Genomic DNA, 72,089 nt, shown 5'->3' with positions numbered 1-72,089 from the left:
CACAATACCCCCTGCCCACTCACCTATTTTACATTGTATCTCCCACCACCTTTTCTCCTCATTCACAAATTCAAGTTGTATGTGAGACCTTGTCATATTTATTTTTATCCCATCAAGCATATCTACCCTTGGGGAGTATGCACCATATACATTTGCAAAATAAATAGGTATGAGGTGTGGTTATCGTTTTATGGAAAGCAGCGCATAGCAGCGTGATGGATGAAGTGTGAGAGATAGGCACAAAAGTTTTGGTTTTCAGGAATATGGCTGCTTCAAACAACTCTGGTATTTCTTACGCTCATAATCCACCGAGCTGGTTACCGCACTGGGTTATCCTTTCTGAGATTTATAGTTTATGGGCCTAAATAGGCATATACTGTGGGATAGATGGCGGGAGATATGCTAGGATTAACTTTCTTAATATCATCCCAAATATGATTGTCATTGTGAGATGTCAACAAGTGGTCAGAGTATACAGCTAGTAGTGAACTAAATTAGAATCCTTGCTTGGCTAGAGGTATGTTGCAGATTTCTTCAGTTACTGAATCCCTGTTCAGTTGGTGTTGGGTGGTTTATTGCTGTGGACTGATATGGTGGTGGGTGATGGACATGAGTTATAGGGGTCCCATCCTAGTGCATTTAAGAGGGTCAAGTTCGAGGGAGATTTTATGCAGTCTGTTTCAACTACAGTTGGCTGCTCTGTCACTTCAATGAATTGAATAGTGTTAGTGAGAACCAGAATGTTTATATATGAATTGACATAACTATAGAATACCCAGACTAGACAGGTCAGTTCATCATAATTTACCTGGACATATAAAATTGTGTGGTGTTTGAGTAGTCATGTATCTTTGAACTGTGGATTGCATTAGTCTAGGGCATAATTAGATACTCTCTTTTGAAAGAGCACCCAGCTTGTCTTTTTTAACCTCAGGGGACGCAGATGGTAAAGTTACCCCCATTTTTTATAATCTCTCTCCATTTTTTTAGGTCTCGGTTTTTACAGCACAGCTGTCAAACAGGCCTATTGCTTGCAATATAGCGAGAATGGACTTTAGGTCCGCTCCTTCATAACCATAGCTCATTCTTTCCACTCTTACTTACTCCCTTGTGTGTCTTGCTCTGTGATGCTAATGTTCAATGCATTCGCACCTTAAATCTAGATCCATTGGTTTTGCCAATGTTTGTTTTTTTAGGTCTCTGATGGACAGCTCAAAAGAGCAACAGAGCGCTTTACAGACTATTTTCTCTTAATTGTAGCGGGAGAATCATGTCTGTGATATGGGATCCAGCTGAAGGAAGATTACAGAAACAATAATGTTATGGGATGTCAGAGATGGGAGCAAGTAATCAGGGCAGTATATTATGCACTCGATTTGTTCATAGATGCTGTTTGAGGCAGCGTGAACTAAACTGATGCACACGCATATTTTTTTTTTTTAATCAAGCACCGAATACTTGATTAAAGCTCAGATTCCATGGCCAGAAAATTAGCTACTAGATCATATCTCAAAGAGAACAGTGAAACATGTACATCGGCACAAGCCTAAATAGTATTTTTCTATAAGTGGCATAACATGCCAGTGCATCTGTTTTTCACTCTCAATACTTTGATTTCTGATGGAGGACGCTCGCACCTGTTTCTCAAGTTTAGAAGACAGGGGGCACTAAAATCCCACGTTAAAACGGGTAATTCCTTCAAAGTGACTTATGTTTTTTGACCTCAGCAGCAACAATTCCTTTAAACTTTGTTTCTCCGAAAAGGACAAGATGATAAAGGTGATAGTGGGGAAGGTAGATGCCATCCTGGAGACCCTGGAAGATGATATGGGAAAGACCTGACATATATAACCTAAGGCCCTCAGTTTTCTAGCACAGAAAAGTGAGGCGTCCACTTTGAATTAGCCATAGGAAAAGATCCCATCTAGAGACAGAATGGCTCCTATTCCAGAAGCCTCGCCCCTCTCTGACCTCAATACTAGATAATAACAGCTCTGGTGATGTAATTCGGTCCACTTGAAGGAAATTCTGTGCTGTTATCAACTGCATCATAACTATTTGACATTTCTTTCTGTGTTTATATTTATTTTTTGCTCATTTTATCTGTTTATGCATGTTTACTTGGGGTTTTGTGAGAAAAATGAAGTTGCAACTAATGTATTTCTGTACTAATAAATGTAGACACATATCTGAATGGCTGATGGATATTAACAATATATGTACCACATACAATACATTAACACGCTCATGAAAAAATAAGCTTTGTAGTACAAATAGGTTTGCACCTCCAGATGATAAACCTTCATGTGTTATCGTTAGTAAACTCTGACACTTCACTGCAGGTAAGCAATCAAACGTTCTGAAATATTTCAGGACTTTCGAGCCCTAGTAATATACAAAGTATAAGGCTTATAAACAAGTGCAGACTCACTCTGCGGCATCCAGCACAGGTCTGTCTTCCATGACTCCAGACTTCTGCGTATCATAAAATACGTGCATCAGAAACGACAATGCTACATTTCCCCCAAATCAAATGTCTTAGTCCATGAATTTGATGAGTCAATTAGTGGGTTTTGGTTGACCATCAGGTCCAAGACACGTGGTTCAACCTTCACAAAAGGAACCGGGTACAAAGGGGACCCCTTTCTCTTTTCGAATCAAATATTACCCGCTTGAGGTTTCGCTATCTGATCAAAGGTGTGTGACTAATACATTTCTCTATGGCTCCTAACTAGGATGGAGACGCCCTTTTGGGACAGAAATGTCCCCTGCATTGTAAGAGATGTGCATTCCTGCCCTGAGTGCCCAGCTGCAATGATATCTGGATTCCCCGGTACTGATTTTTGCTCTGATCATGAGTGAACATGGATCATGCTTGTGCGCAGTGACCTAGGCCTGACTCACAGTTATGCACTCTGTTTATATTGAGAGAAATGTGCCAAGTGCTACCCGTTGAAGATAAGAGGCAGTTAACTGACAAAAGGAGGGTGGTGGCAACATACCAGTTTTCGTGTTTAGTAGAATCAGTAATGTTAATGGGCATTTTTACCTGTGTCACAGAAGTGAGCCTTAATGTCCCGTTCATGTAAGGTGCAATGGCTCTGTTCTTAACTCACCCTTGGCCTGCATGGATTGTTTGCAATGCTAGATACCATGTAATACTTTGTGCATGTGCGTACTAGGACAGCACTTGATACTTGTGTGTGCATGCTGGGTTGGATGTGTGCCTGTGGATGGTACATTACCTGGAGGCCTGGTGGATCCATTATGGAAGCCCTTGGCTTACAAACGCTGGAGTGGTGGGGACTGAAACCCCCAAACAGGAGATGTGCATTGCTGACATTCCTGAGAGTTGGGATGTGTCATACACACTGAAGGGAGAAGAGCAGAGCATCCTCTGTGCACATCAAAGGTCTCTGATTCCAGGAAGTTACTAGTCAGTGGGGCCTTGGCTCATTGCCAGGAAGATATTAGGACTGATAAGGTTGGCACTACCAGGAAATCTGATAGAGAGGAAGGCTTAGTCCTTTGAACCCCTGTGAGGCATATGAGCCAGGTGTGAGCCTTGTTTACTCCCTTAGCCTGTGTTATGGGTCACTCAGAATAGGAGACACTCCCGCTGTGTCAGACTGTCCCTTTGTCATAGGGCTTCAAAGGAGCTGACACCCCCAACATGAATTTGAAAGGCTGGACACTAAATCACTGATGTGTCTGGATTTGGACTATTTGCCCCATATTTTGTGGACAGCACATTATCATCAGGATAGAGAAGATCGCCAATACGTCTTTGCTGCTGGAATCAGGACTGGGGCCAGGGTCTGCCTGTCTCCCTGCTTGGTGAAGGGACATCACCCAGGGAGTCAAAAACATTTACCCTGAGCCTGCAGCACCCGCCCTCTACCTGCCTGCCAAGACCAGAGCACCCTGTGAGCCGGAGGAAAGCACCTAGGCTGCCTGACAAGACCAGCACATGCCGTGATGAGGAAATCATCTGACGTCTGTCTGCCTGTCAAGAACAGGGAAGTCCTGTGAGGAGAAGAAGAGAGCTTGGAGAGAGCAAGGCTCAGCGGGGATTCTATTGGAGCGTGAGAATTGTTGGTCTGGTCAGGAGTGCAGGCCATCCGCCCTGATCTTGCAAAGTTGGTGGAACCCATGTTGCCAGGAAGGGGATCACCATGAAATCCAGGTTATTGCCTATGTGTGCACCAGAGTCAGAGACCCTTGTGTGAGCAGGAAGGGGGCTGCCATGAAGTGTGGGCTTTGTCTGTGCGGGCGCCAAAGTTCAAGACCCATGTTTGACCAGGTAAGGGGCCATCATGCAGTGTGGGCAGTTGCCCCAGTTCATCATGCGAAGGAAGCAGTACAGAACACTTATCGATTACTGCTCGAGCCGGGCATGGACGTCCGGCATCAATATGAGCCATCTAAGGACCTAGAAGGCCTGTGTGTCAGTGAGAAAAGACTCCAAGAGATCACTGGTCTGCAGTAGTGAGACACTGCAACACAGAGAGAAGCGTTGTGAGTCTCCCAAGATTACCGTCTGCCATTAGGTCAGGTGAGACTGTTCCAGGCTACCAGGCTTGCTGAGGACTTCCACAAACTTAGCATTCTTAAGAGGGCTGTGCGGATTATTTAGTGCATCATAAATGCTTTGTGTCTTTATATTAAATACTCTGTGTTACATAAACTCTTGCATTTGACGGGACAATCCACTTATTGCTACTACTTTGTATTTTGAGTTATGAGCCTGTGTTGCATAGAACCTACCTTCCGCTGAGAAGCCTTTGACTATTCGACCTGTGCTACCACTGAGAGTCAAGTGCTGGACGTGGTAGTACTTGGCTCATGTTTTCAGGACCCATAATAGGTCGGGCCCTGTCTATTAGGGGTTGACCTAATAGCCACTGCTTGCTCCAGGGCTCTCTGACAGGCCCATTTCACCCCCCTCATATTTGTGATTTAGGCAGGGTCTCAAAAGCCCTTTCATGAATTCGAAATAATTTTCCAACTCCTTTAAGTGCCTTTGTATATGAAGGAAAACCCTTTTGTGGGTTGCAAACCCTGTGCTTTTGTGAATCTCCGAGCTTGACATGAAGTCCAAAGTCCTTTATACATCAACACATTTCCCTATAGACACAGAATGGCTAACAGCATTTGATGTATCAGGCATAAAATTATCAACCACATCATTGTTCTTAGGATACTCTTCAGTGTCTGCTCAGGAACTTTTAGAAAAGATCTTGGGCTGCACTCCATTCATTATCCTTAAGAATGAGGAGTTTGGGCTGGTGATGTTCTTTCTTTCCATATGGTGCTCTTGTATCCTCAGCAGTCAGTCACTATGGAAGGCTGAGGGTATAGTGGAAAGTCAGCTTTATAAGAGCTCTGGTTAGAACACAATCTGCCTGGCCCAGAGGGGAGGACGTGGCTCTCTTTTTCCTGTCTGCATAAGGCTGCTCTTCCAACAATGATTATGCTGCTCTGTCTCCCAGTGTATCACTGATATAGACTGTTTCCTCTATTTGAGACAGGGTTGTATCTTTGTCCTGAAGAGCAGCTTCTCTGTGGATTTGCCAGTAGTACTGTAATAGCAGATCTCTGTAGTCTGTCAGGGTTTGTAGAGTGCCTGTGATAAGGGTTTAAAAGTGATCTGGGCTATTTGAATAGGCTTTCAGAGTGTCCAAGAAGCATTTCACAGTACCATTCACCAAGAGCAGTGATCTTCAAGTGATGAAAACCTATGTAATTAGCAAAGACATTGACTTCCTTTCCATCAGAGGGCCAGTATCCAACTTGACTATCTTAAGTATGCCAAAACATGAGAAGATTTTGTTCACAGCATGGTTAAGAGCATGGTCAACAACATTTGCCAAGGTGCTGGGTACAGTCATGACATCTAGGAATCGGGACTATGACAAGAAGATGCTTTCCCCTGGAGAGTGACACAAAGAAAAATCAGTATCAAATTCATCCCAGATGATTGTGGTAATGGGGACAATTATGGGTGCTCAGACGTGCTGTCTTCCCTTAAACTCTGGCAGACATGACAGGCACCGTTGTGCCAGGAAAAGGGATCCAGACCTTTTACATCAATAAGTGTTCAATGGCTACAATTCATTGATGTCCTTCATGAGTTCGCACATAATTCTTAGAGGTAAGCCTAGGTTTTCTCTTAGGATGTGCTTTTCCCATTTTAGGCACCAGTTTAGTAAGGGTAAGAGTTCTTAACTTGCTCTCTCCCCAATTAATCCAGGATCTCGCACAAGTGAAGCTTAGAAGAATATGTGATCTGGGAAAGGACTTTGCTGTTGGCTATCCCACTAGAATAGGCATAATTCTTGGCCTAAAGAGCCTGCTGCTGCAATTGACCTGCCTGAGGAAGAACCTTGACTGCAACTTTCAGGAAAAATTACTGACTGCTTGCAAAGAACAGAGACCAGCTGACATAAATGACTTGTGATAGACATCCATCAGGCTAAGTCTAGTCCAGACACACAAGGTATCCCCCTACCAGCCAGCTGCTCACAGTCATCAGGAGCTGCACAGTGACATCAGAGAGCAGTGGAAGAGCCATTGCTTTCCAGAGGACTGAGGAATTACCTCAACCTGAACCTCTGATCTGGTTGGGGTGGTACCTAGAGAAGGTAATCCTGATTGCAGATCTGATGGAATTTTGTTTCTTGCCCAAACCTTTCCAGAGTTGTTTGAATCATCAATCACTACCCCAGAACATGCATAGTCTACCACTTTGTCCTTGCACATCCTGTTCCCAGTGGTAGTTGCCACAATCCCCATGGATGCCAGGCCATCAGAATTGTTTTGACCATGACTAGTGGTGTTTAAGATACAAGCCCTTATCTGTTTAGGTACCTAGGTGCTATGGCACCTAGGCCAGCCACTTCAATTTATAAATAGTTCAGTGGCGACTAGACTAGTAGTACTCCAGTGGACTGATTCCTCACAACAGGCACTATCTAGGCCGTTGTTTTGGCAATTGCATCAAAAGCCAATTAACATTCTTTCTCCAGTAACTAAAATAAAGGTACTGCAAACCAAACACAGTGTTTCCCTTTGAAGAGCATCAACACAAATTATCCTCCTATGAAGAACATTTAATTGGTGCCCCTGTGTTAAATATTTTACAGTGCATAGCACTTGAACAACATAATAGTGTTTGAGTTCCTATCTATGGCGAGTAGGGTACTAGAAATCTCTAGTTTTCTTTGCCTGTAAGCATATTATGTGTACTTTATTATTTTCATGTATATTAAAGTACTTTAGTTTTCTCAAAAAGGGGCGCACACAATTCACCCAGATGCACTGTAGTAAATGCAGTGCATGATGACACTCACTTTAGTTGAAAGTCTTTGTATTCACCATTGTTGGTGCAGCCTGTGCTATGCATCTCTAGACATGTCAGGATATTGTCCCTTCTTCAGTAGCAATGCTGCTCACAGTCTTCTCAGGTTTCTGTACCAATTCCAGATTGCAGGTGTATCCAAGAACTTGCCAACTTAACAAGGAGTCTTCATGGAAGACTAGATCTTGGATACCCTAAAACCAAAGAGGCTCTCCAAGTACTTTACCACCAAGAGGGCGCATCAGACCCTGCGGGGCCACGACCAGGGGTGCTGCTGTGGGCCATAATAGCTCACCTCTTCAATTATCAGGCCCAAGACACAATTCTTAAACATGTCAGGGCTCACAGAACACTGCAATATGAGAGCCAGAATATTATGGTATTTCTAAAACACACACATAAAGTGCAAGACCTCTGAAAATACTATGGACTGATCAAAAAGATATTGCTGGACCTGACCATTCGTTATATCCTGATATTCCCAGTGAAGTTGCAAGCTCAACCCAATGGCAACGTCTTCTTCTTTACCACCCCCAGGGAAGCTGGGGACTGGGTGGACACTATGGGAGGAGCAGTGCCCAAACAAACAACTGAAAACCCCAGTCAAAAATCTGAATGCTTGAGGACAGACTATTTGGGCTCTGCTCAAGCGAGTGGAACCCAGAGAGGTGGCAGGATTGTGGTGTGTCCAGATGGCATGTGGCTGACTCCACCTGTGTCCCTCACACCAGGGAATCCTTCATGTGTCAAAGGGGAGACTCAGACTCTGAGTGATAGTACAGACTTGGGGAAGTCCCAGAAAGGTTGAGAGGATCAGGCAGACCATCAATAAACATTAAGGTGGTCATTATGACATTGGCGGTGAGTGATAAAGTGGCAGAAATACCGCTAACAGGCCATGGCGGTGAGAACTCCCATAGACAGCCAATGTACCACACCATCCGCCAGGGCGTTCACACAACTCACTACGGCGGTATTCAACAACAGACAGGCAGAAGAAAAGCTAACCATATCATGACACTCAAATCCACCACAATTTCCGGGACGAAACCAACGCCATCAAAAGCCTGTCGGAAACACTGCACAGAAGACCAAAGACTCACCATCAGAGACACAGAGAAGAACAACGCCACCATGGAACCGGAACTGCAAGTCCTCCCGCTGCTTTTCTACGCCATGCTTCACCTGGAACACTAACTCCGACGAAGATGATGACGGTGAGTACAGCCGCCTAGCACACAAGGGAGGGAGGGAGGAAAGGGAGAGTGACACACACATGCACAACACACACCATACACACAACCAGCTGCAGACGTAAAGCAATGGCACACAACACACAGCATAATAAAACAAGGACTAGATTTTAGAAGTACTGAAAATGTATTATCAAGGGAAAAGCCACCACATGAACTGGATATGTACAATTGTCCACAAAGGGCCAATGCCCAGTCCAAAGTACTAAGGGCTCACATGGCCACAAGGCACAGTCCAAGGCCCAACTCATTTCCTGACGACATCCTCACAGAACTGTGCAGGGGCATCATGATTGAAGTGGGCACACACCTCAGGGGGAGTGGGTGAGGGGCACCTCAGCTGAAGTCATGAACTTGCCCACTGCTTCTGGGGGGGGGGGGCTCCTTGTCCATTTTCCTTTGCTGGGGAGTGCAAGGTCACAGTCTCTCAGGTGGGGAACTCGCCCACTGCTTCTGGAGGGTGCTCCATGCCCATATTCCTTTGCTGTGGAGTGCAAGGTCACAGTCTCTCAGGTGGGGAACTAGCCCACTGCTTCTGGAGGGGGCTCTTTGCCACTGGTGGTGGTGGTGGTGGTGATACCCTGCCAGCCTCTGCTGGAGATGAGCGCTGCTGTGTCTCAGCTTGGGAAGGTGCCTCCTGGGCAGCCTCTACAGGAGGTGAGGGCTGCTGTGTCTCAGCTGTGGAAGCTGCCTCCTGGGCAGCCTCTGCTGGAGGTGATGGCTGCTGTATCTCAGCTGTGGAAGGTGCCTCCTGGGCAGCCTCTGCTGGAGGTGAGGGCTGCTGTGTCTCAGCTGTGGAAGGTGCCTCCTGGGCAGCCTCCGTTGGAGGCGAGGGCTACTGTGTGGCAGCTGGAGGTGAAGGGCTTCTTCCCTGTCCTGGCTGTTGGAGTGGGATCCTTCCTCTTCCTGGCTGTTGGTGTGGGATCCTTCCCCTTCCTGGCTGTTGGAGTGGGATCCTTTCCCTTCCTGACTGTTGGAGTGGGATCCTTCCCCTTCCTGGCTGTTGGTGTGGTATCCTTATCCTTCCTGGCTGTGGAAGTGGGATCCTTACCCTTCATGGCTGGTGGAGTGGGATCCTTCACTGTCTTGCTTCCATAACTAGGAGGTGCCTCCACTGTCCCCGTGGACTGTTTGGCTGAAGTGCTGGGCTGGGTCGTTGAGACCCTGCTCTTACGGGCAGGATGGGGGGAGGGAAGAGGTCAAGTTGGGCAAGAAAAAGCTTCCTAGGGACGGTGGGGCGGAATGAGGATGGAGGGATGGTAGTGGAGGTTGAGCGAGTGGTTGTTGGAGGAGTATGTCTGCTGGACTTAGGTGCAAGTAAATGGGCAGTGTGCTGATGTGAGGTGGATGGCTGTTGGGTGTCTGAGTGCCTGTGTTTGTGTCCTTTGGGGGGGGACAGACAGGGTGTGAGAGGACACAGGGGACGCGTGCATGGATGTTGTGGAGGTGACTGCAAGTGAGGTGTGTGTGTGCTGCTTGGTGTGGTGATGGTGGTGGATGTTGAAGCAGTGCATGCAGGTGTGAGTGTGGGTGTGACTGTGAGGGAGGTGGAGGAGACAGTGGAGGCAGTGGATGTGGTTGTGTGTGCAACTGTCTGGTGTTTGCATGAGTACTTGTGGGCTGAAGTGTGGTGCTTGTGTTTGACTATGCCACTCTTGTGTGATGGCTTGTGTGCATACTCGTCTGTATGTGTGCTGGGGTGGGCTGGGGTTGATGAGACTGGGACTGGGAAGTGGTAGTTGGAGGGGGGACAGTAGGAACAGGGACAATGGCTGACATCAGAGAGGAGGCCACAGCCTGAATCATTCTCTGTTGGGCCGCCAATCCACAGTGGATGCCCTCCAGGAATGCATTGCTGCACCAGGGATGCCAGCCCCTGGATGGCATTCATAATGGTTGACTGACCTACAGAGATGGATCTCAGGTGGTCAATGGCCTCCTCACTGAAGGTAGCAGGGCTCACTGGGGCATGGCCTGAGGTGCCTGGGGCGAAGGAGATGCCCACCCTCCTGGGTGAGCGGGCACGGGCAACTCGCTGAGGGGCTACTGGGAGGGCAGTGCTGGTACGGGGGTGGAGGCTGTACCTGCAGCTGGGGTGGTCACAGAGGTGTCTGCCACCACCAGGGAGCTTCCATCGGGGGAGGTATCTGAGTCTGTGTTGTCACCTCCTGTCTCTGCTGTGGTGCTCCCCTCACCCTCCGTCCCACTGGTTCCCTCGACATAAGTGGACTCTGCCTCCTGGGTCCTGTGGGATGCAGCTCCCTCTGTCGCCTGTGCCCCTGCTCCTCCACCAGATGATGCTAATGCACACATGGACAGGATGACAGAAGAAAAAAGGGGAGGGGGGAGAGAGAGAAAGGGAACACTGGGTCAGTTACAGCACCAACACCACAGTTGGCATACACAGCACCGTCACACACAGCGATCAGGATTGAGCACTATGCTTTGCACTGCCATTGATTTGGCTAGATGCTGCAGCAAGATGAGGGTCAAACACCGCCAACTGCACCCCTCCTGGGACCCACTAAGGCCTGACTGACATGGAATGCAAACAACGTAGGTTACCTGCATTTACCATACACCCATTACCCTTGAGTTGGATCACGCTGCAATGTCTGGCCTGGCATTAAGGGGCACCCACTAACTCACAACCACCACCCGAATCCCATGCCACCTACCAATTATTGTAGTAATGCCCACTGTACTCACCCACTTGTGGATGCTGTGATGCCCTCAAGCACCCATCCAGCTCTGGGTAGGCCACCGCCAGCATGCGGGCCATCAGGGGGGGGTCAGGTTGCCTGTCCTCACACAAAGCAGTCTCCAACACCCTCAAGTGTGTCTGAGGCCAGGTGCAGGGAAAGGCAGGGTCTTGTGCACTATAAAAACTTCTTTTTGAAATTTGCCTATTTCAAAGGCCGAAATGGGTAGAAGTATTGGACCTCTCACACCACATAGTTAGAATTCTTCTGGACTGAGGAAATTTTGCCAGGAAGAAGAGCTGGATGCTGTGGGAGGAACTGCCACTCTGCCGGTTGCTTTGTTGTGCTGGCCTGCTGCCTCACCGTGGTCCCATCAACACAGCGGGCCTGGATTTTCCAATCATCCTCCCTGGGTGCCAATTTTTCATCTACCCACAACTCATCAAGGAACCGAGGCTACATGTCTGGAAATCAATGCATCGTCTTTCCTCCAAGGAAAGAATCAATGCATCACCTCCCCTGACAGGAAGCAACGCATCATCTCACCTGCGAGGAAAGAATCGAGGCATCCCAGTAAGGAACCGGGGCATTGCTTTGCTTTTCCGGTGCCTCATCTCTCCTGTGGCCCCATCATCTTTGTTTTTGACACATCCCAGGTACCTTGTGCTAAAGAGATACATCCATTGATTCCTATGGATTAGGACTTGCTTAAACTTTTAAAAAGAGATATTTTGACTTGTGTATGTTGGTCTTTTGTCATTTTGATCTTGCTTTACTCAGATACATATTGCCTATTTTTCTAAACTGGTGTGGGGTCCTTTTGTAGTGTTTGTGTGTGTGTGTGTGTGTGTGTGTGTGTATATATATATATGTATATATACATATATATATATATACATACATATATACATATACAAATACATTAGATAATGCCTCTGAGATAAGCCAGACTGCTTGTGCCAAGCTACCAAGGGGGTGAGCAGGGGTACTCTTAGCTGTGTGACTTCCGTACCCTGACTAGAGTAAGGGTCCCTACATGGACAGGGTGCAAACCACTGCCACCTAGAGACCTCATTTCTAATAGGGGTGCTCAGTGATTCAAGACTACTGATGGGCAGTGGTGTCCGCACTTGAGAGAGCTTTGGGCTGGTTGCATGCTTCGAGTATTAAATTATGTCTCCTGGGAGTGATCCACTTCACAAGAAAAAGTGACTTAGCATGCAATTTATACTGTTGGGATTAGTGCTGCCTAAACGCAGGATTGTCATTAAGTGGGTATCCTCACAATCACCATCATTGACATCCTGGATTTGAGACATGGCAGAATGGGCACGAGCTGAAGAAAGGAACATATGTAAGACCAGGAAGGACAACAAACTGGCTGATGATATACAGACTTGGACAGCCATGCTGGCAAAACTGCTTGAGCCGCACAATGCAAGGCCTCCCTGAAGAAAGGGAGGTCGAGTATGGGTGCTGGTGAATTTGTAAGGACTAGATACAGCTTGTGGGGGAGGTGGTTTGGTAACTTAGAGGTCCTAAATGGCTTAGAGGCATTAACAGCTCCGTATGTATATGCCTCCTGTGTAAGACTGAAGAACATTTGAGAAATCTGTGCAGCACTTCTAACCTTCTCACAGTAGAGCTGGTGAAGGGAGGGAGTGGAGTTGCATTGGGGTTGTTTACTTTGTATTAATATATGGTGAGACGACGTCAGCCACTTGTGTTATTGCCTATACCAAATGCCCATAAAAATGTATACAAAAAAATAAACTCAACAAGGAGTCAATCACAAAAGGGGAGAAGGGAGCACACTGCCTGGTATACCAGCACACAATTCACAGAGATGCACTGTGGTAAATGGGGAGCATAATGACACTCACTTGAATTGAAAGTCTTCAGTATTCACCAAGTACTTTCGTTTTCTAAAGTAAAACACATACAGATGTGATAATCTTATTGATCGGCATTGTTGAGTTAAATGGAAACCTACATCATTTACTGGAGAAAGTCATGGTCTGCTCGCCCCAGCTATCTTGAAATATTCAAGTGCTAAAAGGGAGTACTAGGTCAGTCATTTTGGGATCAGTAGTAAAGTATTCCAGAACACCTGTGGTGCATAACATCGTTGTTACAACTGAGACACACTTACTCCTAACTGCCCTGGGACCGCGGGAAGAGGTTCCTCGACAGGGCAAGAGAAGGCCTACTCTTAAGTCAAGAAGGAGAGTTTGGCAGCAGCCTGGACATGTGAACAGTTACATTTATTTCTTTGTGGTAAAGATTCCACTGATACTGATCACTATTTGTTACTATGCATTTTTAGTAACACAAAGTAAAATATGCCCCTCCTCATTGAAAGATGTCGTCTAAGACTGCAGCACCATGGATGCCACATTGTGCACGGTCTTGGAAAATGGTTATGATCCTCCAGATTTCTTCTCATGAGTTCAACTGTTACCCACTACATCTCGGGCATCAATTGCTGAAGTATATGCTCTGTTACACAGCAGGCCCATCCCATGACTGTAGACAATAGCTACAGCACTAAAGGTACTTAAGATGACCCCACAATAGACCCTTTGATAGTACTCATTCACACTCAGCACTGGAGGATCTGAAACAAATTCTCGAAAACTCACAGGCACATTACAGAGCTAGACCCAAGAGCGTTCTAGCACACCCATGGTAAGTGGGTACAATAAAGAAAAGGATTGTAAACTGAGAAGTCAAACTAGCTATACCAGACGTTTTTTGCTTTCCTCACTACAAGTTGATAACTTTTGTTTTCATTTGCCAATTCTGGCCTCGCTGCACGACATCTCAGTCTTCATTGTGAGGGTTTCCTCCACCCTGCAAAGGGCATGTACTTATCACAGAACATCTAGGAGCATCTGTGCTAAATGATTCCACTACACGTGATGCTGCCAGAGGGTCTTTCTGTTGCTAGCACCTGCCCAGTGCTGGTTAAGCTTTTTCAGCTTGATTGATTGCCCACTTTTATTAACTGGACCCTCCTATTTCTCCTTCAGTTGAGGTGGGTTCCTCCTCCTGTCCTAAGACCTACCCTTGTCCTTAGCCGTCAGCTGCTACATTGGAATAACGGTTTGTTACATCATTAAATATCAACACACACTCAAACCAATAAATAATACATTCATAGTTGTCTCGTTCATAGTGTTAATGCTACTGTGATATGTAATCACATCTCTAATATTATTTATGACATTGGTATTTACATCGATCAGTACATAGGTACAATTGCTACTTTTGGTGCTATGGTTTGCACGGCTGATTTCCTAGTTATGAAATGCAAAGCTAACCAATACTGGTGAATTACACTGGTTGTTAGCTTTTATTTTGTAACCGTTATTTCACTTTTTTCCTTCAGGGCTTTAGGTAAAAAGATGTTGGGTACAGCTGAGTGGTTCTAGGTCGTATAGGCCTTAAGTGACAGCTATTCACAGTGACGAGGACCAACACTTCACACAGTGCTGTAGACATTATGAAGGCACTTGTGGCCTACTTCAGCAGCAAGCATTGCTCAGGCCAAAATGATACATCTGTGGCCAAACTAAAGTTTTATATAATGTTTCATTGGCTCGTGTGGCGCCTAATGCTCATGAATCTTGAAAGGCATTATGTCCAAGGACGGAATAGCAAAAGTGAAATATGGACTTTGGAAAGGTGCCGTAATTAAATGGTTTCCCAAGATACTTCTATTAAACTGACAGGCCAAGGTTACAGTCAATACTTTGGGACAAAACAAAAGAGTGTTTTTTGGACTTTAAGGACATCTGCCGGAGGAACTGTACTCCCAAATTGTTTCTGCTTACCATCTGGCAGCAGCGTCTGTTTGTGACTGTGCAGTGTTCCACTCTGATATCTTCTGCATGATAAAAGCCCGAGGAAGGATGCTCTGAAGTTTAGCAATATCAAAAACGTCGATGATTGGCACTGGCCATGTGCGCACCATGGACTCCCTCTGTTGCAGATGTGAATGACAACCCAATATTGATAGTTTGCACATACTGTGGTACTGATCTAATTTAACCCTAGCTACAGGAATAGTTTACAAAGAAAGTGCTCCATTGCTTCAAACTATGTACCCTCAACAGAAATGGTTATCCTCCTTAATATTTCTGATGTTTTGGGCATGACACCTCACTAGTGGAGCAGGTCTGCTACTGCCTGGAGGTGGCTCATACTTTCATACTTAGGAAATGGAGGACAGACTGCCCCTCATGGAGAATTGTGTAGTGAACTGACGGTAACAGCCTCTCATTAGACACTGATTCACAGAATAATCAACTCCCAGTCTTCCATTACATCAGGGGACCTCTTTCTGCGAGGTAGAACAGTGCCTCAATATCTTCAACAATATCCTAATCACACAATATTTATAATTCTCTACACAAAGTTTCTCTCATAACCAATGGAACACCTCAGACCTTGTTTGCTTTGGGAATCATACCCTTTTGGATGTTGATTTATTTTGTAAATAAACTACTTAAACAATCCCAAACCATCTCTCAATACCGTTGGAAATTTCTCCTCCCAGCCATCACTCCATTTTCAGTCAATACACATGAACCATCCTTGGCAATACACACCTTTGAGAGAATTGTGACTCCTTGGAAGTCTATGGACTTGTTCCAATATGCCACTAACTTTACATCAGGAGGATTTAACACATGCTCTGGGAAGATTGTAAGTTGTTCCTTACCAATCAATGTATAATGAGCACCGGAATCCTCCATTACACGCACCTCTTTAACGGTACAAAATGGATTGTCTGAATACATTTTGTACCATTAGATTGACGGTAAAGACATCCCCAAACTGGCTTACTTGCAAAATAAATTCTACTACTTTATCCCTTTTTTTTGCTCTTCTACATTATTTACTGAGCTTCTAGATCTCCTGTGAAAATTATGTGATCTGCCAAAATCCTGGTAAAATGTCCTTTTGGTTTACATCTCATGCATTATCTGTCCAACCAAAAGACAGTTTTTGTTGCTAGCAAGATGGCTCTTCCGACCACAAATGGAGCAGTTTGAACCTCCTTTATCATTGTGAGCAGTATTGTTCAAACATAATGGTGCCTTTTCCATCTCATTGCTGCCTTTGAACTAAGGTCCATATGTACGAACACTTTTTCCCATAGACACAGAATGGGTAAAAACCTTTGCTACATCTGGCCCTTAGTTCTTTGCACTGCTGCTACTTTTTCCAGCTGCATGTCCTCTTGCATGCCAGAGTTATTGTATACAAGAAGGTGCTTGTAGCCCGCCCATTGCTCAGCATTCTTTGGCTTCATTTTCACTCTTAGTTGCTGCCTTCTAATTGGCCAGTGTGTGCTGGCTTCACTTCCTCTTCTTGTGGCTGGAGCATGGACCAAGTAACTATTGCTTCAGCCTGATTGCTCTCCTTCCACTGATCTTGCTGTGATTGGGGTACTACTTTTTTTTTCTTTTTACCGTCACCCTTGTTGAACCGCCTTGCATGTGTAGCTATGTTTTACTATGCCACACACACACAAGAAGCCCTTTATACTTTTGAAATGGATGTATATTGTTACAACAGATGCTATCTGCTTTTATTGTGACAACAGATGTCATCTGCTTCCAAATGTATTTTCATTAAGACATGGACATTGGCACAATTGCCTTTTTTGTATCAGATTTTTTTTGGCAAAATGTCATATTTTTTTTTCTTTTTCATGCATGGTGAGATTAACTGATTTGCTCAGAATCACATGGGTGTTGTGCTGCATCCTAACAAGCATTGACAAAGCCAACATGTCTAACCTTTGAGAGTATTGGCTGTGCCATTGCTTTGTTCATGCTGTACAGCATGGGCAATGTTGACTTTGGCAATGATTTGTAGCCATGCTGTATAGCAGCGTAGCTGCTATGCAGCATAGCTAAAAATAATAATAAACAAGGGACAGTGATGCATGCAGCACTAATGCACTTAAAAAGCCCATTGGCCCTGGCTGCATTGTAGCACTTTAAAAAAATTAGTTTTAGCCTCACTGCAGGGCATCTGTGCTGCTGTACAGCATGGCTAAAAAATATTGCCAAAGCCAATAGCTCTCACAAGCGAGACTTATTGACTTTGCAGGTGATTGTTCTTGCGCCTTCTTATTACTACCTTCTGCACCAATTGGTCCTGCAACATTTCATCCAATAAACCTTTAATTGCATGAAGTTACCAATACCCACAAAGCAGCTACATAATTTTCTACAGATTCATCTGGAAGTTGTCCTCACTTTAAAACTGCAGTCTCTCCATCACTTCTTTCTTACCTTTTCCAAAGTTCACATCAAACATCCTTATTGCAGTATCATATTGGTCTAGATCTGTTTCTTCCTCTTCAAGAAGTGGCAGAACATTTTTTAATATGCATTGCCCCTCAGCACCCAAACAATTATTGACATATTGTTGGCTTCCTAGAGGCATTAAATATGTCCCCTCCTACTGCCTCCACAAGCTTCGAAACCCTCTTACTATTTTTCCCAAAGGGGTATAGATTCCCCAGGAGAACTCAGAATTGAGATGGTGCTATTATTCCTTCCATTCTAGGTGAATACTTACAGTTTGTAATAAGAATAACCAGAGTTTGTTGTTTATACTGTGAATGCAGAGGTTTTATTCATTTTTTTGTTGTTGTAAGTATAAAGCGTTTTACTTGCTTGGTCTGTATATAAGCGATTGTCACTGGGCTGAGTTGTTCTGTTGTGTGCACGTTGCTTCCATAGGGCACACTAAAATCCTTCATTTATTCTTAGAATTTTGCACGGCAAAAGGCACTTGTAGTTGGTGTTACACATAGGTGCAGAGACCCTTTGTTTACCTTCAATTTTGCTAGACTGAAGACGTTTGTGAGTGTACTTTGCTGTCACACACAGCATAGAGGTTCTTTGTTTCCTGGATGCTGTTAGGCAGAAGACACTTGTATGTTGATAAGGAGGAGGTCACAAGATGATCCACACTACCGTCAGCAACAGAGAGTCATTTAGTTGGAATGTGCATGGCCGACAACTGAGGAGACTAATAATGTAAATGAACTGGGCACTTCAACATTGATATTTACAGAGCAGATTCACAATTTTGGCCATGGTCTGTCAGCATTTAGGGCCTGATTTAGATCCTGGCGGAGGGGTTTAATCCTTCACAAACGTGATAGATCTCAGGATCACCATATTATGATTCCATTATAGCCTATGAGGATCGTAATACGGCGGATGGGATATCCGTCACATTTTGCCAGAGTATTCCCTCCGCTAGCATCTAAATCAAGTCTTTTTGATCCTGGTTACTGGCCACAGTGGTGTAGCCTGGTGGGGGAGGGGAGGGGTGGGTCATGGACCCTTGTGCAAGCAGTGAACCTAGATCACCCCCAGTCGGTATTAAAATACTGTTATAAATGAGATACAGCATGCCTATCACCCTCCTGGGCCCCAGAATCAATGCAGATCAAACTTCCTCATTCTTATCGTCTTGTCTACTTTCTCCATCCTGCTCTCCTTGCATCTCCTTCATCCATTTAATGCTTGTCTCTCTATCCCCTTCCTCAGTCTCTCTATTCTACCTATTCTGTCTGCCTCTTTCTCATCTCCATCCTCCATTCTCCATTCTCTCCTTATTTCTGGTTCCTTTTCCTTCATTTCCCCCTACCACTTTGCTCATCTTTATCTCCATTCTCTTTCTTGTGCAATCTGATTTTCTTCTCCCGTTCGGTCACCAGGATCCAGGGTGGGGCTATTAGACAAAAAAAAAAAAAAAAATAACAATTGCGAGTGGTGATCACTTTCCAAGTCTCTATAATTCCATTAAGAATGTTGTAACCCTTATATGTTTATCCATTCAAATATAGGATCATGCTCATCCTATGTATTGATAGAGATGTAAGATTATGGCATAACATGCATTGCTTTCTGCTAAACTGCTTGAATCCATTCAGATAGTTTCCAGTGAGAATAACTAAAGCAGATGAGAGTTTCTCCCGAATTGATTCCAATACATTTCAGACTTTCTCCAGATTATCTGTAATACGGATTATTAATGAGGATAAATAAATGTATTTTTAAATATGGCTCAAAAAGAAGGTCTGCAATTAACAGCAATTCTGAGAGTGGTCTCAAAATTATGACCTAGATGGTCTAATTTATTAGCTATAAAAACTGATAATCTACTGCTTTATTGGCCCTTGAAGGTTTGATTCTTTGGTTTTTCCTAGATTACAAAGTGATTAATACGTAATGAACCAGCTACACAAGACTTCTGCATTCAGCGAACATAATGTACATTTGCTGGGAACACATATTACTCAGGATCTCCAAGCTTTAGGTGAAGCTTTCACCCAGCCACTAAGCAAAGTTTCAGACAAATGCAAGTTAAAGTCTGCAGGCAAGAAGTTCTGGGATTACTACATATTATATTCAAAATATCATTAGGAGTGAGGATTTAAACCAGGTATCAATACGTTTATGAAATAGCCTCCTTTCAAAACTGAGATGGGGGAATTTGGGGTTGATTCGTTGGATTGCTACTTGCCTAAACATTTTTCTTTATTTTAATTGCTAATTTGCCAACTTCTTTTAAATGCAGTTCTTGAAGACTGAATGAATTAAACCGGCCTACATAAAGAACTCTGCAGTACGCTTTGAGGATTTGCTTGTTTGGCTAATTACATTTGGTGTAAGAACAAATGGGTATTTCGGTTTTAGAACCTCATTTACAATAACTTCCTGCATGTCCAGTGTGGCAATATCCATATTTTGCATAACCTGACTGTATCCAAGTATGTGAGGTGAGTAATCTCTTCTCTCCTTTTAGCTCTTGGGAGATTGGTAATGGATGTTTCTGGAGGTAATACACTTTTTCATTAAAATTATTTTTTAAATATAAACTATTTCTCTCTTTAGAATGTCATAATTCACCTCAGTATGACTTTGTATCGACTTTAGTAAAAGACGATACACTGAAAACAGAAATAGAATTATCTATTTTTTAGTTCATCAACAACAACACAGTTATCTGATCAAGCTATTGCCTTCCATCATTCGTTATGGTTATGTTGCAACAGCATTGCGAATCTCCACTCCACCTATAATCACCGATAAGCTTACCACCAATTACGTTATTAGTACCTGAATAGTATTAAATCTTACTTACAATTGATCTACTGGTGTGGACGATCTGGAAACAATTACAAATGATGGAACTTTTTCTTTAGTAGCCTACTAGTTAATAAATTTGTCTGAAGTATCTACAGTAACTCTACCAGACAAATTAATTTAATGATTTTAGAATTAATCTTATCATTACTTACGAACATAGGCTAGGTTATTGGCTTTATATAAGCAACCTTTTTTTCAATGTCTGTAGCTTTTTCAGCTTGATTTACTAAAATATACTATGAGGTTATTTTCTGAGATCCGTTTTCTGTGACTGCCTTTTCTACATTAGGTGAAAAGGGTTCTGGAGCATCTTCCTCCCCTGAACAATCAATAGGGTCATTAAGTATATCGGACATATTTTATTATTTTCAGGAGTAATTCCATCAGAGAATCAAAAGTTTTGCTTTAGAGAGCTTAGTGATTTCTAGCTTAGTTTGACACAAACATTTAACTAGTGCATTTACAATTGTCTGTGGTAACAGAGTAGTTAAATCTATTATATCTTCAAGCCTAGTACGTGTTGTTTGTTGCTTAATTACACCTCAAAGCAATATCCATTTTGAATTGCTGTTCTGCATGTGGCAAGAGGAGGCTTATGGTTGAGATGTTCTTTAACTCCTGTAGATGAGTAGCTATTCTAGCCGCATAAACAAAAACAGATGTCCACCCACCAGCCTTTCAAAGTCTTTCTGAGTTCACACCAACGACACCCTGAAGTCAGGAAAATCTTGACACCCTTCAAGTTAACTCCACGACCTTGGATACATGTGATGCCAAAGTTGTTGATTTAGTCTTCCCAGCACTGCTGCCACTCATCACTCCTATCTTATGAAAACATGAAACCCTTGTACCTCTAACAACCTTCCCAACTAAAAACAATATCTCTAGTCTATGTTGTGTTGCCAAACGTCTTGAGACATTAGCTGCTCACAAAATATTATCACATCTGAAAGTAAATGTCCTCCTCAGTGACTTTAATCTGGCTCCATATCTCAGTGGTATACAGAATCATTGCTACTAAATATCAGAAAAAAACATACTCAACTATCTGCATAACCTGTGCCCTGCTTCATCTTAATCTCTTGATGCTTTTGGCACCATCGATTACCCAATAATCATCACTAACTAAAATGTACCAACTTGTTGAAAATTGGCCCAATCTTTTCCAAATCTACACACATCGCCTGTTCAGTTCCACAAGGTTAAGTGTTAACGCTGCTGAGCTACATGACCATAACCAGGATCCTAGGCTACTAACAGATAAGACATCACATGTACACTATATAAATGCAAATAAAATATTCAGTGCCATCTTAAGGTGGAAGACACCTCAATGAAAGTATTGCACTATCTATTCCAAGCTCTCAATTAAAGTATTGTACTGTCTATTCCAAATTCATCACAAAATGCCTAATTATTTTTATGCCTGACAATACTAAAGGAGAAACAGTTGGGCTCCAAGTTCCAGAATCGGGACGCAGGCTTTGAGTATTATCATAGGAGATATACTAATTTAAATTTGCACACGTTGACAGCGTGGAGGAAGTCCCGAAATCTTATTAGGTGCTGTCCATGTCAAGTGGTGGAAACTGAATGACCGCATGGCCAATCTGTAGTATGATCCACCCCCCCTTGTGTTGGCTCCTCTTCACACATCCCACCCACTAGATCAGGGCCGTAATAAAATATGAGCATGGTGAGTAGACCACAAACAACTTTGGTGGGTGGAGAACAATCCCAAGTTTAAAGAATAGCTTTCTCTAGCAACAAGACATGCCCAGTCATAATTCTTCCCTGACAAGAGTTACACTTGCTCATCATCATGTACACACTCCCAGAAATGTTGCACCCACTAGAAGTGTTTCACCAGCTTAAGAGGCCAGTCCTGCATCAGTTATGATATGCATCAACCCAAGAGATTATCACTTTCCAATCTGCATTTATGCCATCACAGGAAAAGACTACACTCATTTTTGAATGGCAAAGCAGCCCAGAGCCACTCTCCATGACTAACAGGTGTAGCATTGTAAAGACCATTATCATACCAATTCCAAACTAAATATTTGTTTGTACCAAATGAAACACCGGAAAACGGGAGTGATGAACTGAAACTTTGTCACATGTAATTGAAAGGCTGTATTTTCCGTGCTGCCAATATCCTGATTTGGTTGATAATGGAATAGCTTCCATTTGGTTCAACAAGGAGTATTTTTTCAAATTTACTTTGACCATCCCATAAATATTTTGCTATATTTTGGTGTGTTGCTGGGGCGGCATGGGCGTTAATGTATGCTGGGAAACCTCACTGTCAGACCTCTTGTACCTATGGAAAGTTATTTACCTAAGCCTATACCACACGGTTTGCAAAGCACAGCCATGATGAATTCTGTGTTATGGAAAGAGCATAGAACATCTACTAAGCATCGGGTAAAGGTTCCACGCAACTGGCCTGCAGGGCGATTCTTTGTTACTGCGGCACCTCATGAGGAAACCCTCTTGAAAACATTTCTTCCCCTTCACCTATTCATGACCACACAGGATCGAAGATCTCACATATACAAGATGCACAAAACCAAAATGTGAACACTGATCAGTATCATCCACAGGTGACTACAGTGGTGACATAGGCCACCACTGACAACAAAGTTTGGCTTGAATTCAGTAGGTTGTACGCTCCAGTGAATGGGGAGTAGGACTGTAAACATACAAGGCACTTTCACAGAGCAAATTTGGATTTTCACTGATGCTTACAACGTCTCCACCTCTGTGAAAGTACTACAACTAAATACATTTTGATGTGTTGTAGTTTCTGCCTTTGGGTCGCAAGATAGGTGTTCTATTTTCTTTAATTTCAGTTATGAAAAGAAAGTTTGGGTCAATATATTAAATCAGTGGTTCTTAACCTTTTGCCTTCTGTGTACCCCCTTATTCGTTACTGGAAGCCAAGAACCCTGATTGAATTGTTATTGGAATCCATGGACCTCCACTGAGCCATTATTGGAAAGTGAGGCCCCGGCTAAGCTTTTTCGATGATCTGAACTGAAAACAGTACACAGAATATACAGAAACAAGTATTAATCAAATATACAAATAATGAAATATTTTATTTCATTAACAAATATATATTTTTAAAAAAATCAAAATTGTAATGGAAAGGTTGGCCCTTTTCTACATTCAACTTAGCCCATTCATCGTCCATACTATATTCTGTTTGATGCATTTACACTGCCCCACAAATCAACCTGCAGACATTAACTTAATTTTTAGCCTCCAATCTGAAATTCCTTCACATTTACAGAACGTTTACAATGTTTAATTTTACATTTTGCTTTCTTAGTATATACTCTTTATTAATCTGTTAATATTATTTTGTTTTCCAAGCAGTCATGGACACCCTGAGAAAGGTTTGCGGACCCCCTGTGGGTCACCGGACCTCAAGTTAAGAATCACTGGAATAAGTAATGCTGTTGATGAAGAGGAATATTACACTATGGGTACTCACTATCTGCTTGATTTCTTGGTTTCTTCCCGAGTCGTAGTGACTATTCCTCCCCTACAGCTTCCTGGCTTGCAGTGTCCCCTTCACCCCAGTATCTTTAGGATGCTTCCCAATTCCTTTTTTATTGTTAATCTGCAGATGTACTTTTCACCTTACTTCCTTCTCTTTAAAACCTATTTACTGTAGGATCATAGATCTACTGGTATTCCAATATCTATGTCGGAGAGCAAAAAAAGGCATTTACATATTTTACGTATTATCCCATCCATTTTCCAATGACAACTGAACTCTAAAACTTACATTCTCTACACATTCTTTAGAAATTAGGTTTTCAATAATTCCCAAAAACTTTCTATTACATGGCAAAAAGAGGGTTTTGATGAATGTCAATATCTTGTTTAGTGTGCAGCAGAAGCAATATGAACCCAATCATTCATCAGTGAATTATGTTTAGGAGAAAATACCACTGTTTTAATGTATTTAATTTAAAATTAGCTAATATTTCAGTGCGGGGACAGGTAGTATACCTAATATATCAGCACAAAAAGTGCACTTACAACGATACAATACTACAAAATATAGCACAATGATATCAAAAAATTATACTGACAGAATAAAAAAACTGGCATAAGGAACGGACATAGCTTTTTAACATAGTTTTTTTTCCAATAAGACACCAAATGTGGAACTGGCTCCACTCTACATTTTAAAATTAATATTAGGAAAAAATAAGCTGCAAGTTTTAATACATGTATCACACTTCTTTGCAGACACTTCTAAAGGTTTTCTCTCACTAAAAGATAACAAGATGTACATTTCGTAGTTATGGAGGCACACAATGCCTATTTCTCAAATGCAAACATTTGAAAATTCATTAAAAAAATATGGACACTTTGAGCTTCATTAAGAGGGTGGTGGACCAAGGATGTGGCGGTCTGACTGCCACATTACAACCCTGGTGGACGGACCCGCCAGGAGATCGCCTTTCCCGCCAGGAACATTGTTCTCGACAGGGTGACAACGGTCTGAGTTGTACTCAGCCAGGGCGGTGCTGAACTAAGCGCCACCTGGCTGATTACATGTCACCTTACCACCAGCTTTTTCGTGTTGTTCACCATGCCATGGAAAGGCTGGCGGTACTTCCCCGCCCAGCACCCTTGGAATGCGCACTATTTGCTTTGCATACAAAGCGCGTTCCAAGGGTGCTGTTTGCTATGATATTGGCCTTGGCTCCCTTAAAGGAGCTGAGGCCAATAGCGTAGCACTGTTCCCGCCGGTCAGTCCCGCAGGACGCGTATTACAATGTCAGCCCGGCAGGAACATTGTAATACGCTTGGGGAGGCGGGGTGTGGCACGGCCATGGCTGTGGCATCGTCCCCGCGAGTTTGGCGGTCCAGTGGTGGGCTAAACTCATAATTAGGCCTTTAAACTGATTCATAATGTATTTCAACACTAAAACAGTTGTTGTACTGCCTACTAGAATCAGTTATTATGCATCTACTGCCGAAATCTCTTTCACAAACTATTTTGAGTGTTTTTTCCCCATAATTAAGACGAATTTCTCCTACTCACAAGAAAAGCATTCTTTCTCTACTAATATTTGGACACACTGGCATTACGTTTTTCGATACTCCATAATTTTACAAATGCAACTGTGATAAACAATCAATGGGAACAGGGCAAGTGTGTTGTCAGGCAAAAGTGTATTTGCCTACTGCAGCACACTATGGCATGTTACACTCTAGACGGCGGGTATAGCTTGCTGCTGAGACAGTACATAAAACACAGACTTTGTTGGTGTCGCTAAAGAGTCCAAGCCATGGACCAATTGCCCTTCTGACTCTCCCACACATTGAAACTGAAACTTATGGGAGACTTAAGTGCTTTCTTTATAGGGCGAGCCACACAGAGATTTTAGGAGAACCAGGATAGCTTTAAGTGTATGTTTGGTGATGCATAAGAAAGACTGTAACGCTGCTATCGAACATGTCAAGCACAAAAATCTCATTTATGTTCTAGGGGGTCTTGAGAAGCTTGAAATAGTTTACATTCACATTACTTCTGCTTTTTATAAGGAATCACAATTGTCATAAAATCTTCAGCTAATGTCACTTCTTGAAGATTTACAACCAATTCGGCTTGTCTTTTCAGTTCAGTAATATCATCGTCTCCTTCTCCAATCAGGTCAGGAGGCTTATACCTCTGGCTAAAATGTGTCAGAACCAAATGTTTAACTCCACAAAGCTTTGCAAACTCTGCTGCGACCCGTGGTGTGCTGTGGCCATGCTCTCTTGCTTTCTCCATCTGACTATCGTCCAATGTTGCTTCATGTACTAGCAGATCCGCTCCACTGCACAGTTTCACTCCACCAGCTCCAACAACGCCTGAACAGTCACCTAAAATACAAACCTTTCTTCCAGGAATGGGGACGTCTAAAACATCCAATGGTGTGATAGTTACTCCATTTTCTAAAACCACAGAGGATCCGTTTTTAAGTTTTCCGTATATGGGTCCTGGTTGGATACCTAGACACAAAAGATTGATAAGCATCTGATTATTACCTCAATACATATTTCACAAAGGCTGCATGGTAGAAACATCTTGCTTTTTAGAAATATATTGCACTGTAACTTAGTGAGTTGATGCTGCAAACGCAATCATTCCGAGATACTGAATGGGAAGCTGTTGTGGAGCAGAAGTGTAGAAAAGGTGAAATGGAATGAGAGGAATTGGATCTACTCAATTATGATTTTTAGTTTGTTTCTAAAAAAAACAACCCAGGATTGGTTGTTAATGAATAGTTTGAGGGGGGAAAAAGCTATGAACCCTCTACTACAGTGGTTCCCAACCTGTGGTCCGGGGACACCTGGTGGTCCGCGAAGCCTCCTCAGGGGGTCCGCAACTGCTTAGAAAATTAAATAATATTAACAGATTAGGTCTCCGGCTTCCAATAATTCTCAGTGGGGGGTCCACAGGTTCAAATAATGATTCAGTGGGGGTCCCCGGTTTCCACTAACGATAAAGTGGGGGTCCCCAGAAGTCAAAAGCTTGGGAACCACTGCTCTACTATAAACTAGATATAAGCTTCCTAATCACGCATACGTTGTTTTTATCTTAAGCATCAATAGTTCGAGACAAAGAAGCAGCTAGTGATCTGCAATATTTACTCAGGAGCACCTGCTTTATGTTCAGAAAAGTGACTTTTAGGAAAGTGAAATTTATAACGAGAACACAAGCAAAAAAGTAACATGGTTAGAGGTATTATGTTATAGTATGCAGATTTGTAAAGCAAATAATCACACGTAAAGGAATCAAGGCACTGATAATCAAATCTACTTACCAACATAATAAAAAAATATATATATTGTAAATTTTAAATTAATTTATTGTCTCGAAAAATAAATGAAACCATTTTTCCTAGATAACTCAGTTAAAAGGAATACTATTTTCTTATTAATAATATGCCCAAAGTGCATGGAAAAACAATTTTAGTTTAATAGCACTTAGGAGTCCATATACGGATTTGCTTCCATGTGTACATATTATACTTGCACAAATAAATTGCCACGTTTTTTGAGACAAAAACTTACAGCCTCATCATGACACTGGCCGTCCTAAGACCGCCAATACTGCAGTAGAGGTCCGACTTGCGCACTCGAAGCGGTCCGACCGCCACATTATGACCCTGCCGGTCAGACCGCCAGGGGACTGCTGTGCACGCCAGGAACATGGTTCCCGTCGGCCTCACGGCAGTCGGAGTCATGGTCAGCCATGGTAGTGCTGAGTTCAGCGCCACCACACTGATCGCAAGTCCAGTTTCCGCCAGCCTTTTCATGTCAGGCACCCCACCGTGAAAACGTTGGTGGAAACAGTGCAGGGGGCCATTTTGTAGCAGTATTATTTCACTATTTTGTCATGTTCACATTATTAATATTGAGTGGGCAAAAGTATCACCTTATTAGTACCAGTTTAACGCCTAAATACAGCTTTCACTAGGTGGCCACTTAACATTTACAGAGAGCGTGCAAAGGTATGGCACTATTTGAGGCACTTTTAATCTTAATAACTTTTGATCTGTCTGACCTAGAAATACGCTTTTTTTAAATTAAAAATATGCATTTGATAGTGGATTATGTGACCACTGTGGTAAAAACCTAAATATGAGAGGAAATGTTACAGAACTGTTTAGTTCATGTAGTCCTGATCTTTGGCTATGGCTGTATTTAAGCTGGTGTTGCATCTTTAAGAAAGTCTAAGTGCATGCCTTAAGTCTGTGAACAAAAGAATGTATAAATATGTTACCATCATGGCAAAATGAACATACATGACTATTCAGTGCACAGCACTGTGTTTTGATGGAAAGCTGCGGAATCCTAGGAGCAAGCACATTATAAAGAAAAAGCTGTGAACAGCTATTAAAATGGTGTGTCAGCAAAGTAAATACATCAAAGAACACACACTGGTACTGGTTCTCAAACTGCATGTTGCATCTACAGTCGGACAACAGGATTATTTGATAGTCCCATCACTAAAACCTAAGGGGAACACAAACGGGACAATGTAACCATTCTCAAAATAACATTGGCTTGATGAACCGCCATCCAACCAAAGGCAAATCACATGAAACCAATGACTGAAAGAGGCTGACAAAACCCACACTCACTCTGTACTTCATATTGTTGTTTTCCAAAGAACTGGTAACACAAGGTCTTAGAGATATCAAAAGGTGTGCATACCCAGACCAACAAAAACTGAACAAGTGAATGTGGAGCATGACTAACAGAAGCGCAAAGTGTTGTGACGTTTTCTAATCGGACGCTGGTTTCTCTTCGACTGAGACACCCAACATCCCAAAGCCTTGCTTCTTCATAGAGAGGGGATAGTTCTCTGTTCTTGAGTAGATAAAAATGGTACTTTTTCAGAATACAAGGTTGGCTGACTATGTGATATGTTGTAAGTTGCCCATTGTGTATTTTTTTTATTTTTTTTTAATACTAGATTTTTCTGCTCCTATCATTACCAAGAGACAAAAGATATTGCAAGTGAAGTCATTATTAGTTTGTTATTGCTAGTGTTATTTTCACTTGGAAGTTTAGGATGTATATCGGTTTTTATTTTTGAAAGAACTATTATAGCTGTGATAAATCTGAAATTGTCTCTTGTTTTCATAGGGTTTAAGATAAGGTTTCAGCAGCTAGAATGAAATGCTTTGGAAATAATGCATTTCAGGCAGACCATATCTAAAATGAATAAACATTGGGCAATACTAGAAATTCATATAGCAACTGTTTGTTACAAAAAAGGGCAATTTAAATGAGGTATTTGACAAGCAAAAGCAAGAAAGACTATTCCCCCAGGAACAACACATTTACAGCCTAATTCTTTAAAAAAACATTTTTGCCACCAAATAGTGTTTAGGTGTGAAACAAATAAATGATCTGCAGTCCTACATTCCACATCCTGGATCATAAACAGTATTTGATTAATTCTGCAATCACAAATTGCAGCTGTTATGGTAGAAAACATGCCGTTATGGCAGATTTCCCACTCTTGTGTAAGGGAGAGACACTGAGCTCCAGGGGTAATGGCTCTGAAAATGCAGTGACCACACACAAACATGTTCACTTTTAGATACTCACAAATGATTTGCTGACAGTAGTTATTAAAAGTTTATATAGTGCTCCTGCACCAGAGAATAACAACACGCGAGAGAGAGAGAGAACTTGGAACACATCATAAATGATATAACTTAATAAGGATAAACTTCAGGAGTCATCCATCTGAGAAAGTGAGAGTACCATGGAGTCCGTCAAGCATATACTGCAGCAGCACACATTAAGAGCTACATTTCAGTTAATTCTGTTGAGTGATAACACAGCACAAGGTTATACTTCACAAGAAGTAAAGAATGTGGAATTGCTTGAGAAAAAGACAGTCATTAATTCAAGATAACATAGAAGAGGGAGTTTGTAGATGTTTAATAAGAGCAAGGTGTGTAGTGGATGCAAGTGATTCTGTTGTGAAGCAGAACCAAATTGTCTTTGGTTCCCAAGTGAATGAAGAGATACGTCTATGAACGACTGTGACAAGAACGTGTAGAGAACTAAGTAGTGGAAATGCCAAAGGAAACAAGTTAGTATAAGAAAAAAAATTGCCTCCTTAACAATGAGTCTCAAACATTATTTATTGATATATATATATATATATATATATATATATATATGCTTCCTCCTCGGCAACGCTTTCAGGGCATTGTTCTTAGGACCATCCATTGTAGACTGGATGGTGGGTGATGTGTTGTGTCATCGAATGTCTATGGTATTGACTTTCTAGGGTTTTGGAATGGGCCAGGGAAAGTACTAACAACATCAAATACAGAATTTGCTGCCTGGCATGTTACAAGTATTCAGTAAAGAGTTTGAAGATTCACTTTGAATGAGCCTTCTTTTCAATTTTGCTCTAGGATCATGGGCTGACAGTTCCAACAAGACATTGCATCATTATAAGACAAGTTTTTTCTGGACAAGAGAATTTTAAATCAATGTAGTTTACTTAGGATTTATGTACATGTATTCCACTAGAAAAAAAAGACAAATGTAAGTTTCAGGATCGGGAATTGAGTAAAACATCACTCTAGACCTAAAGTGTTGTAGAAGAAGGAATTTCACACAATATGGAGAAAAAAATTAAATATACAAATGCACCTTTCTGCATAATTTAGGCTCAAGCAGATTTTTCATCTGGGACAAACTCAACCAGCGTACATTTTGTGATGTTAGGACTACTCCTGTCATCCACATCTCTCATAGATTTTCTGGATACCCCTGAGCTTCTTTGTAATATCATAAAAGTTGGAAATCAACTGGAAATTTAAGAGTTAATAATGGAAGTGGAACTGTGACTTTATGAATCCTCCTTTTGTGAATTTGGTATTAAGTACATGTTATTTTGTGCCTACATAATATGCTGTACCAGAACCAGGGCTACTGGAATTATGTGGCAAGGAAGGGCCAAATTATGCAGCAGGGTTAAGTACATTACACTGCAAGAAAATGCAAATTATACAGCGTAATTTTGCACATTTTAAGAAGTAATACTTCATTATATTTTCATTTTTAACACCTGTTAACTCTGCCTGGGCATTGGTTGAATCTCATAAGTGCCAGTGTAACACCCGTATATAGTAATAAGAACCGAAAGGTGACCAGTCAATCTTTGCAAAGGGTGTTCTCTACTGCTCAACAACATGTGTAGCTGCGCCTTGAGTAACTTTCGAACACTGTTTTTTGTTACAATCTGCAGATTATGCAGGAGATGATAGATTATGTGGTAAATGGGACAAATCTATAATTGTGCGGGAAAAAAAAAAACACAGCCGCACAAACGCATAACTCCAGTGGCTCTGACCAGAACTTGTGGTAAGCAGTACGTCAGTCTTCTACATTCAATTAACATGGGCTAATAGAAACAGTTATAACAATACAAAGCAAACTCAGTATAAAAAGCAACTGTCTTTGTCATTAGACAATCAGGTCTTGCCTATGGCAGTGACTGTTTTGTTGTGTGTGTGTGTGCGGTGGACACGGACCTATTTGGAACCGTGGACAAGCATACTTCAACTGCTGAGTTTGTGTATGACCTTTGACAGGTTGGTGAAGCCAGAGTTGGATGACTGACATGACTTTAACATAAGATTATTTCTGGAAATAAACAAATTGGTTTTCAAAGAATAATCCTCTCGACAGAGACTAGTAACACCAGGGAGTAACACAGATTGAAAAATACATGTACCTACCAAACTCCTTAAGTTTCTGTACATTCAGTTTTCCAGAACGTGCTCTTTCTTCAACTACAAATCCAAAGGAAGGTATGCGGTGAAACAGTCTGAAAGCTCGCACGATGAACTGCTCATCATCAATCAACATGTAACAGTCTTCTGTGGGATCCATGTGAATGGTCCTTCCCTGTACTTCTTTGGAGGAATCTTCCTGTCCATTTTGCAGTGACAAGTCCTTAAATTCCTCTGCAGGACACTGATCTGCCGAAGGAACTAGTTCATGGACTTTATAAGAGAAGACCAGTTGAGAGTGGGAGATCTGCAGACTGCTCCAGATGAAATTGCGTAGTCCTACTGGTCCATAGATATCTACTGGCTGTTTGTCAGTTGTTGTACTGCTCTGTAGACTAACTGTGCAAAGAAGGCCAGGAAGCCCAAACAAGTGGTCCCCATGCAGATGTGTTATGAAGATTTTAGTTATTCTTCCTAAAAGTAAATTTAGAAATACCAGTCAATTACATATTGCATATGTATAAAAGAAAATTTAGAACAGCATGATAAGCGAGCCCAGTTAAAGAAAACATTATCATGCCATATGTGTGATAGATGACATTATGCAAATGCTGATAGCATTGAAATACAGGTGTAATAATAATAGTATGATTGTAATCCCTGTATAGAAGAACAGTGAAAAAACAACAGCCATCCAATTTTTTTCTGTTTTCAAATTTATATGTAGCAAATACAGTCACTAGACAACCATTTACTGAACATTTCTATGCTGGTTATTTCAATATCTATAGGAGGCTTAACATTATCAAGGAATAGACCTAAACACCATTATGGCAGAAAATAAATATTATTCCAAGGAGACAGCAAATGAAGACTTCACTGACCTGCTTTAAGGTTGCTTCTCATGAACTGTGTCTGAGTCCCCTCTCCACAATCGAACAGCCAACATTCCCCCTCGTTCCTAAGAACTAAAGCAGATGCTCCTCTAGATGGCCCTGGATAGGCTGATCCTGTACCCAAGAAGGTCACATCCATTGTCATCTTTACCTTGTGAATAAATTATCTAAAAAGATAAAAATGTACATAGTGAGATATAAACTATAAAAATGATGAGCACAAACGTTCACTGATTTCGAGGGGGAAATGCTTTTTATAGGCCTTTAAGGCAAATGAAAGGGGTTTTTACTTGTCAAAAACACACCTTTGTGGCATTGCATCACTCAAATCTCATAGGAACTCATCCCATTGTTATTCACTGTGATAATGTAATAACTTGAGTCCGCATAGATTGTTATTGGTGTTTCATTAATCAGGGACAACGGTGGTCATTACCACCTTCTACCTCCATTTAGCCATGCAATTATGAGAGAATGATAATCATCTCTGAATTAAAATGATGCTGCCAACCCCTCCTGGGAACGTGTCCTTAATGCTCATTTCCGATATCGAGATTCCTTCTAAGTTAACAGATTATGGCTTATAAAGGGACAAAGGCATACAGAGAAAAAGTTGCTAAAGATCAATTTGGTCAAATAGAAGAACCAAGACTGCAATGCAGGTCTGTTTGATTCGAGGCCCATAACTATCCCACCGTTCCACATTTTACTGAGTGGACCATGACAGAGAGTGCTGTCCTCCTGAGTAACATCCAATATATGTTGGGATCTATTTCAGTTTTGATATATCGCCCTCACGTCCAGGACTGAGCCTCATTCGAAGCCAGGGGTGTGGAATTTATTAAAATATCTACTTGTCCAGGGGACAGGTTGCTTCTCAAATCTACTTGTCCTGTTAAAAGATCTACTTGTCCCTTTGGTGCCATGTAGTGTGGCGACAAATTATGGCAGCAATTAATAGCCTCTCTGATTATGCCAGGGCTACTACCATAGTAGGGCTTGAATACTTGGAGTTTCAATCCCTACTGTAGCAATTTCCTTATTTTGCCACCTTTCTGCAGATCTGCATACTGGGGCTGGAGGAAGCAGTAAGCAATAGTTCCAGGGCTGGAATGCCTTTGAGTCTGCAAACCTACTAACCTGCATATTTTAAAGATTTTTACCAGCTTCTCTCTAATATTTTCCCATAATAAGAAAGGTTGGACATTTACTCCTGACAATGGCAGAATTAGAACTTCTTCCAGGGTTGGGAAGAAAGTGGCTGGAGGGAAAATGAACTTGCAAATGCTCAATAGATTTTCACATGAGCAAATCTACACATCGTATTTACCCACGCTAAAATACAGTTCACAAATATTTTATAGGGGTACGACATATACCATGGGTGCACTTTTGTGACTTTCTTTAAGAATTTGGGGCCACAAGTAGGTAGGTTCAGATTTGTGACCTGCAAATTGCGAGTTGCAAATCCGAATGTAGGATGGTGTCCTTGACACCATCTGTGATTCGCAAGGGCTTCGCAAATGCCCACATCATGAATAATCATGAGGTGGGTCGCAATTTGCGACCCCCTCACGAATGGTGGCCTGCTGGAGACAGCAGACCACCATGTCTGTGACTGCTTTTCAATAAAGCAGTTTTTTTTTGTTTTTTTTTTTGTAATGCAGCCCATTTTCCTTAAAGGAAAACGAGATGCATAACAAAAACGAAAAATGAAACGTTTTCGTTTCATTTTTTCAGAGCAGGCAGTGGTCCACAGGACCACTGCTTGCTCTGAAAAAATGTTTACAGTGACATTCACAATGGGAAAGGGGTTCCATGGGGATCCCTTCCCTTTTGCGAAAGTTTTAGCACCCATTTGAAATGGGTGCAAACTGCGATTGGTTTGCGCCCGCGTTCGCGGTCACAAAACAATCCTACATTGCACTGCGAGTTGCAATTAGGAAGGGAACACCCCTTACTAATTGCGAGTCGCAAACCCGTTTTGTGATTCGGTAACCAGGTTACTGAATCGCAAAACTGGGTTTGTGCATCGCAATGTGCTTTTTGCACGTCGCAAACAGCGAAAGTCGCTGTTTGCGACATGCAAAAAGCTACCTACATGTGGGTCTTGGTCCCTAATTAGGTCTGGTGTTAACAAAGACATTTTGTTTTTATTAAACTTCTATTTCTCTCTCTTTCGGCTGGCTTTACTGTGAGTGATCGCATTCTGCTCTTCCACAAGGAGCATATTGCCACACAAAGTAGTTTTGTTCAGTGTCAGGAACTACAGTGGCAATCAGTGACGTAACGAAACTGGAGGGTGCCCCTTTGCAAAGAACATGGAGGAGCACCCTCTCCAGACTCACTCAGGGCAGGTGCTGTGCTGACGGGGCCCCCTGGAGGGCGGCTGCGGGGCCTTTGTTATGCTGCTGGTGGCAGCGTGTGCTTTAAGAGTTCAAAAACCTTTTGGGGGGGTTTTGCCCATGTTTGTTACAATGTTGAGGGCCTGGTAGCTTCCACAACAATAAAGTGTTGCAAAAGCCATGTCAAAACAAGACACGCATTGATGAAACTAAAAGACTTATAAAAATATGTCAGATCAGTTGGCTTTGTCAGTGTTTGTTTATTTTCATGCTTCCCATAATCGTGTTGAAAATGGTTACACTGATTTTCCATTAGAAATATTTTTGGGAAATACTAGCATGCATCAACACATTTTACTAAATGACACTTCATTTGCATATAATCAGAGAGCATTCTGGGAGCATTATACTTAGCCTCTTAGCCTAAACTTTTCAAACATGTGTGTACACGTTTTTTTTTTTTGTACTGGAACCAACGTCAGTAGTGAAGTGTGACCTTAAAACATTTATTTACAGCACGCACCCTAATAATGAAGGCTTTCAAATAATGAACCATAAATACAAGTTCGAACAGCATTATCTTTTGGAAACACATTACCTCAACTGCAGAGAGTTCAACTCTCTGTAAACAGGCAGCCAATGGGTTTGTGCTGCAGGGGGTTGGGCCTACTTGTCCCAAGGACAAAGGAAACATAAAAACTTGTTGCCCTTGACCCCAAACAAGATGTCCTGGGCGTCGGACGATAGGAATTCAAATTGCCAACATCACACAAGGAGAGACACGTTCCTCATTACTTGAGCTTCCCTCCAGGACCCCTTCTGGAACTCCCCACCACACATGGTGCACTGGTCTCCCAAAACAGATGTAAAGAGTCTGACTTTTTCTTCATAAATCTATCAGAGCAGTTTTATCTAGCGTGGGCGGAGGTGAAGAAACCTTGCTTTCATAGTTTCCTTTTTAGAATGACTTCCTTTCAGGGGGAATTTCCAGGAAAAGTGAAGGTTGACTTCCCCGATTGCCTGCCTATCCTCCCAGGGCAGCATTATTTCAGAAGACGATCCACAAGCTGATGCAACAGGTAAGAAAATTGAGAGTACCATCATCACATCTAACTTTACATTAAGGGTTTGCCACCTATGCAACTAATAACATCCAATCATTAATATGTGATTTTCAGGCTTCGGCTGAAGAGATGCAGCAGAGAAAGGTCTGTATCTCCCCCACCTCTCTGTAATGGAACAGGAGGTTACATTTCTATCCAATGTATCATTTCATAGTTTGTGAGCTGCAGGTCCATCATAAGGGTCAGGTGGCATATCTGGATGTGATCCTGGTATGTGAACAATTGCCTAAAAGCCTTATTAAGCAATCTAGCTTTTAATCGATTAAAGGTTTTTTACTCTCAACCAGAAAGACCCCATAAATTAGTCAACCAAGGTCACTTTCAAGAGGCAGAGGATTTAGTTTTCGTCAGGCCTTTGATCCTCAACCTTCAACCTCTACAGGATCTGGTCAGCCCTTTAGTTGAAGGGGTTGTGGCCAGGGTAGCCTCTTCTCTGTCAACTCCAACCCTAATATCTCCTGCAAACCCCAAATCATGGCTGTACAGGGACACGTATGGGGGAGAGAGAGAGAGGGACCAATTCTGCATGTTTCAAATGTCTGCCAATCAACAGTGACAGATTCCTGGGTTCGCCAAATATTCGACATCCAAGCCACTCCAATAGAGTTTTTTCAACCAAATCCAACTGATGGCTATATTCTTCGGCATCAAGGACTAATAAAGGGCATTCAGGATTTGCTCAACAAGGTGTGGTGGCACTCCCAAAGAAGAAAAGAGCCAGGAATGTTATTCTTTGATGCGGCTGTTCCATAGCCTTTGGGCAACTTTCACCCAAATCTGGACTTTAAAAAGTTAAATGCCTACATTCAATATCAGAAGGTAAAAAATGGCCTTCCTTCAGAACAACATACTCCTAATACACCCAGGAGTATTTCTGACCTCTGTGAACGTTTACCTCCACATCTCGTATCATTTAGAGTCCTAGATATACTGAAGGTTATTTGCCATTGGGAATTATTAACAATTTTACATGCTTCCTTTCAGACTAGCTTCAGCCCGAGAGCGTCTACCAAAGTGCTTGCATCTTTGGTAGATAATCTACATACCCAGGAGTTGTTGCGGTCATGAAATTGTTTCTATACTTGCTTAAAGTGCTACAAAGCATTTGATTTATTGCATATTACTGCATAATTTAAACATAATGTCTTCCTGCATTCCAACATTATACAATGCCCATTTAGCAAGTAAGTGTAGCCTTGTTAGAAATGGGGTCTTTGGTTGCCAGTCTGGTTACCCCCTTGTCCAAACAAGGACCGTCACTCTAGTCAGGGTAAAGGAGAATCACACTCAGTTAACCCCCGCTTACCCCGATTGGTAGCTTAGCACGAGCAGACAGGCTTAACTTCAGAAGCAATGTGTAAAGTATTTGTACCAACACACACAGTAATACAGTGAAAACACTACAAAAGGGACACCACACCAGTTTAGAAAAACAGCTAATATTTATCTAAATCAAACAGGACCAAAACAACAAAATTCCAACATACACATGTTAAATTATGAATTTTCAAAAGAATAAGAGTCTTAGGGCCAGATGTAGCAAAAATAAAAATTGCGACTCGCATTTTGCAATTTGGAATGCCAGAAAAAAAAACGATCCGATTTTGCGACTCGCAGCCGGACTCGCAACGCATTGTGCGAGTCCGCAGATTGCGAGGTCGCTTTTTGCGAGTGTGCAAAAAACGAACTCGCAATTAGCAAATAGATGTCGCAAATTGCGATTACCTCGAAAATTGCTTGCAGGTGCAGCAGAACACTCCAGAAAGCACACCAGAACACTCTGGAAACACTTCCTGGCACGTGATGATGACATCACAGCCAGGAAGTTTACTAATACACCTGAGAGGAGGGAGGACCACACCCTTTTATAACTGCCAGTCTTCACACAGAACAAACAGCAGCTGCCATGGAGGGAACCCCACGAAAAAGAAAACTCAAATTTTCTGAGAGGGAGCTGGAGGTGCTGACAGAGGAATGCTGTCAGCACCATGATGAGCTTTTTGGGAGAGCAGCCCTCAATGTTCCTGAGGCCACCAAAAAAAAACTCTGGCAGGACATCCAAGATAAAATCAATTCCCTGGGTCTGAGTGGAACATTATCAGACACGATGTGCAGCTGCTGCATACAGTGCAAAGCTGCCATATGACCCACCAATCGCAGTAGTTATGATGGTTTGCGTGAGCATTCTGAGTCCTCCCAGCAGTGTGGGAAAATTCACAGAATGCGTTAGCATAACCCCACATAAGTGACACTTGGCGGGGCTGAAATGTAATCTATTGTTTTTACATATTTGTTGGCTGTCATAAAATAAAGTGTAATATATATATATATATATATGGTTTAAGTAAATGTTGATCAACATTTACTGGTTGTTGCACATTATCATACTAATACATTTCAGGTAAGTGTGAATTGTAGGCGACTCTTTATAGGCCACAGTCTAAGGAGTTGCTGTGTCGGCTGTATCAGTAAGGGATAAACTCAAAGTTTACTTGTATAAGTGAACTCTATGCCAGGACCGAAGGCGAGGATTATGCATACCTTTCTTCACTCTTTATTAACATTAAAAGTTCAAAAGAAAAGAAAAAAAAAACAAAGACTACATATCCCATGATCCAAGGGATAGTGTCCAAAGCAACTAGCAAACAATCTACATGCAGTCTGCTAGTCCATACATAACCATGACTCCCCAATTCCTTCCTCTTTCTTCACTGCTGAGTCAGTTAAGTCCCTCACTTTCCTTAATATCTTTAACGGTGTTGGTTTTGGGGGATTTTTTTTTTCTTGTGCACTCAGGCTCTGTTTACGCTTTATCGTACTGTATCTGATCATTTCACAATGCACTGTTGTTCATATCTCGCATAGTAGGCTATGGCCCGCACGAGTTATTTGGTACCACACAGGTCAATTAGGTGGTGCTCTTTCACGCCATCAGTGGTGCCTGCGAGGCGTGTTACGATCGGCTGTGAAGCGCACATCAAAACACAGCGCGCCACTGATCAGTAACGCGCGTTAGGGAGATACAGTGGGTTTTCCTGGTCCACCAGGGAATCCACCTGCTTCTCTCCCTACCAGCCCTTGCATACACCTTGATCACGATATGTGGAATTGGGCATTCAGGCCTTTATTTCCTTACCTCCGCTGACGCCACCTGGTGGCTGTACAATAAATATATATACCTACAGCTGGCTTGGAGCACAGGTGAGGGGGCTGCCTATTTCAGGGCAATTAATTTTTCGGGTGCTCCCACCCTCTTTCTCATGGCGTCCTATGGGGGACCATGAGAATTCACCCAACCTGGCGTTCGAGGAAGAATGACTCCCACAACACCACCTTCCTGCTGAGGTCAACAAGCTCTTTTATCAGGATGTCGCCAAGGCGCTGGCTCCCCTGCAGGAAAGTGTGGCTAAGTTGACTGCCCACGTTTCTAATGGCGCTGGGATGTTGGTGGACACGGGGACAGGCCCTAGTGGCCTTAATATTTCTGCTCCCTAGAAGACACACAAACGTGACGCAGGGCACCAGGAAGGTTTCAACCATTTGAGAGAAGCCTCCAGTAAGAGTGTGCAAGCATTGAAAAACGCAACCTACCAGGAGGAGGAATTGCCCGGAGAGATTATCGATGAGGTTGCTCCTGAACTTGACCCTGATGTGGGGTTGCCTGCAAAGAAAGGGGAGGGTGAGATGGAGGAAGATGTCTCCTCTGATGAGGACCGTGACTCTGGAAGATTTTGGCGCCCGGCTTTGGGACTCTAACGAGTCCAAGATGTTTGAACCAGAGGGAATCTACCACTCTAGGGTCTCCGAGTGGTCCCTAGACCAAAATGTTGCAGATTACTGAGCCAGCAAAATAGCCATCCTCTTAGTAAGGAGGTCCATGCTGGCTTGTAGGCCGAATGCCCACACTAGATGGCAAGGTTGCAGCGACCCCTGATGTTGACGCCAAAATGTGAACTTTTTTCAGATACAGAAGGGATCTCAAGAAAGGTATTGACCGCTCTTGGAGGGTGTGTCAGAGTAAACTACTGGACTTTCTGGGGCCCTTACTCAGATTATCCATTTGGCTGAACAATCTCAGCAAATGGAGAAACCTCTCCCCACTGAAATCATAGCAGGATGGGCTCAGAGGGCGGTGTGTCTACTGGGCAACGCCAACTGTGCCCTCTCTGCAGAGAGATGTCACTCACTGCTAATATAAATAGACCCTAATTTACGCAAGTTGTCCAACTCTGAAACGGGCGGTCGCACAGGGGAACCTGTTTGGGGAACCCTTTGTCAAGGAGTTAGGGAAGTTTGTGGCTACATTCTCGGCATTGGATAAGGCACATACCTGCATCAGAAACATTTTCCCTGAAAAGGTTTTTGCTGGGGCCAGAAGAGGCAGGGGTTGCTCCTCCGACCGCTCCAATTTCAAAGGCCCCAACAGATGTCAGGCAAGGTGCAATAATGGATGGTACGACTGCTGCAATGGAGTGTTCTTTCCCAACAGGGGAGGTGGAAAATGCAGGAACATCTGCAATGTCCATGGCAGTGTGAACGCACCAGGAGAATTCAACGTTAAGCAATAGCCTTTTTCTCCTTCAAGAAATGGGGGATGGGGAAGGCTGAGGCTATTGGCACACGAGTGGGCAGAGGTGACGTCAGACTCTTGGGTCTTACAAACAGTAAAAGGTCTTCACATAGAATTTTCCAGATCCACAGTTCAGGTGGTAAAATCAAAACTGCTCTTCTTTTCAGAAACAGACATGGCCTTGATCGACGCCGAGGTACAAGAGCTCCTCAGGAAAGGGGCAATTTGCAGGCTGGTATTACACCCTCAGGGGTGTTTGAGCAACCAATTCTTAGTAGAGGAGGACAAAGGGTGTCTCCCGGTCATAATCTTGTGAGCCTTCAACGAATGGGTGATATTTCGCCATTTGAAAATGGAAAGCATTCACATCCTCAAGGAGCTTCTGTTGCAGGGAGATTGGGTGGTGCGGCTAGACCTCAAGGATCCGTACATCACGGTCCCCATCTTTCCATCCCTTTGCTGCTTTCTCCAGTTCATGTAGAGACACCAGGTGTTTGAGTTCCACTCTCTCCGATTCAGACTTTTGTCAGCACCTTGGTGCTTCACGGAACTCCTCAAACCAGTAGTCGAAATCCTCAGAACGAAAGGCATCAGATTGATAATTTACTTAGACAATATTCTCCTGATGGATCAGTTTTGCTCCCAACTTCTGTCTCAATTGACCACAACTATTATCTTATTGCAAGACGTAGGTTTTGTCATAAACCAACAGAAATCAGAACTTGTACCAGCCCAGAGCATGAACTTCCTGCGGTTTCTCATAGACTCTAATGCGGCCACGCCCAGCCTACTGGAGTCAAAGATAAACAAGATCAAGAAGGAATTGAAGAAGGTACTGAGAAGGGACAGGATTTCCCTCAGACAACTGGCCAGGATAGTGGGTTTATTATCCTCTTCTACCCAGTCCATCTTCCTAGGCCCTCTCCACTACAGGGCTTTCAGCGTCTAAAGGCGTCCCACCTAAGGAGAGGCCTCAGAACTGATCTCTCTGGCCTCAGAGGCTTGGATAGAGCTGCAATGGTGGTTAGACCACATGGACACATGGAACGGCAGAGCGATCTCATGGAGTCAGATGCCAGCCAGCAGGGCTGGGGCACCAGGTGCTGCGAGATCTCCATGGGGGACAGATGGACACAGGAAGAGCTGAACCTACATATCAACTGACTGGAACTCCTGGTGGGATCGTTTGTGATCAGATCTCCGACTCGGGATAGGGTATCCTGTTGCAACTTGCTCAGGATGGACAATGTGTTGGCGATCCAGTATATAAACTGACTGGGCGGGACACGCTCAAGGGCACCAGTGGAAATTGCAAAGGACTTCTGGCACTACTGCCTGCAACACCAGATTTCGGTGATGGCAGAGTACCTGCCGGGGTCCAAAACACAATAGCAGCTTGGAACTCCAAGTATGTCAAGGATTCCAGCGATTGGCAACTGGACAAATCGATCTTCTGGGAGAGTGATGGCTCAAAATCATCATCAAGTTCCTCAATCGTTCGGATAACACCCCTTTGGAAAACACAAGCTTGGTTCCCTGCACTTCCGGAACTACTGTAGGAGGCCCGATCATCATACTTTAATTTCTGCGGATACTGTTGGACCCCTTGGGACATCCACATCTACTTGTATTGCAGGGCCATCTAGACCTCATGGAGTGGAAGATTTCCAGCGATGATGGGAAGACTTCAGACCTTCGAAGGAGGATGAGAAATTAATTCAACAGACATGGGCCCCAGGGTCAAGCAAGCGATACAGATCAGCCTGGAGCAGATGGGTTTGTTGGTGTATGGAGAGACACCTGTATCTCTTAGGGTCCCCAGGTTACAGGTATCTTAAATTTCCTGGCCGAATTGGCAGGTTCGGGTATAGTCTATTGTATGGTGAACTCTTTCAGATCAGCGATATCGGCTGGCCACCCATCCATCAACAATGCTCCTGTGGGGGAACATCCTTAGGGTATGTAAGTTGCTCAAAGGGATCAAGATGTCCAAACCCCCAGAACCCAGATATTCTGGCTTGTGGAACATCAATCTTGATCTATGTTTTTGTCAGAATGGCAAGATAATCAATATCTCTCCAGGAAAGAGATTTCAGCAAAATTGGCTGTGCTGCTTTGCCTAATGACTTGTAAGATGTCAGAGCTCTGGAAGTCACAGCAAGGTCCTTCACCCCAGTGGGGGTTACATTCACTATTTCTAGAAGTACAAAATCCAATACGAGGTCAGTAACATAACCAGCCTTTGAGGCAGCTCCCAAATAGTGTGTGATCAGGTGTCTTAATGCCTATGATGAGATGACGGTAGATATCAGACCACCAGGGGAGAGACAATTGTTGATTGCCATCATCAAACCCTTTAAGGCAGTTCCCCCTCTATTGCCAGGTGGGTAAGACGGATTATGGCAAAAGCAGGAGTTAACACCCATGTTTTTGGAGCTTATTCAACGAGAGGGGCAATGGCTTCTAAGACCATGCAGGTAAGTGGCAGACTAGAAGACATTATGAAGGAGGAGGACCGGTCTTCTGCATCTACTTTCAGAAGGTTTTACTTCAAACCTATATATGAAGTGTCTGCACTTGTGGTGAGTAAGCTTTAAACAAGCATAAACCTCGCCTCCGGTCCTGAAATAGAATGAGAAATTTCCTAGCTAACGAGAAGGAAAGTTTCAATTCTATTAAGGACACAGAGGTAAGGATTATCCCTCCTGATGTATCGGTGATACATCACCCACCCATTCTTGGAGACAACAGTAAGTACTCAAAAGACATTAAGAGGTAATATCATATATTTTTTTCACATGATTAGGGAAAATGTGTTTCATGTTCTCTCAAACACATTACGATCAAATAGAATTATCGTTTTATTATATACGACTTACTGGTGTATGTTTCTAAATTACACAGTTGTGACTGAAGGTCTGATTTGTTATTGGACAATAGTAACATGGATATTACATATAAGGGAACGGATTTAACAAAGTGTGCTTTACTCTTGGGATCTGATACCAAGACCGCTAGAAGCTGCTTGAACTTAACCTCCTGTAGTGACAAGGAAGGACTTGGGGAGCCATGGTTACATAAGGACTTGTGAACTGCATGTGGATTGGTTGCTAGTTGCTATGGACACTGTCCCTTGGGGCATGGGATGTGTAGTCGTTGTGCTTTTTCCTTTTGAACTTTGAAGCTGCTGTTAATAAAGAGTGAAGGCCTCTGTGAACTTAATTAAATTCTTGTTAGCTAGGATATTTCTCATTCTAGCCCGTTTAAAAAGAGCTCATACTGGGAGGACTGGGTCGAGGAAGACTAGAACATGGAGTACCAAAGATTACCGGTAAGCAATCCATTCAGGTTTCTGCTTGTTAACCCCTTCTCCGCCTCTTCCTCCGCGCTGACAGGACCACCCAGAGGCTAGCTTTTGCTTCGCCATCACAGGCTTCTGATGAATAGGCTAATCAGATGGCTCTATGCCACTCAGACACCACTTTTCAAATTCCTGGATTTTGCTTTTACATGTTATAATAAGGTGTGTTGATCCGACTGGCTCAATTTAAATGATCCAAGACCACAAGACCCAGAATAAATCAATTTGTCAATAGAAAATTCAGAACTGGAAATGTTGTGCCCCACTAACATGCAATCATCTGGTCACCCTACTCATGAAGCCTCCCTGGGTATTGCACCTCTACACCCTATGAACCCTACTCTCATGATCTGCTAGGGCCAGAATGTCTGCCCACCTACTTCAACTCTGATATTATATTTCCTCAAACTACTCACCATTCAACCCTGGGTGGGTAAACTCTTAAACGCTCTCCTTAGGGTACCAATCACTATATAAAACAAGCATTTGCAATGCAATAGGTCTCGCGCTTGCTCGACTTAGAGCTATTAGCGTTGTAAATCCTTATCTGGACTTTTCTTGCCACATAAATTGAAAATGAAAAGTAAAACAGTTGACATAAGCAAGTCAATTCAAAGCGCCACGGCCGCCATGAGCGGAAGCGCAAGAGTTATCGGCTCCCTGCGTGAATGTCTAGCGAGGATCACGGCTGGGATGAAAGGCAAACTGAAACCGGAGGACTGTTCATCACACGCTGTAACAGGAGGAAACGTGACGTAGTGTGATGGCCAACAAAAACGTTCACTTAGTTAAATCGTCTGGGAGGGAACTCAGCACACAAAGGGGTACCTTTCACAAAATGCACCAATAAAAATGAAGCATTTAAAACAAGCACACCAAAGAATTAACAGCAAGAGTGGGCGTGGTTAAAAGCCTGCAGACAGATTACAACCGGCCAGAGCGTGTGCACGCTCGACCCTAAACAACACTATCCTATTCATTATAGAATGGGGCAACGGAATTCCCCTCCTTCCTTGATCGGAGGTTGGGGAGGGAGAGGGGGGTTGGGTCACGTTGGGAGCAGCGGGCTGGTACTAATTAAGTTGAATCAATTAGTGCCATGATCCGTGCTCCACACAGAGAAACGGAAATGATGCCACACGTCTTGACGTTTTACGAGGCTGTAAAAAAGAGTGCCACACAAACCAACAAATAGTGAGCAACAGGCGGGCTACAATCCCTTTACTAAACACAACAGTCTCGCAAGCGAGACGAATGCACTCGCATGCTCGACCCTAAAAGTACCTTAAAAAGTAGTAAGCCTGCTGCCTTTGCATTTGTTTACTTTCTACTAAGCAGCACTCGAATAGAGCGACCACATTTAACGTACACAAAAAGCGAAAACAAGGCAATGTTGAATTGAACGCTGTAACTTCACAAAATATTTTGTGCCGCTAGTGGTTCCGGTGAGTTAGAAGTAATCTACTCCAAGATGGCTGCTGCTGACAGAAACCGCTACCAATCCCTTCATAGGGATCTTTGCGAATGTGGAAGGCATGAGACCATCTGGCTCTTGGAGTGCAGCGGCCATTTCGGAATGATAAATACTCATTTGCTACCTAAGAACAGTTTTATAAGTTGCTTAGGTTTGGTCGCTCAATTCTGTTTTGATAACAACTGCGGCAAATTTTGAAAGATCTCTGTCCTCTTACTATACTTTTACAACCATGCTGATAATTCTTTCTGTGAATGACTCCCTCTTGCTGCTCTACTCACCAAAATGACGCCACCTTCCGAAAACAGACCACACAAGCAGGTGACAGGGTCGCGGAACAGCGCTGTCTGGGACGGATGCCAAACCAAATAGTGGAGATTCACAGTGCCACGGAACACATAACAATAAATGCATGGGTAGCGATTGAATTGCACTGTACTTCCGCCTTTCTACCAACAGACCAATAGCTAGCACGTTTCCAACGCGTCAGAAAATCTGAAACTCCTGATAGGATAGAAGCTAGTGTAAACACAGAAGGTGGACAAACAAGATGAGGCTGCGCTTGAAATAATGAAATAGAAGTAGGAATCCTAAATTGATGGCTTTACCTCGGTTGACAGAAGTTGCTCCCTTCCCGAGGCTCTCAAAGTAAAAAACCGCACATCGTGTCTAGCAGGTCAATCTTAGGGTATCCTTTCCATGCAGTTCCAACCAAAATAAACTTAACACAATTTAAAGGTTGCTATTGTTGAGTGTGGCGCGTGGATGTGACGACTCTGTTTTTTACCAAGTGCCTCATTATTCATATTAATAAAAAACAAGCATCCAAGCAGAGCACATCCATAGTGTGGGAGCAAGAAAGTCCAGGATTAGGATGATCAAAATGCATCTGAATGTCCACAATATACATCTCTATACAGTTCATAAATTGGGATTTGACGTTGGAACTGTAGTACAACATGTCTGAATGGGCGTTTATTACTGCATTTGCTCCAAATAATGTTTCACTTGGCCACATCATTTTCACTGGCAAGGCATAAATATCTTTATGCCCTGTGAGTGAAACTAAATGTGCCCGGATACCACATGATATTGACAAGTATATTAAAAAACAGATTTGTACATATAGTATTACAGCACAAAGGTGCTATTACCACAATAGAGTACAACAGACATGACAAAACACATTTTAATGCCTCACTAATAATATTTTAGAATTGCTTTACAGAATAAAAAAACTGGGCCCATACTCTGAAGTATAATGGAGGGAAAAAAGAGTCTGTAGCTGTGATTTTTGCTGCTGCACATGCAAAGGTTATTTATGGGGAGTATGAAACTGGAAGGTAAGTGTGGGTGCTACCACGGCGCATAGAACTCAGACCCCCCCTGTTACCTCGGGAGTGGCTAAAGCATATAGGCACATTATAAGGAAAGCACCACTGTACTCAGATAGCGAACAGTTGTAAAACATGTTTTACACATATTAATATAGATTGTATATATGTATATACCAAGTCAAAAAGGAAGATCATCCTGGAGTCATTCTGAAGTCACCCAGTGACACGAAACCATCCTGAAGTATGTGTATTGGGTGAAATATTAAAAAGAGATGAGTCTGGAGTCATTAGAGAAACTACTCCAAGATAAGTTCCTGATTACTTCAGTGGAAAACGTGATGATTATTTACTACTGCAGGATGATCCTATGATGATTTCAGGATAGTGCTGGATTACTTCAGGATGGGTTTCCTGATTAATTCAGTGGAAAGAATGTGATGATCTTTTACTACTGCAGGATGATATCATGATGATGATTTCAGGATTAGGCTGTATTACTCCAGGGTGACCATTATGAGGCTTATTACTCAAGGATAAGCTCAGGATAACTCCAGAATGGGACTTTACCAGTCAATGATTGTAGGACGCTGTCCTGGAGTGTGGTGGGTACCTATGGTACTTACACCTTATACCAGGTATCCCTTCTTAGTGAAGTGTAGGCAGTGTCTAGAAGCCACGCTTTCTAGAGGTAGCTGTGGATGAGCAGCCAGGGCTTATCTAGGAGACATGCAAAGCTCATGCAATACCACTGTAGTCACACAGCACTTACACACATGAAAGAAAACACTCAGTTGTACAAAAATAAAAGTACTTTATTTTTGGCACAAATCACCACAAAATACTAAACAGGTGACCCACCCTTAGGAGGTAAGTATTACTCTAACTATATACACTAGCAATCAGAAATAGGCATAGAGAAGGTTAGAAAACAGTGCAAACAGTAATAACCAATAGTGACCCTAGGGGTAGCATAAACCAAATACTAAAAAAATGGAATGCGAACAAGGTACCCCCACCTAGGTAAGTAAAATGTGTAGAGGAGAGCTAGGAGTACTAGAGAACCACAAAGGTAAGTAACACAGAACCCCCCAGCGACCAGGAATGCAGGAGTAAAACAATGGATGTTCCTCAACCCACCCAAAGGAAGGAAAATAAGAAAAAGAATACACCCAGAGAAGACTGCAAGAAAACCAGTGGTGGATTCCTGAAGAAAGAAGACCTCTGGAGAGAGGGGACCAAGTCCAAGAGACAGAGTGGAGTCCAGGAGGAGTAGGAGGTAGTGCCCACCCAGCTGTGGATGCAGGAGTTGGTCGACAGTTCTGAAGAACAGGTCAGCACTGCAGCCCAGGAGCCAGAAAAGAGTTCCAGATGGATGCAGAAGATGTCCCACACCGAAAGGAAGATTGTAGATGGGTGTTGGTACAGGATTTCCACCAACAAGCCTTGGCAAAGGCAAACTCGTGGTTCGTGGACAAGAGGCGCTGCTGGGGACCACCAATGCCCAGGAGGATTCAACCCAGGAGGGGAAGTCACAGGGGACCCTCAGCATCGCAGAGAGTACACAGAAGCAGAGACAGCACCCACAGGACAGGGACGCAGAAGGCACAGAGAAGCCTCGCAGCACTACAAAAGTGGATCCCACGCCGCAGGAGAGCCACACAGGAGGCTGGGATTTCCAGGAAGGAGTGCTGGGGACTGGAGCTGCACATTGCCGTAAGATCCCTTGGAGGAGACGCAAACAAGCCCTGGCAGCTTCAAGTGATGCTGTGCACGGGGGTACTGTCCTGTGTAGGAAGGCAAAGGCTTACCTCCACCAAAGTTGGACAGCTGGCAGAAAGAACCAAGAGTACTACTCCGGATCAACACCCGTGATGCAGGATCCACGCAGCTCAGCAGGAGAGGGGATCCACGCAGCCAGTTGTCACTTGTTGTAGGTGCCTGCGGTTGCAGGGAAGTGACTCCTTCCCTCCAAGGGAGATTCCTTCTTTTTCTTGTGCAGGATGAAGAGTTGCAGTCTTCTGAGGATGCACAGCGAGGAAATTGTTGCAAAGCTGGCAGGAACTCTGGATACAATGTTGCAGAAGAGCCTTCATCGTGGATCTGCAGCTTGTGGGTTCCTGGAGGATCCAGTCGCAGTTCGGAGGCCAGAAGTTGAAGTAAAGGTTGGAGAGGCGTCCTGGTGAAATCTTACAAGCCAAATCTGAGTACCCACCCAAGAGAGATACCCTAAATAGCCCTGAAAGGGGGACTGGTCACCTAACCATGTAAGCACCTATCAGGAGGGGGCTCTGATATCACCTGCCTGGCCTGGCCACTCAGATGCTCCCAGAATTCCCTGCCGACCTTGGAATCAAGATGGCAGAACCTAGGGACCCTCTGGAGGAGCTCTGAGCAACCCCCGTGGGATGGTGATCGACAGGGGAATAGTCACTCCCCTTTCCATTGTCCAGTTTCGTGCCAGAGCAGGGACTGGGGGTCCCTGAACCGGTGTGGACTGGTTTAGGCATGGAGGGCACCAAATGTCCCCTTCAAAGCAAACCAGTGGCTTGGGGAGGCTACCCCTCCCAAGCCAGTCAGACCTATTTCCAAAGGGAGAGGAAATCCTTTGTTCTGACTTCCTGGGCTTGATCAGATCAAGCAGCAGGAGGGCATCAATCTGTCTGAGGGGTGGCAGCAGCTGGGCTGCCCACAAAACCCTGTAAGACTGGTGGTAGAAATGCTGGGGGTCCTCTAATGTTCCCCCAGGGAGCATGGAATCATACTTCCAATACTTGCAACAGTATTGGGGTTTGATTCCAACATGTTTGATACCAAACATGCCCAGGTTGGGAGTTACCATTATGTAGCTACCATTATGAGGTAGTGCCCTCTGTCCAGTATACATATAAAATGTCAACCCCGCACTCACAAAGTCCAGTAAAATGGGGCTGGAGTCCCTGGGGGCACCTCTGCTAGTGCAAGGGTGCCCTAACACACAGGTACCTGCACCCTGCCCTCTGGGCTGAGAGGGCCTACCATAGGGGTGACTTACAGTGACCTGGTGCAGTGACCTGTAGTGAAACCGGGTGCGTGCACCAGTTTCACGCAGACTGCAATGGCAGGCCTGCTGAACCCTTTGCATGGGCTCCCTATGGGTTTGCAGAATAAATGCTGCAGCCTATAGGGATCCTCTGGAACCCCAATGCCCTGGGTACCTAGGTACCATATACTAGGGACTTACATGGGGGGACCAGTATGCCAATTGTGGGAAGAAAAAGGTATATTTTAGAGGAGAGAGCAAGCTACTGGGGTCCTGGTTAGCAGGAACCCAGACACAGTCAAACACAGTCAAGCACTGTCAAACATACTGACAACAGGGGCAGAAAATTGGGGTAACCATGCCAAGAAAGAGGGCACTTCCATACAATGGATGCCTAATGATGGATATATATTACCCCAAGATGGCGTCTGGCTGTAGTACTGCATGATGATTTTAAGATGGGGCTGTACGTGTATTACTCTAAGACTGTTTGCCAAACAAAGTCACAGGTTGATTTTTGGTGGGTCACGAAAGTTAAAATAATAAATAAAGATGCCTTTGAATTCTAGGTGTAACTTGTCACTTTTGCCGGCGATTCAAAGACAGAGGTAAAAAATTAAAGAAAACATTTTGAAGGAATGACAGATAATTTTATTTATAATTCAAAATTACCTTAAACTTGTGTTTAGGACTAGTGATGGGGTTTTGTGTTCTAGAATGAGAAATGTTTAGGGGTGCTGAGAGATATTTTGTGATCTGAACTGGGTGGAGTTCAGGCATGAAAAGGCGATTTAGGATTGGGTGGAGTTTAGGGGTGCTGAGTTTTTAAAGTTGTTTCTCCTTTCGTCAGGTCGGGCGCGTTGTTTCTTCTCTCCGCAGGAGATCGATACGTCGATCCGGTCAGCACTCTTGGGTCCGGGCAGACCTTGCGTTGTTTTTACACGCCCATCGGTGTTTGTGTCGGAAATCCAGCCGCACGATGATCTGAAAACCACACAGCGCGGGTTGCGATCTCACCAGCCTCCATCAGCGATGCTGCACGTCATTTCCCCAGCTCCGTGCATCGATCTTCTGGTCACATTGCAGGTGAGCGTCAATTTTCAGCCGCGAAGCCGGCAGCGCATCGATTTTTAAGCCACAGATTGGAGTTGTGTCGATCTTTTCCCCGCACGGCGTTCTGTGCGTGGATTTCTCACTCTTGGGCTGCCAGCTTCTCCTTTCAGGGTCCCAGGATCTGGATGGGCACCACTTGGCAGGGTAGGAGTCTCTCCAGAGACTCCAGGTGCTGGCAGAGAGAAGTCTTTGCTGTCCCTGAGACTTTAAACAACAGGAGGCAAGCTCTAAATTAAGCCCTTGGAGATCTTCACAAGAAGGAAGGCAACACAAAGTCCAGTCTTTGTCCTCTTAATACAGGCAGAAGCGGCAACTGCAGGATAGCTCCACAAAGCACAGTCACAGGCAGGCCAGCTCTTCTTCCTCAGCTCTTCAGCTCTTCTCCAGGGAGAGGTTCCTCTTGGTTTCCAGAAGGGTTCTAAAGTCTATGGTTTTGGGTGCCCTTCTTATACCCAATTTATCCTTTGAAGTAGGCCTACTTCAAAGCAAAGTCTCTCTTGAATGTGAAATCCTGCCTTGCCCAGGCCAGGTCCCAGACACTCACCAGGAGGTTGGAGACTGCATTGTGTGAGGACAGGCACAGCCCTTTCAGGTGTGAGTGATCACTCCTCCCCTCCTTCCTAGCACAGGTGGCTCATCAGGAAATGCAGACTACACCCCAGCTCCCTTTGTGTCACTGTCTAGTGTGAGGTGCAACCAGCCCAACCGTCAAACTGACCCAGACAGGGAATCCACAAACAGCCAGAGACACAGAAATGGTATAAGCAAGAAAATGCTCACCTTCTAAAGGTGGCATTTTCAAACACACAATCTTAATATCAACTTTACTAAAAGATGTATTTTTAAATTGTGAGCTCAGAGACCCCAAACTCCAGATGTCCATCCGCTCCCAAAGGGAATCTGCACTTTAATCAGATTTAAAGGTAGCCCCATGTTAACCTATGAGAGGGACAGGCCTTGCAACAGTGAAAAACGAATTAAGCAATATTTCACTGTCAGGACATATAAAACACATTACCATATGTCCTACCTTAACCATACATTGCACCCTTGTAGGAGGCTGGCCTGGCTTATAGTGGGTACCTGATGGTACTTACACCTTGTGCCAGGTCCAGTTATCCCCTGTTAGTAGATTAGTAGTGTTCTAGCAGCTTAGGCTGATATAGGTAGCTATAGCAGAGCAGCTTAGGCTGTACTAGGAGACATGCAAAGCTCCTACTATACCACTTATATCATATAGTACTATATCATAAGAATCACAATACTCAGAGTTACTAAAAATAAAGGTACTTTATTTTAGTGACAATGTGCCAAAAATATCTCAGAGGATATACTCCCTTAGGAGGTAAGTAAAATACACAAAATATACACACAAACCAAAATCAGGTAAGTAAACAGTTAGAAAAGTAGTGCAAACACTGTAGGATACAATAGGATGCCATAGGCCTAGGGGCAACACAAACCATATACTCTAAAAGTGGAATGCTAACCACGAATGGACCACAGGCCTAGTGTAGTGTGTATTGGGTCGCTGGGAGTGTAAGAAAACACTAAGGGTGTCCAAGATACCCCACCCTAAGACTCTGAAAAGTAGGAGTAAAGTTACCCTACTTCCCCAGAAACACCCTAAAGTCGTGATAGGAGATTCTGCAAAGACAACAACTGACTGCAAAGCACTGAAAATGGATTCCTGGACCTGAGGACCTGCAAAGGAAGGGGACCAAGTCCAAGAGTCATGAAAGTGTCCGGGGGGGGCAGGAGCCCACCAAACCCCGGATGAAGGCTGCCTCTGGGTGGAAGAAGCTGAAGATTCTGCAACAACGGAAGATGCCAGGAACTTCTCCTTTGCACAGAAGATGTCCCTTGGTGTGCTGGCTGCAAAGGTCGCATTTAAAGAAAATGGGTGCTGCCCGGACCCAGGAAGGACCAGGGGGTCGCCCCTTGGAGGAGGAGACAGAGGGGGCGCTCAGTAGCACAGAGAGCCCATGCAGAAGCAGGCAGCACCCACAAAAGCACTTGAACAGGCGTTCAAGGAATCTGAGCACAGCGGTCGTCTCAACACTACAAAGGAGGGTCCCACAAAGCCGGTGGTCAACTCAGTGAGTTGAGCAATGCAGGACGGAGTGCTGGGACCTGGGCTATGCTGTGCACGAAGGATTCCTTGCAAAAGTGCACAGAAGCCCTAGCAGCCGCAGATCACGCAGTACACAGGATTACTGTCTGGCGTGGGGAGGCAAGGACTTACCTCCACCAAATTTGGACAGAAGGACCACTGGACTGTCGGTGTGACTTGGATCCAGCTCCTGTGTTCCAGGGACCACGCTCGCCAAGATGAGAGGGGACCCAGAGGACCACTGATGCAGAAGTTTGGTGCCTGCGTTAGCAGGGGGGAAATTCCGCCGACCCATGGGAGATTTCTTCTTGGCTTCCAGTGCAGGGTGAAGGAAGACAGCCCTCAGAGCATGCACCACCAGGAAACAGTCGAGAAAGCCGGCAGGATTAGGCGCTACAATGTTGCTGGTAGTCTTGCTACTTTGTTGCGGTTTTGCAGGCGTCCTGGAGCAGTCAGCAGTCGATCCTTGGCAGAAGTCGAAGAGGGAGTGCAAAGGAACTCTGGTGAGCTCTTGCATTCATTATCCGAAGAGAAACCCACAGGAGAGACCCTAAATAGCCCTCAGAGGAGGATTGGCCACCTAACCAGGTAAGCACCTAACAGGAGGGGTCTCTGACGTCACCTGCCGGCACTGGCCACTCAGAGGCCTCCACTGTGCCCTCACACCTCTGCATTCAAGATGGCAGAGGTCTGGGACACACTGGAGGAGCTCTGGGCCCCACCCCTGTGGTGGTGATGGTCAGGGGAGTGGTCAATCCCCTTTCCTTTGTCCAGTTTCGCACCAGAGCAGGGGCTGGGGGATCCCTGAACTGGTGTAGACTGGCTCATGCAAGGAGGGCAACATCTGTGCCCTTCAAAGCATTTCCAGAGGCTGGGGGAGGCTCCTCCAGCCCTTAACACGTATTTTCAAAGGGAGAGGGTGTAACACCCTCTCTCAGAGGAAATCCTTTGTTCTGCCTTGACCCCAGGAGGGCAGAAGCCTGTCTGTGGGTTGGCAGCAGCGGTAGCTGCAGTGAAAACCCCAGTGAGCTAGCTTGGCAGTACCCGGGGTCCATGTTGGAGCCCCGGGGATGCATGGGATTGGCACCCCAATACCATATTTGGCATGGGGGGACAATTCCATGATCTTAGACATGTTACATGGCCATATTCGTAGTTACCATTGGGAAGCTACATATAGGTATTGACCTATATGTAGTGCACATGTGTAATGGTGTCCCCGCCCTCACAAAGTCCGGGGAAATTGCCCTGAACAATGTGGGGCCACCTTGGGTAGTGCCAGGGTGCCTTCACACTTAGTAACTTTGCACTTAACCTTCACCAAGTGAGGGTTAGACATATGGGTGACTTATAAGTTACTTAAGTGCAGTGTAAAATGGCTGTGAAATAATGTGGACGTTATTTAACTTAGGCTGCAGGGCAGTCCTGTGTAATAATTGTCTCAGTTCCCTATGGGTGGCAAAAGAAATGCTGCAGCCCATAGGGATCTCCTGGAACCCCAATACCCTGGGTACCTAGGTGCCATATACTAGGGAATTATAAAGGTGTTCCAGTGTGCTAATCAGAATTGGTAAAAATGGTCACTAGCCTACAGTGACAATTTTAAAGACAGAAAGAGCATAAGCACTGAGGTTCTGGTTAGCAGAGCCTCAGTGACACAGTTAGGCACCACACAGGGAACACATTTATGCCACAAACTATGAGCACTGGGGGCCTGGCTAGCAGGATCCCAGTGAGACAGGCAAAAACAAACTGACACACAAGTAAAAATGGGGGTAACATGCCAGGCAAGATAGTACTTTCTTACAACCCTGCCTTTGGGGCTACCTAGGGCCTACCTTAGGGGTGCCTTACATGTAAGAAAAGGGAAGGTTTAGGCCTGGCAAGTGGGTAGACTTGCCAAGTCGAATGTACAGTTAAAACTGCACACACAGACACTGCAGTGGCAGGTCTGAGACATGATTACAGAGCTACTTATGTGGGTGGCACAACCAGTGCTGCAGACCCACTAGCAGCATTTGATTTACAGGCCCTGGGCACCTCTAGTGCACTGTACTAGGGACTTACTAATAAATCAAATATGCCAATCATGGCTAAACCAATTACATACACATTTTGTAAAGGAGCACTTGCACTTTAGCAGTGGTAAAGTGTCCAGAGTAACAAAAACAGCAAAATCAGAGTCCAGCACACATCAACAACCTAGGAAACAGGCAAAAAGTTAAGGGAGACCACGCCAAGGATGAAAGTCTAACACTGTTTCTATAGGTAAGACCTGCAACCATTGCATTTACGTCTTAAAAAGTAAGCATGTCAAAAAGATTGTCTATAAATTGATTCCTATGAAATAATAAATCCCAATCATTCTGAAAACTTCCAGTAAACAGTTTAGATGACATGGTTTCTCAATAATGGTATTCCATGAAGTTGATTTTCTATGAAATCACATTAAACTGAATGCATAAACCTTGTTTGACCTTCTGTGGAAGTTCCTTTTTAGGTCAAAGCCTACCAGACAGCTCAGGTGTCTGGCTTGCTAACAACATTTTGGGGACATTCGGAAAGCTTACCTGGGAATGTATTCCACCCATTGGCCTTTTGGTTTGTAACTCACATTTTCTTTCTTTTCTGTCTTTATTTGTTTTAGGCAGTTCAGCTTGAGTTTGTCTCTTCCCTTGCCTAATCCTTACTTACGTCATTCTTCTGAATGCTCCCTTTCTGTGAGCAGGCCTTTCAATATTGTTATCTTGTCAGATTTGCTGTGCATTCAAAGACAGAGATCAAATGTCAAGCTCCATCTTCCACTTGAGCTCGTATTTACTTTTCTTTCTCCAACAAAAAAGTGAAAGGATTTATGTGACTATCATGCTGGCTACTGGGGGGCATTCTGAAGTGCAGTTGGAAACAAATATTGCAACACCATCAGAACAAATCAATACATTAGGTGATGACATTTCCACACAATATAGTTTGTGCACTGTATACTTGTATCAGTAAAACTGTATGTCTGTGCAAATGTAATGGTCATTTCAATTGAAAAAGCATTGCCTGCAATGGGAGTACACTACCACACCATGCATACTCCACTCTACCCCTCTCCATTCCACTGCACTCTACTCTGCACCACCAATCAACCTCTGCACTACTCAATCCCACTCTACTCTGCACCACTCCATTTGACTCCATTCTACTCTGCACCACTCTACTCTGCACTGCTCCACCCCACTCTACTCTGCACCACTCCCCTCGACCCCACTCTACTCTGCACCACTCAACCCCACTGTACACCACTCAACCCTTCTCTACTTCGTACCACTGTACCCCCACTCTACTCTGCACTACTCCCCTCAACCCCACTCTACTTTGCACCACTTTCCTTGACCCCACTCTACTTTGCACCACTCTCTTTGACCCCACTCTACTCTGCCCCACTCCCCTCAACCCCACTCTACTTTGCCTCATTTCCCTCAACCCCACTCTATTCTGCACCATTACCTTTGACCCACTCTACTCTGCACAACTCCCCTTGACCCCACTCTACTTTGGACCACTTCCCTCGAACCCACTCTACTCCACACCACACCACTCCCTCGACCCAACTCTATTCCACCACTCCCTTTGACCCCACTCTACTCTGTATCACTCCCCTTGACCCAACTGTACTCTGCACCACTCCCCACGACCTCACTCTACTCTGCACCATTCCCCTCAAACCCACGCTACTCTGCACCACTCCCCTTGGCCCCACGCTACTCTGCACCACTCCCCCCGACCCCACGCCACTCTGCACCCCTCCACTCAACTCCACTCTACTATGCACCCCTGCACTCAACCCCACTCTACTGTGCAGCACTCCACGGACCCCATTCTATTTACCACTCCATTTGACACCACTCTACTATGCACCAATCCTCTCAACTTTGCTAGTATGCACCACTCCACTCAACCCCACTTTTCAACCCTGCACTCTACTCTGTACACTCCACGCCAGTACATTCCATGCCATTCACTCTACACCACTATAATTCTGCACCATTGCCCTCTACGCTGCACCACTTCACTCTAGTCTATGCCACTGCACTCCACCTTAACCATTGCACTATATGCCAAAGCACTCTACACCACTTTACTCAAAAACAATCCACTCTATGCCAATCTACACAGCTTTATGGTACTCTATGCTACTGCACTCTAGCCATTGCACTCTATGCCACTCTGTTCTATGCACCGCTGTACTCTACACCACTGCTCTCTGCACCAATCTACTCTGCACCACTCTACTCCACTGCCCTCTATGCCACTCTACTATACACCACTGCACTCTACGACAGCCTGGTCTGCAACGTTTCCCTCTGCACCACACTTCTTTATGCCAGTCTATGCCAAAGCACTGTACACTACTACTGTGCTCCACTCTACTCTGCATCGCTCCACTATCCAAAAGCACTCTAAACTACTACACTCAATCCTTCATTACTCCACTATGCCAATGCAGTCTACCGTGCACCACTCCACACCAGGACACTCACCAGAACTTGCATCATCTGGAAAAAACTCACCACTCAAAATAAACACATTCAAATTCTCATAACATCAGAATAATCAAACCAAAGATGCATGCAAGACCAGTTATCCACAACACTTACCACATCAGAATACTTCACAATTTCAAACCTTTACAGCGTCAGAATACTGAAAAACAACTCACTGCAACACAAGGATCACAACCGATGGAGACCTAAATATTCAGGACTCTCACAGCAATCAATTTGTGGAAACTTGCATCAAAGCTCTGGAGATGAAACTTGTGGGATTGGGAAGCTGCGGGGGGGCGTTTTTTCACCTGCACTGCCTTTTGTCAGGGATGGAGCCAACGTGTGATGTTCCTGTGAACATGAGGTGCTGTGGCAGCCCCTCCCCAATCTAGAAGTGACTGTGTGCCGACCCATTGTTATTCTGTATAAAGACAATGGGCCAGCCCCAACAGGAACAGCATGTGGTGTGCCTCCTACTGTCCTAACCTCAGGGCATGACAGGGAGGCCTCACTTTGGGGGCAGCAGATGTGACAGATGGGGGCTCGTGACTGAGTTTTGCGTTTGTCTCTACAGTGGGTGGAAGGACCCCCATTCATGGTAGCCAAACAAGGTATCCTTTCTACTGACTGATCGCAAATCCAGATAGAACAAACAAGCAAACCAATGTTGTACACATTATTTGTAGTTTTGCCACGTGATAGACAAGCTTTGTCAGTAGGTGTCATCAGCAACGTATTTGCTCTGCCTTAGGCCAGCCTTTCAACTACCTTTGTCAAACAGGGTCCCACAGAATATATTTAAATGTTGTCAGAGAGATCAGACCTTTGGTCATGTACTTCTTTCTTTAAAAAGATCTATGCCAAATAAAGCCCTTTCTCACTAAACTAGTTACATTGAAATGACACAGACTAAGGCCTGCAGTTCAAAATTTAAAACAACACAGTGAATGTGTTCTCAGTTGCAGTTGTACTTTATTTTTTTCTTAAATGCAGCAATAATAACAGTAATAATACAGCAGTATGCATATTGTTGCTGTTCATGGCCTTGGCATGTTTATTCTTGGTAGGGAAGACTTAACTATTCATCTTTCTGAGACTGGCAAATGGAGCATAACATTTAAAACACCTGTTACAGCGCTACAAAACGGCAGGGGGATAATGGAATTTCAGTCCTGTCCTATGTTACTGACTCTACAAGCTATAAAAGACTTTATTTACAGTAACATTCTCCCAGAATTAACCACCTGATGCTAATTGAGCAATGCTTCACGAAAGGTCGCAATCCACAAATATGTGCCATTTCTTTTGGGTGCCCAGGCCTATTTTTGGTCCCAGTCCGACTCTGGGCATCTCTATCCAAAACAGAAAGCAATTATTTCCAGAGTTGTCCTGCTGGCAGAGATGAGAATACAACCTCATCTGGTCTCCACGTGGTTAGGTTATAAAATGGTTTATCAGCGACACACACCAAAGGTCTGCCTGCTTGCAAAAATGGAAAAGCACAAGAAACACCTTAGCCACACTTTCAAAGACACAAAGGCTCTCCACCATCTCGTTCTCGCAGCGACCATCGAACAATAGGCTTGGCTGTGATGTAACTTCGGCACCACTGGAAGTGCGTGGAGTCATGCTTGCTGGCCAGCTCCCTTTTTGGTAGTCGAATTGATGCAGAAAAAGCAAAAACAAAGGAAAGCATCCAGAGTAAAGAAAATGCCAATGGGGAAAGGCTCAACATATGAATGTGTGACAGTCTCCCATCCAGATGGTTGTAAAGCCCTACTCAACGGCCTTCAAGACACCACACTGCCCCCATCAGCCCCTTTTCCCCCGAGTATATGCTTCAGCATGCCTCATCTGGGCCTAAAAGAATATGACCACATCACCTCCTTCCCTGACAGGAATCCACTGGTTCTCCTTGCCAGCATGTTCTTCCAAGTTAAATGACTCATCTACAAAACAATCACCACTATCTGGCCAGCATGCTCACCACCTACAAATATTCTGCACACACCTGCAGTTAAGGCACCATGAGACTGGATATGAAGTAGTGTAAAAAAAGCCTCAGGTTTGCTACATTTATCCAGCTAGTATCTAGAATTACATCCCTAGAGCGTCCAGAACCACTCCAACCATGCTTCAATTTAAGAGAGAGCTGAAGATGCACCTCTTAAACATAATGGTAACAACAGTTCACCTTTATTTCCAGAAGCCAGGTTTCCCTCTAGTACAATCTTTTAACTGTATTTTTGGCTTTCATCCTTTTGGCCAGGTTTGTGCTATACAAACACCACATGTATATTCAAGGCCTGCACAAAATTTAACTTACGTCAGCAAATTCACATAATTTAGGGAATTTTGCGTTATGCTTGCTACATGAAATTCTGCACCATTGAATTGGCAATTTGTGGAAAAAAGTTAATGGAAATACATGGGAACAAGAGAACACGTACAGCTGTTGTTAATGGTGCATTTGTGTAAATGCATTCTTGCACCAAAAATTGACACATTTCACATTACAATAAAGCACAAAATGATAGATTTGCAATTCACATAATTAAATACTATTTTGTTCAATTTTGCCATAATTGTGTGTAATTAGTAAAAAAAAAATTCGCACACTCGCATGTACATATACATATTTTAGACAGTCTATTTTGTTGTGAAAGATAGAAAATGTAGTATTAATTGCAAGCAGCAGTAAAGTCGTAGGTCTGACATTTGATTATTAAAGTGCTTGGTAATTGGTTGGTGAGTAGGTGTATAGTTATGTGAAGAACTGGGATGTACTTTGTATCCATGCCTCTATGGGGCAGATTTAAGAGCTCCTTGCGCCATATATCGCCACATTAGTTAATTTGTTTTTAAACTAATGTGGCAAGTAATGGCAAAAACTCCACACAATATTTACAAAGTGGTGCAATGCATCCATTGTGCCATTTTGTAACCCCTTGTGTCACATTATGCCTGCACCAGGGATAATATTTGCAAGGGGGGCATTTCCCCCTTTAGGGGGCCAAACAAATGAAGCAAAGAAATCAAAAAGATTTCTTTGCGCCATTTTTGTCGGCATTTTTAACGTCTGCTCAGAGCAATTGGTTACAATGGGCCCATATGCACTGTCCATGGTTACTGCCAAAATTTGGCACTAACCCTGAACAGTACATCAATAGCGACAAAAATTCAGATGCTATTGCTCCCTACCCTGCACCATGGTGCGCCATATTTTGAAAAAGGGGCACACGTGGTGGTAGTACAGGAGCGCTAACAGTGCCACCTTTCTTAAATCTGCCCCTATGTTTTGAAAATAGAGAGAGGTGAAGATTCACGCATCACCGATAAAGTCAGAAAACCTAACCCTCTGTGAAGTTGCTGTTGCTTCCCAGCTTCACTAAGGCAAAGTTTTAGCCACCTGGCCTGAAGTTTGTACTTAGGACCTTTTTCCTGCTTCAGGGTGTCCCAGCCTTTGGCTTTCCACGGTAGGACAGTTGACACTAAAAGGGTAGAGAATAGAGTGATTCTCAAGCTCTGACAGCAATATCTATGAGGGCATAAGACCAAGTGGCTTCGCTCAGTAGCAGGAGATTGCACATAATGTTGGACTCAGAATCTGATTAGGAAACATGTTTCAGGCAGTGTCTCTGATGGAGACCATGGCCAAGCGTCAATAGTCTACCCACTGAAAGTCACTATTCTCACTGTTGCAGATTTCCGCTGAAGCTGCCATGTTTTTTTTTTTTAACTTTGCAGTATTGTACTTTGCACTGTTAAAAAAGCATATCAATTTCAAGTTGCTCGAATCTGCAACCCCTTGTAAAAATGTCAAGAGGTTATGTTTCACAGAATATGCTGTATAATTTGAATTCATAATTTGCTTTTCCCAGCTGCATGGGTTTGACAATACAACCCCTTAATTTCATACTCTATTGCTGCCTAAATCTATTGGCCCTTCATACAATTGATCAATTGAAATCAAAATGAACCTGCTTTAAACATTTTATCACAATATACTTGTTAATACTGATTATTATAAATAAAAATGATGTAAAATAAAAGAACTGAAAAAATATTTACCTGTGCATGTTCTTACATGTCTTCTGAAGCACACTGTATGCTAATTTGCATTTAAAGAAAACTCATTAAATACCTAAATAGTGTTCCCTGAGTAGTAATCAGCAAATAGTTCTAAAAACACACAGCAGGTTAGACCTTTCATACAACAATGAAGCCAAAATAGTGGGTGTATTCTTGGGGTAATCAGAAAATCATTCTCAAAACAATGAGAGCAATTTTATCATGTTAAAAAGAAATTATGCTTGTGGAGTTTTGGATGTTTATTTTCAAATCATCAAGAACCATTGGACCTTATGAAGCAGTCAGATACTTATTCTTAAATCCTCCTGGAGTCATCAGTAAAAGTCACACCTTTTGAAGTAATCAAATACTCTTTCTCAAATCCTTCTGAAGTCATCAGAAATAGTCACACTTTTTGAAGTCATCAGATAGTCGTTTTTAAATACTTGTGAAGTCATCAGGAGTCACACCTTGTGAAGTCATCAGATACTCATTTTCAAGTCACCCTCAAATCAACAGGCTCAAGTTTCTAAACTTTGCTGATGACTTAAAGAGCTTGATGATGTCTGATGATATGAAAATTACTTCTACAGTAATTGGATGATCATCCAAAGACTTTGGGATGGCTTCTAAAGTAATTCTGTTTTTGACTTGGGATATTTAATATGATAATGCCCATACAGCCAGCATGTATTTCGTCTTTTGTCCTAGGGCAAAATAATGTGAAAAATGCAATTGGATATGTGTGTCATAATGAGTATAGTCCCAACGCATTGGTCAGAAGGAGAGTATAACACAGGACAAATATATACGGGGGTAAGGAGGAGCAAACCTAGCAACCCGATGGGCCAAGTTGTGGAACAAAAGTGAGTTCTTGATCAAAGTGAAGTTGTCCTACAGTTCTACAGCTAGTAAAAATGAAGTTGATATGTTTTTGTTGCCCACTGTTATAAGCAAGAGCTATAATAGGCCCAACCACATCTGTTTGGACATGTGGAAACTCTGCTGATTCATGCCACACAAAAACATATCCAACTTCATTTCTAATACCTATGGATCTGTATGACCACTTCACTTTGATCAAGCATTCACTTTTGTAGGAGCATGACCAAGATGGCGGCTGAGTCAGATGCTTAAAATACAGCTCCGCCTCAGGCCCTGGCAAAATCCTGAAGTAAATAGCCCATCCGACCTCTGCAATCAGATAAACATCAGCGGCCGGATGTGTGCATGGAGTGGGACCCGGGGCTTCCTACCCTTCCTGGAACCAGGACCCTCATCCCTTGAAAAGACACGGCGAACGCACCGTGGGCCGAATGGCTTGGCCTGCACCAGTGTGACGGGGTCGGTCCCAGACAGGCTGCACCAGCGATTGATCCGGCACTTGCCCGTCACATAAAGCAGGCCCCCGAAAAACCCAGGCAACTGATCCTATGAAGGCTTGGCACCTAAACTTGAGGGACCCGTGTTAGCCTTTATCTTGTGCCCGCCCGCGGAGGCTGCAGGTCCTGGCAACCTGTGGGGATAACAGGACTGGGCCACTCATAGGGGAAACAGCATGATGGCCGACCATTGTCAGTGAGGAGTGTGGCGTGGCCTGTCTAGAGCTGCAGTCTTACTGGGTAACTCCAGCGGCCCGGTCTGTTCCCGGGAAGTGGCTCTTGGAGCGAGTAGGAGGCACATAAGGACTGTACCGAAGGGGAAAATACCAAAAGTCTTCTCCATAGAACATGCTCACAGGATCCCTGGCAGGCCTCCGCAACCCGGCGCACATCCTCACCCACTCATTGCCTGCTTTCTCAATTATAGAAATAGAGATAGAATCCTGCAACGCTTTCAGACCCGGGGTCCCGAACAATGTGAGGGCACTACCATCATGGCTTATCCAGACTTTACAGCAGAGATGCAATGCCAATGAAGCTTCTACACAAAAATCAAACAGCGCCTCTGTGAAAACAACATCAAATATGCACTAATGTTTCCTGCCGGAGGACTCACATTTTCTCATGCCTGCAGTTGCTTGGACCTGGATGCACACCAAAGTCATAGCTCAATCCTTGTCTGAGGAACATGATCAAGGGGAGTAGCTGATGCCTCTTGCCCGTCATCGTTGCTGTAACAGACCCCAGGCCAAGTCCTCTAAAACCCAAGCAGCGGCGAAGAGGTAAGGCGCTACAGGAGACAGCACTTAATACTGAGAATGCCTTTGCGACACTACAGGACAGTCCACTGATGTTTTCTGACTCAGACACGGGGAGTTCTCGATCCACTCTTCTTGGCATGGTTAAAGGCCCTGATGTCACCCCACCAGACAGTGGATGACTTCTGATTGTTGTCTCAGGCTTGGTTAGGACTAATCTCATCAGGAGCCAGATGTTCTCCGAATTGTGCAGGTGGACATACTGGTGATAACTGTCTGAAAGTTTCCCCAATACAAGCGACATGGGCTGTTGGCTCCTGCAGATGTCTCTTATTTGCCTACCCGCTGTCTTACATGGTCTTCGCTGGCTGCGGAGGGTGGCACCTCCTGGGGTTGTGGTTGGCTGCCCATGTTTGGACTGCACGCTCCTCCATTGGTAAAAGGTTTTGGATTTGGCTTTTATCTTGTCTTACCATTTTTTCTTTTCAGGGCTAAGGCTGAAGCACATAATAGACAAGGTTGTCACGCCTCACTCGAAGATTTCCACAGGGACAGTTCTTATCCCCGAATGTTGTTTGTCTTGTCTCCTTACTGTAATGGGGAAATTAGTGGTGTGCCAATGTGCCACCAGCTTTGGGGTTCGATGTTAAGGTTGGTTGCGCTGGTTCTGTTTGAGTTGATTTTGCAGAAAGGGGGGGGGGGAGAAAGGGGTATGGCTTGTTAATTTACAGTACTGGAAATTGTATTGTCAACACACACACGATGCACAGTCATTAGCGTTCATAATCTCACTTGTAAGGGTAAACCACGATGCACATGTCCTAATGCCTTTCTTTATCATGGAAACTTACACTGATAATGTCGACCAGCGCTATAATGGAATGTCGTAAAATGTGCGCGGTATGGCCACGCCAGCTCAAAGGTACCGAATTCATGCATTCCTTAAACGTCAAAGTGTCCAATTTGATATATTGCAGGAAACACATCTCCTAGAAAGTGAGCTGTGGAAACTTAGAAAATGGTGGCGAGGACTAATATATGGCACCTCGTCATCAGCATTTGCCAGAGTTGTTCTGTTATGGATAGCACTGGGAGTACCATATGTTAAGCGGTATCATAAGGTGGAAACAGTGGGCAGATATGTTGTACTGGACGGACTGTTAGATAGTACACCAACGTCAATTGTAGGTGTTTATGCGCCCAATTTTGCCCAGGGAGACTTCCTCAGCACCCTTGCCCCTGCCCTCCTTAGTGACCTGCTGGCTCCTTGTCTGTGGGGAGATGATATTAATTGTGTGCCAAATGTGAAACTTAATCGCTTGTTCCACTCGTCCACCCACCTCCTCACTGGCACAGCGCTGTCAGTAGGAAGACCCCCCACTGTCTGGGATCATGGGCTAAAGACAGAGGGCTCTATGATTTATGACGTAAGGAGCACCCGACGCAAAGTACAAATGTACATGACCTTCATAAGAGGATAGATTTAATATGGGGCTCAACTTCATTAGGCCACATGCTTACGCACTCTGAGGGGCATATTTATAATGCCCTAGCGCCACCTTGCACCACATTAACGTCAATGTTTTTGACGTTAATCTGGCCCAACGAGGCTGAAATCCCCGCATTGTATTTACAGGGTGGTGGAATGCATGCATTGGCCACCCTGTAACTCTTTGCGCTACATTATGCCTGCGCCAGGCATAATGTATGGAAAGAGGGAGTTCCCCCACTAGGGGAGGCAGAAAAATGGCTTGCACCATTTATTATGCCACTTTTAACGCCTGTTCAAGCCAATATTTTGGCGCTACTCCTGCAGAGTACATCAATAGTGTCATGTAAAATGCCCCGTAGTTTAAATACAGTGCACTCATGGTGGCATTAGGGGGGTGCTAAGGGGTGCAGGTAAAGTGGTGCTGCACTTGGTGCATTGTCACTTTCCATAAATCTGTCCCTGAGTACCTCGCCTGCAGGGTCTGTGACCACTCCTGGCAGTTGCTTACTGTGAAGTGGGGTAGATTGCGCTCCACTATTCCCATGTGGTGTCTGCAGACTGAGGCATTATTAGACACCCCTTTTAGGGAGGAGCTCTCCATCTGTATCACACAATACTTGAAGTGAAAAAATGGCTCAATTGTTCTTCGAGCCATGGAATGGGATGCCCAAAAAACAGTAGTGAGGGGCTATTGCCTCTTGGCCACATTGGAGGTTCGGCGCACATTGCGCAGGGATGCCACTGCACTGGAAAAGGAAATGCGGACACTGGAAACAAAATCTTGAATCAGTTGGCAACACCCGATCATCTTTGCGAAATGTGAAAACTATTGCCTACGCCGACATTATTGATATTACTTAACTAGAGTAAATGCAGAGGGTGACCAATCGGGCAGATTGTTGGTGTGGCTTGTCAAGGACGAACATCAGCATACCCTAATCGGAGCGATCAAGCTGTCTGACGTAACTATGGCTATTACATAGGCTGCTATTTAGGACACCTTCCGTAACTATTCTAACATGCTATATCAAGCAGATTTGGAATCGTTTTTGAATACTGTCTCTGTGGCAAAGCTTTCCCCCCTCCAGAGCGTGGCCTTTGCTGAACCCTTACAGCCGGAATAAATATGACTAGCTATCTCCCAGATAGCTTGTAATAAAACACCTGGCATGGACGGCCTGCCGATAGAGTACTATGACACATAATCAGCACATCTTATCCAACCCTTGCTGGAAGCGTTCACTGAAGCATGGACACGCGGGGAGCTTCCTGGCTCGCAATGCGAGGCATTGATCGTAGTGCTGCCCAATCCGGGACGTGACCACACAGATGTGCGATCCTATAGACCATTATCTCTCCTTAATCTTGATTGTAAAATACTGAGCAAGATTCTTGCGCACAGACTTATCCTCTTAGTTAATAGCTTAGTTCATGAAGATCAGGCTGGATTCATACCAGGCCATAGCACGTTCCTCAACATACAGAGATTATTATACATCCTACATGACACTGCACTTACAGCATATGACAGTGTAGCTGTGTCACTAGATATCGAAAATGCATTGGACATTCTTAGTTGGGAATTGTTATATGCTACACTAAGGCACATGGGCTTTGGGCATAGGTTCTTGAGATGGATCTGACCTTATACGCTAACCCGTCGGCCAGGGTGAAAATAGATAGATTTATCTCTGAGAGTTTCTCGCTTAACAGAGGCACTAGGTAGGGCTATCTGCTATTGCCTTTGTTGTTTGCGCTCGCAATGGAACTTTTGGCCGGAGGAGGAGATGGCGTTGACTTGCTGGGTCATGGATAGTGAGGGGACCAAGATGAATCCTAGGTTGCGTGCGTGGTCGGTGGGAGTCGAAGTGGCAGGCCACCAGGAGTCAACCCATGCACCTCCTTACCTGTTGGAGCCATGGAAGGCAGAGCTGTGCACTGACCATTTCTAAGGTACCATTTCTAGGGTAAATCAGTGCATCGTCGGAATAGAGCAATACAATATGGTGACTGTTCAGCCTCCGGATCCCCCATTGCTGTGCCCGCAAGTGAAGGTGACCGGCCAAAAGTTCCATTGCGAGCGCAAACAACAAAGGCGATAGCAGATAGCCCTACCTAGTGCCTCTGTTAAGCGAGAAACTCTCAGAGATAAATCTACCTATTTTCACCCTGGCCGACGGGTTAGCGTATAAGGTCAGATCCATCTCAAGAACTCCCCTCTCCCATGACAAGTAGGGTTTCCCCCTCATCAAACAAGCATTTAGAAATCACAAATTAGGCAACAGTGGTAACATCTGTGTCACACCCAATTCTAGCCTGCCATCCGTCCACCCGTCCACATCGCCAGCCCCATCTGGTGCTACCCCGCCGCATCTGATGGTGAAGTAAGTTACCCCTAGCATCATATTGATCAGATGGATTACATTCTGACAGCTGAGTCCTTGCCAGTGCATGTGTATACCTGATCCTAGATAGGCACTGGTCCAGTTCGCCACTGTTCACTCTTCGGCTCATAGGCCACGATCATAACAGCCTGGTGCACCTCGCAGTGATCCCCTTCGCCATTCTGCTGCCTGGTGTGAAAAGAGGTCATCTGCTGTGTGCGCTGTGACCTTGGGAAGGTTGTCATCCATCAGTCCATTGAGACGCTCAAAACTGGGGGCACTGGAGTGCAAGGAGTTCTCCACTGATATCTAGGATGGCGAAGTCCATCCTCCCCCGCTCAGCGCCGCCACCTCCTGCACTCCTCGCTATTGGGCCCTCTGCGCCTCCTCGCCCAATGGATCCTGCATCTTTCTCTCTTCTTCGTTGATGATTTCACCCACCCGTGGGGCTCTCCACTAGGTCTGGCATGTGCGTGTGCATCCAACCAGCTCCAGCCTCTTGGGGTGTGTTGAAAAACTGTGTGCCCTCCCGCATGACCACTCACAGGTGCGGCGGGAAGAGCACAGCACACAGAAGGTCCAGTTGTTGCAGGCGATGCTTGCCTGCCACGAACGAAGCATGCTGCTTTTGGGCAGCCCTGGTGAAGTCAGGGAAAATCATGACCTTTTGATTGTCTATGCGGATATCACCCTTCGCCCGGGCACGGACTAGTATGTGTTTATGGTCTTTATAGTGGAGCAGCTTCGCTACCATCGGCCTTGGTGGCGCTCCGGGTGAAGGCGGTCCGCCTGGTATCCTGTGGGCTCTCTCTACGGCGTAGAAGGCAGACAGATTCTTGGCACGTCCATCGTGGCCCGCATCTCTGCAATATCAGGATGGAGGTCAAACAGTGTTCACTCTGCTGTGGACACCCTCTCAGCTAGGTGCCTGTTGTCATCTTGCGGGAGGCCTAGGTCGGCACTCTGATGTCAATTTTAATTTCAAGGACCTCTCTAGTGGTCGAGACAGCCTGGAATATGTCCTGAAGTGTGGGTCCAGCGGGTTCATCCTTGGCGGGTGCCATATTTCTGGCCTGGGATTCTGAGGTCAGTGAGCCCAGGTCACTGTCCTGCTTCCTGGATACCTATAGCATTGAGGTGCATGCCGCCCCTCCTGAGGTCAGCGCTTACTCCTCTGGTTCTCCTGCATCCCTGTTCTCTCAGTCTCCAGCAACAGGTGGGTCTTTATCTGGGGAGCCTACCTCCCCTCCTTCGTTGCAGCCTTGCAGGCTCTCTGTATGGAGGTACTTAACCTCCAGTCCTTGTTCTCAGCCAGGGATGGGGGCTCAGCAGCTCCATGCTGATGCCCAGTGCCTCCTCTTGGCTCCAACTACGCTATTGTTTGAACTCTCCTTACCCAGTGGGCCGCAACTGGACTGGGGGGTGGAAAGAGGTGCATGACTTTCTCACCCCCCTTCGTCCCAGCCCCCTCGCAGCCTCACGTCGCCACTATGTCCTTCATGTAAGTGAGATGGACCCTCGTGGGCAGCAGCTACCTCGGTCCCTTATTGCATCTGATGCAGCTGGGGGGAGATTTCCCTTCTCACCGCTCAGGTCCTGAAGGGGAATCCCATACCCCACCTTTAGTGATGGTTAATCCCTGCACCTTCTTGTCTCCTCTCGCCGACCTTGGGGTCCGCCGGAGCTTCGCAGAGTCAGTTGACACGTGCCGGGTGTCCTGCTCATGCAGCAGTCAAGCCTAAACCCCAAGGGCCTGCCGTCTACTCAGCCCCCAGGGTACTCCTAGGCCCACCTCCCGCTGCGCTACCGCTGCTCACCTTAATGAAGTTCGGACGGGGGTCCCTTGGTCTCTGTCTCCAGGACACTGCAGTCCCACTTTCAGTTGGCAGCCGTCTTCATCCAACAGGCGCAGCCCCCGGGCTAAAGTTCCATCCGTGGATTATGGGCTGCGATCTTGAGGCTTCTTATCACTGCCAGACCACCCCCTTGAGGTCACTCACCCAAAACAGACACAGTCTGGGGTCCCCGGGCCACCTTCATTCAATGGCGCTCCTCCTGGGACACTCTCGAGGTTTTTGTCACGGCAGCCTCCAAAACACCATGTTGTCTTCCACACGGCCGTCTACCCGGGGCCTTCCTCCTCTGTCTCAGGGCTCACTAAGGGCCTATTATTCCCATCTTGGGGACCTCCAGAGGTGCTCCTGCCTCTGCTCGCGCTAGGGGGTTATATGGCCTCCAAGGCAAGCAGTATTTTGGCGGGAGTTAGCAGGAGTGCGTCCTACTCCATCGAATGCTGGCCATGCCCCCCATCACCAAGGCTAAATGTGTTACTAAACCTGTATTGTACGTTATGGCACATGTTGCAACTTTTATCTTCATATCTCCATCAGAAACAAAAGCTGACCACAATGATGCATTTCTTCACAGCTCATGTTCACAGTATGCAGGCACGGTATGTGTGGTTCTAAAAACCTCTGACAGTGTGCAATCCCTTGAGCCCCTTGGCCTGAGTTTTGGCCACACCCCCCCTTTTCTTTGCTCCAATGGAAGAAGGGCAGTGCACCGGAGATTTCAAGTTTGGAAAAAGGCACTATATTTTGGTGCCCATGAAAGAGCAGCTTGAGCGTCCTCTGACACTAAATAATGAGTGTTGGAGTCTGAAAGTGCTGCTGAGCTTGAGCTATTTCCCAATTAATGGTGCTTGGGTCTGCACGAGATGATTTGTGCCCTTGATCAATGAAGAGCACATTGTTTGTAGTATCTGCCACAGAGGAGAGACACTGGTGCATTGCTTTAAGACATTGAGACTTTCGAGTGAGCTGTGGGTGTTTGCCAGGAGGGCACTCCAACTAAGCAGTACTTTTCTCACGAAGAGGCCTGAATTGAGAGGCCCATGCGAAAGTAAACAACAAAAGAAAATTTGATGGACAATAGAAGCCTGCCAGAGAGGCTTTTTGAACGGACTCTGGGCATAGTTGGTTTCACAAGAGGTTTCTGTGTGATTGTATAGACTAGGTATTAGGAGACTGATTGTTTTGCTGGCATTGTTTTAAAGTACTATTCTGTTTAGTAAAAGCAGAATAAAGTCCATTTTCTGTGGAAAGAGTACCCCCTTTTCACCTTAGAGCATTGATGAGAGTCACCACTGTTCCACCTGAACATACAAAAATTACTGAAATGCAGAGGAGCCCTAAAAATGTTACTAGATAATTTTAAGATTTGCTTTTTGGTTAGGGTTGTGAAAAAGTATTATTTCATTTGTAAATAGTGGTCACTACTTTCTCCCGTTGTCTATATGTTCTTAATAACGTGTTTTCTAGTGTCTTTTAAACATGACGTTGTCATTTATGGGTGGGATTGTTTTTCTCTACTCAATTGACTTCTGCACCCACTTCCCAACCTATGTCTTTTCCTACTATTGTTTTTTTGCACTCTTTTCACCCTTTTCCTGAACATGAGCAGGTTAGAAGATCAGAATTTGTAAGCAATTCTTTTGTACAGCTTCTGCATCAACACTAGTTAGTAGTGAACATCACTAATTGTTGGGTGTGTGATCTTATGCCACCTACTGCAGATAGAGGTATTCCTTATTTTGTCCTGCCATATGTGGCCTTTTGTGCTACTTCATGTTCGAGGAGACCTGTCCAGAGAGAGTTACCAAGTACTAGAATTTTCCTCCAGCAACATCTCCATGGCCTTATAAACATAGACCTGGACTCAGATTAGCACGAGAATAGGTTTATTGCCTATGTAAGGGCAAAAGGAGGGTTTGTGGTTCTAAAAATTCTGGACCCATGTAATTTACTTTGCCACAGCAGTACGATTTTAGTATCAAAAGACCGATAATGACTAGTACACTAAGCATGAGCATTTTCGCTCAATTCCAGCAGCGTTTTCACCTCGAAATCGCCATTTTCGTCCTGCACTCGTGGCTCCCATTTTATACACGGCAGCCATTTTAAAAGTTGCCCTCACATAGGCTTATAATACAGTCAGATTTGATTCCAAGGACACGTACACCTTGATTGACTTTTCTCTGACCTGGGCAAGCTGGAACCATTGCCTCAGGCCAAACCTGTTTGGTCAGTCCCTCTCCCAGTGGCCGAATCAGATAGCATCAAGGCACACCATGCCATAAAACCCTTATTATCGCTCACACACCCTGCCTAATCTTGCTCACACCTGCACCTGCTCTTTTCTTCTTCTTACTTTACGAGGGGGAGGTGCCTGTTTTTATTGGGGGTCCACACTTATCTGATGTAAAATACTAGGCCTTGCCGGGTAATTTATTATGGGTTGGATGACATGAAATATGAGGTTTCAT

The 72,089-nt window shown here is 44.4% G+C and overlaps 1 protein-coding gene across 1 annotated transcript; it reads right to left on the bottom strand.

The window, feature by feature from the left end:
- Positions 1-24,467: 24,467 nt before the first annotated feature.
- ELAC1 (elaC ribonuclease Z 1) lies at positions 24,468-46,004 on the bottom strand. The gene is made up of 4 exons (XM_069219367.1): positions 45,843-46,004; positions 32,676-32,854; positions 31,798-32,265; positions 24,468-26,527 (listed from the first exon to the last, which is right to left on the bottom strand). The coding sequence occupies exons 2-4, from the start codon at positions 32,830-32,832 to the stop codon at positions 26,058-26,060; spliced, it is 1,095 nt and encodes a 364-aa protein (XP_069075468.1). The 5' UTR covers positions 32,833-32,854; positions 45,843-46,004; the 3' UTR covers positions 24,468-26,057.
- Positions 46,005-72,089: the final 26,085 nt, after the last annotated feature.

The sequence above is a fragment of the Pleurodeles waltl genome, chromosome 1_1, assembly GCF_031143425.1.
Source record: "Pleurodeles waltl isolate 20211129_DDA chromosome 1_1, aPleWal1.hap1.20221129, whole genome shotgun sequence".
In the NCBI taxonomy this organism is placed as follows: domain Eukaryota; kingdom Metazoa; phylum Chordata; class Amphibia; order Caudata; family Salamandridae; genus Pleurodeles; species Pleurodeles waltl.
This window is presented reverse-complemented; position numbering and strand designations above follow the sequence as displayed.

Excerpts from the sequence above, each read along its gene's own strand:
- ELAC1 (XM_069219367.1), bottom strand. The coding sequence starts at position 32,832 with ATGACAATGGATGTGACCTTCTTGGGTACAGGATCAGCCTATCCAGGG. Across the intron at positions 32,266-32,675 it reads GAGAAGCAACCTTAAAGCAG|GAAGAATAACTAAAATCTTC; the intron begins GTCAGTGAAGTC and ends ATTTACTTTTAG. Across the intron at positions 26,528-31,797 it reads ACAGAAACTTAAGGAGTTTG|GTATCCAACCAGGACCCATA; the intron begins GTAGGTACATGT and ends TTTTGTGTCTAG.